The 72089-nt window shown below is 39.9% G+C and overlaps 3 protein-coding genes across 8 annotated transcripts; 1 reads left to right on the plus strand and 2 right to left on the minus strand.

Moving 5' to 3' along the window:
* Positions 1–6736: 6736 nt before the first annotated feature.
* LOC306705595 (hexokinase-2-like) lies at positions 6737–26616 on the minus strand. Of its 2 annotated transcripts, XM_079172387.1 has the most exons (12): positions 26541–26616; positions 26157–26210; positions 24219–24320; positions 16530–16692; positions 16270–16418; positions 15387–15506; positions 15114–15209; positions 13660–13759; positions 11700–11883; positions 11204–11359; positions 10687–10920; positions 6737–10222 (listed from the first exon to the last, which is right to left on the minus strand). In XM_079172387.1, the coding sequence occupies exons 3-12, from the start codon at positions 24318–24320 to the stop codon at positions 10021–10023; spliced, it is 1506 nt and encodes a 501-aa protein (XP_079028513.1). In that variant the 5' UTR covers positions 26157–26210; positions 26541–26616; the 3' UTR covers positions 6737–10020. The 2 variants fall into 2 exon arrangements, with proteins under 2 accessions (XP_079028513.1, XP_079028514.1); XM_079172388.1 differs by lacking the exon at positions 26157–26210 and having other exon boundaries at positions 26541–26593.
* A 1308-nt stretch (positions 26617–27924) lies between these two features.
* Positions 27925–40491, minus strand: uimc1 (ubiquitin interaction motif containing 1). Of its 5 annotated transcripts, XM_079171831.1 has the most exons (24): positions 40459–40491; positions 40100–40190; positions 39499–39560; positions 39240–39370; positions 39044–39119; positions 38783–38901; positions 38478–38649; positions 38158–38324; positions 37264–37989; positions 36910–36964; positions 36698–36798; positions 36415–36527; positions 35660–35840; positions 34935–35039; positions 33641–33696; positions 33244–33431; positions 32866–32936; positions 32478–32598; positions 31983–32297; positions 31750–31831; positions 31549–31654; positions 31397–31445; positions 31021–31054; positions 27925–30783 (listed from the first exon to the last, which is right to left on the minus strand). In XM_079171831.1, exons 4-24 carry the CDS (start codon positions 39348–39350, stop codon positions 30603–30605), a joined length of 3129 nt encoding a protein of 1042 aa, XP_079027957.1. In that variant the 5' UTR covers positions 39351–39370; positions 39499–39560; positions 40100–40190; positions 40459–40491; the 3' UTR covers positions 27925–30602. The 5 variants fall into 5 exon arrangements, with proteins under 5 accessions (XP_079027957.1, XP_079027956.1, XP_079027955.1 ...); XM_079171830.1 differs by lacking the exon at positions 39499–39560 and having other exon boundaries at positions 35660–35807; positions 40459–40489; XM_079171829.1 differs by lacking the exon at positions 39499–39560 and having other exon boundaries at positions 35660–35810; positions 40459–40489.
* Positions 40492–41011: 520 nt separating this feature from the next.
* On the plus strand, positions 41012–47796 carry znf346 (zinc finger protein 346). Its single transcript, XM_079172022.1, has 7 exons — positions 41012–41072; positions 42547–42650; positions 43386–43481; positions 43783–43930; positions 44091–44327; positions 44429–44528; positions 44813–47796. The coding sequence occupies exons 1-7, from the start codon at positions 41015–41017 to the stop codon at positions 44952–44954; spliced, it is 885 nt and encodes a 294-aa protein (XP_079028148.1). The 5' UTR covers positions 41012–41014; the 3' UTR covers positions 44955–47796.
* Positions 47797–72089: the final 24293 nt, after the last annotated feature.

The raw sequence follows: 72089 nt of genomic DNA on the forward strand, positions 1-72089 counted from the left end.
AACCGTTTTCCTGGACAAAGAAGCGGAACGAGTGGAATAAAACGATATAATGTCACTACTAAGCTCTACATACACAATATAAGCCACGAGAGGTAAACTATAGATGTATTCAAGGTCCTAAGAACAGCATGAAGACAGATAAAGTCTCTTCAGATAAGTGGGAACCCCTCCAAGTAAGTAATATTTATGTACTATTATACTTCATATAACATGGGAATTGGAAAATAAAGGATAAGAGACTATTGAGTACGAAAGACAAAGTACTAGCCAAAGAAGAACACTAAACAGGACAAAGAAGAAGAAATTAAGAAAGATAAAATCACCATTGAGACAAAAAAATTGGCCACTAATGTCAGATTAAGGATACAGAATATATTTAAATAATATTAAAGTATTACTTCAAGATGAAGTCAGTCAAAAGAAGTAATCAGCTGGTGGTTATATTCTTGACTAGGCTGATGATACCATTTATGAAATCTCAATTCGACATATTTAAATGTCCTTGTTTTGAATGATCAAGAGACCACAAGACTGAGATAACCAGCAAATATCAATATTTGAGAAGCTGGAAGCAGATCATTTGGGGCATTTTTGCTTAAAAAACGATTGACAAAAATCAATGCAGATGTATTTCCTGTCCATGAACTGATTAATCCACAGTTTGAGATATGAGTTATTATGTGTAGATATACGAGCAGGACAAAACAAGGAGATACACTACAATCAATTCATATTAATCCACAAGTTAGCTCATATTTGACAAGCTGGAACCAGAGAATTTTGGCATTTTGCTTAAAAAAAAAAAAGATGTATTATTGCTGTTAGTCTACGAATCCATGAATTGCTTTGAGCACTAGTGATAGTACTGTTATATATATATATTCATATGTAAACACAGATGTATATATACCCTGTAGATAGAGATATATAAACAGGAAAAACACAAAGTGAGATCAAAGACTAGCTATGAAAGATTAGCTTCGCAGACAGTTTTAGCCCCAGAATGAATATTAAACGTGTATTTAACTTAAATTATAGTGAGACCATATGACAAGTACTACCATCAAGTGAGTATACCGTATCATAAACATACCATTATGTCCTATAGGAGTGTTATATGAATCTTTTTTTGTGTGTGGCCCAGCTGACACAGTGCTCCAGCCTAGTGGTGGAAACGAGGCAGGGCTGAGCAGGCAGGAAAATAAAAAGCCACATAATATAATATAATCTGAGCACTGAGAGGCAGTCCTCTGTCTACAATGTGAACACACACACACACACACACACACACACTCACACAGGAATTTAAGATGGAAACCCTTAATCTGCGCCCTGCACACGTCAGTTCTCGTGATATTTCTGTAATAATGCAGTGAGATATTTTTTTTTTTTTTTAAACAGTTTTCAGTACGGGAAGGAAGAGAAGGAGGGGGGGGGGGGGGGGTGGGGGGGGGGGGGGGGCTATGACGAATATTATTAATAATAAAATGTCTCCTGCTTTAGTAAATAAATAAATAAATAAATGAATAAAATCTCAACACACTACTGACCTTGGGTGTATCCTGTTATTCCAAAAAAAAAAAAAAAAGCTCACAAGTTCACCACAGGAAAAAAAAAAAACTCTCAATACTGCAATAAATTAATATTTTAAAAAAAACAACAGATATTAAAAATATACATAACCACCGCTGGAATATTATAACTATACCCTCCACGCCACACATGAAGGATTCCTGTCAAAATAAAAGACGTTTTTTTATTTCGATTAAAACACCACATTGCTCAAGCTGTGTGTCCTCTGGATGTTTCCTGGTTTTTTTTTTTAGGCAGCACTAATGTTCGCTATTTCAAGTACACAAACTCCTCATTCCCCTCTTCGCTGACACACAATATTAACATTCCTCCTTAAACTGGTGGTAATTACACTGGAGACAAAATGTCGGGAGGGATTTGATAATAATATCAATATGCTTCCTATTATAACCAACATTGCTTGCTGCTGCTCCACCTAGTCCCTGTCGAAAAAAAAAAATGTTCAATCTTTAATATCACACCTCGGGTGTGGAAATTAAATTTTTAGGACTCAAACGTTGAAAAAATGAAAAAATGTCGACGCAGAGCTTAAAAGTTTCCTGATATTTTCACGCATGCAAAACGGCCAGAAAATGAAATGTTATTTCGCTAATGTGCTGTTAGTGTGAGTGGGGGTTGGTAACGTAGAAGCGGAGACTGTCGACACGACACACAAAGAAATTAATCATTAACACGGAGAAAATATCAGAAATATTACACCGGAATTTAACGAGCGAGACTCCGATATAAAAACGAGGCGACCGCTCGGTGTCACACACGGTTGTTTCCCCGTAAAAACAGATATCAAGGGTTCATTTTGCTACATCTGGAGGAAGAAGAGAAAAAAAAAAGTTGCGCCTGGTTGAATAAAGTTGTAATTGCAAGTCAGACCAACTCTCGGTGAGCTGGGGTTTGGTTGATATGGGAAAACAATCAATACGACATGGTCAAACTAAATGAAATAAAACACGATATCGGACATGCATGCACAGCGAGACACGGTTACAATATTCCCCGTGTCGTCAGGCTAAGAAAATCCGCCGGGTGTATGTGAGAAAAATTCGACATTTATTTGTAAATTATATCGGCTTTACCTGTATTGCATTGTGCTCCATTGCAGTCCTGCATTCCCTCTTCTGAGGCCCCTCTCCGGTTACACCGCCGGGACTCGCCGTCACACAAACAAACGCACCAGAAAGAAGAAAAAATAAAAAAAAAAGCCTGTTTTTTTTGTGTTATTTTTTTTTGTGTGTGTGTGGAAATGGGACAGGATCTAGGTGTGGCCAAAGTTTGCCACAGAGTACATTACAACTTAATGTTAAAGTCACAGGGAAACGGCAGTTGAAGCATCTTTAGCAGTGTGACGTATTTCCGCGTGACGCGGCACACGTGGGCGGGGTTTAGATTGAGCGAGAGGGGTTTTAAATCAAATCCGAGAAAGAAAATATCATTCAATTGCGACAAAAGAGACAATCATTTGTCGTGTGGAGTGTATTGTAACCATGGAGAGACATGCAGCTGTTTTCTGAAATAACTTTTATATTTTTATCAACAGCCACGTGACATGAAAATGGTATTCCTCACTGAGATGTAGGCCTATAGTGAAGTACAAAGTGAGATGCATAGAAAACACAAGTAAAGATACAATACAAGTGCCTCAAATCTGTACTAAAGTTTATTATGTTACCTGATAAAATGGGGGGTACACCACTGTTTATTGGCAACATTTCAAATTCATAACTGCTAATTTACAGGTAAAATGAATAACTTTTTGGTATTCACAAAAGAGGTCAAACAACAGAGACTATTCACTTTACAAACATATACAATTTATCCTGAGATAACCAGAAAATATTCACAATTGAGAAGCTGGAACCAGAGTTTTTTCTGTTTTTTTTTAGCTTTAAGAATGACTAATTAATAGTCAAAATCTACCTGATTTATTCTGTCAATCTACTAATCAATTAAATACTTTGAGCTCAAATAAAAGGCAGTTGCCATGTAAAAGAAGCCAGTCACAAAAGGCTTCCTTGTTGCTGAATTCAACCAAAGATTAACCCAAAATGAAACGTTTTCTGATTCATGCTGCAGATTTTAAAATAGATTTTCTCAACAGGCTTATCTTTCCCCTCCGGCTGTTCGCTCCGCCCATGACAGAGTTTTAAGATCACTGATTGGATGTTTCTCGCCAAAATGGATCATGGGAGTTGTAGTTAACTTCTTCCCCTTAATTGCCATGTGCACACATTTCTACTTTTTATCAAAGAACCAGACATGTTCTGACGCAATTGTTAATATTTTTGGACGGACTGGGAGAGTTTACAGTTTGAAGAGCTCCAACTGTGGGTCAGGAAAAATTAATCTGACTTTTACTTCTGAACCGATAATAATTCCTCCAATTTCACAACTCTATTGTAACCTCAAACACAGACACACACACACACACACACACACACACACACACACACACACACACACACACACACACACACACACACACACACACACACACTTACTGATCTATTGCTCTGTTAGACAAGCAGCTAACGATAAAGTGCAATTTTATATATTGGGCAGTGTTATAGGGCCCCAAACAACATGTCATTGGATAGATTTAATACATTTTATATTTGTATTATTATTATCTGAGGCTTGTGCAGCACAGCATGGGTTAAAATACTGTAGAGACAGACGTCAGCCTGTATTAAAGCTGTCAGATTCACATACAGTTATTGTTAAACACTAATGAAACGTGCACAACATATCTCTATACGTGTACGACTGGGATTGAGATTATTATATTCAAATAGTAGAAGTCCCTGTGGGAATATAAAGCTTGAATATTCATTAACATTAATAATCAGACCTATAACAATGAAAACAAATGGCTTAAATGCATTAAAAGATCAGGCTGTAATGTTTGCTATTCACAGTGGTGGGAGAAGTATTTATATCTTTTACTTAAGTAAAAGTACAAATACTCTACCACAAGTAATTCTTATGAGAAATATTGAATCATTTTACCTCTTTGGGCCTCAAACAATTATTCAAATGAAACCATGTGAGACGTTTATGGGGAAGTGTCTCTTTAGTGGAACAACTCAGTCATTGGAAATCATCATAATTATTGCATTAAATAGAAAAAGTATTAATTAAAGTACCTCAAGTACAGTATTTCAGTGAAGTTACTTTCCACCACTGTACATGTAAAAAGCAGTAAATATAGTTTGACATAATCAGGCCTCTCTTAAAGTGAGTTAATGTGAAAATGGAAAATCACATTTCTAATGAACAGCTCATGTTCACAATTCATAGAAAGACAGCCTGGGGTCACAGGCAGAGATAATCAATCACTTTGGGCATTACTCGTCTGGTACGAAGATGAAACTGATTACCACAAAGTCTCAATTTATTTATCTTAACACTAAGTTAAACATGCAACGTACAAATGTAAATATCTAGCAAACAGCTTCGTTGGAAGGCAGCTTTGACGCAGCTAGGCTAGCAGTTCTCCCCTGCTTCTAGTGTTTGTGCTAAGCTAAGCTAACCACATTCTGGACGCAATGATATTGGTCTTCTCTCCAAAGACCCGGTAAGAAAAAAGCAGAGCTATATTATCACATTATGTGAATATTTTGACTGATGCTTTAAAAAGCGCAATATACGGGATTCACAGCATTATAAATACATAAAGCAGCAAACAGCTATTTGCTCCATCCTCCGGTTCCCCCTCAGGTAAACACTGCAAGCATTGTTAGCTTCGAGCTGCAGGCTCAGCTGTGGCCATGTTGAGAGCCATTTAGAGGCAATAGAAATGCTCAGAATCTCGTGTTTGGCACCTTTAATGCATAAGTATTTCAATGTTACAGATCGTGGAGGTGGAGCTCTTTTACATGTTCTGTCTGCACAGCTTTCCTCCCTAAAGTTTGGACACTTGAACTTCTTTTAGGGTTAAAATAACAGGATTCCGCTCCCTACACCACAGGAGGAAAATTATATAAATATAAAAAAATATATATCTATGATCAGTGTACACACACACACACACTGTTAAACCAAGCCTTCATGATGCAAATATTGGACCTGAAGTGAAATGTGAGAGCAGCCTCTTTAGCTGACGTGAAGAACAGCTCGGTCGGCTGATTTCGTAGAGAAACGTGATCACACTCTCAAGACTCATGTAGGCCTATCCTGGTGTGAGCACATCAAAACTGCTGTTGCTGGTTGTCTCCAGCAGGGGGAGGAAGCACGTGTCTGTTTTAAATTCCCCCTTCTCCATGAGGCTGCAGAATGACATTCATGTAGTGGCAGGCCTCACATAAAACGCTCACATCAGCCTTTGTGCTCACGAAAATGAGCTGTAATCATTGCAGTCTCATGCTCACTCTGGTCTGCTTTGTTTTACGGATTCATATTTGTTTATGATTGTGTTTAATCTGAAGGTCAAAATCAACAGAGGCTCCTGGCAAACAAAAAGGAGTGAGCTGTTATTAAAGTAGATGCAGGCTTGTACATTAATGTTTCCCCTCTCACTCTCTATGAAATATGGAGTTAACAAAATGGCACTTTTATAGTTTCAGGTTGATTTTCAGTGGAGGGAGAAGTATTCAGGACATTTACACGAGAAGTAGTATAACATGTAAATACCACAGGATATGGTAAATAGCCTTAACTACTTAAGTACGGTATTTGAGTATATGTGCTTAGTTCTTTTCCATCCCTGCCATTGTAAATACTCAAGTAAAGTAAAAGTACTTAAGTAACTGTATTAATTGCCTTCTATTTTCTGTGTGGAGTTTACTACTTGTGTAAAAAGTATGAATACCACACTTTGAAAATACTCCACAAGACAAAATCCTACATTCAAGTACATATTGTGCAGTAAAATGTGTCTCTGTCAGTGTTTCACAATTATATATGATGTTTCTAGATTCCTATTACTGGTGCAATAATGTGAATGTTGCATTTTCATTTATATACTGTTGGCTAGTTTAATCTACAGCAATGCATCGTAATGTTTGTAATGTCCTGTGAGAACCATGGACGTCTAAAAAGAAAAAGAAACCTGCTTTCAACTTTGTGATGATGCATTTTCCAGCTGATCCAAGATGCTTTTTGAATAGTTTATTTAGCTTAAGAAGTAGAGGATTTCCTCAACACTTAGAACACTTCATCCTCCAGTTTATCACAAACATTCAACATCAACACATCTGGAGGTACGTGGTTTTCACTGGACAGGAAGGTGATGCAAAAGACGATCTGAAAAGTAACTCAAGCTGCAGACAAATGGAGTAAAAAGTACAATATTTACCTCTGACATGTAGTGGAGTAGAAGTAAAAAGTAGCTTACAATGGATAACCGCTAGTGAAGTACATGGAATACACAATTGTATACATGGTACAGTACCTAGTTACTTTCCGCCATTGGAATTATATTTATATATTTTGGTCAAAACACTTGGAGTTGAGAGACACAAACTTTTACACACGGCATTACACGGTTTGCGTGCATTGATAAATACTACGCCACAGCTCTGACCGTAGTGCTGCAGTACTGAGACGAGCAGCTGAGTGACCCTTTGCTTTCATCCCCATATCAGCAGCCGTGTGGCAGGAACAGGCTGCAGCAGCAGCACATCAGGCTGCAGCAACATTTTGTCCTCTGCTTGTCAGCGAGAACTGCAGCAACACAGTTGTGGAGGCTTCACTGCTGATTAAATTAGTTATTCTGAAGGGAAGCATACTGATGACATTTTCCCCAAGAAATGAAATAGCACAGTGAAACACCTTAGATGTTATAAAATGTATAAAATCTGATGAATAATTTTTGTCTTCTTTAGTTTAATATTAGATAAATATTAATGGACTTTCTTCTTGTGCCTTCACAGATTCTACCAGGATTTAAGGATGAAAATGGATTCTAAGCCTATTATTTAATCATGCTCTTGGTATTTAATAATGCAGTTGCTGGTGGGACAGGCCATAACAAAGTTGACTTAGAAATCAGAGGACTGGGAAGTCTTAATGTACTAATTGGACTTCATAATTACATTAATGTCTGGCAGAGTGCAATACATCTTTTTCCACTTAGAAAGTATAATTTTATTAATTTTGCAAAATTTACTGCAATTTGCACACTTTTACTTTCATGTTAGTACTTGTGTTTAACATTTGTTTTTGCGTGGTTTGTTCATGTACTGCTGCTGTGAGACATGCGGATATCCCCCCAGGGATAAAAGTATAAGTAATGAAGTACGTATGTGATTAATGGAGAAAGTAATGAAGTAAGTAAGTAAGTAAATAAGTAATAAAGTAAGTAAAGAACAAATAATAATTCAGTAAGTTTAGTATAGCATATGACATCATTTTTCGACATACTTAATGACTTTTTTATGACTTTTCTGGCCATAAATCCATCTATCCATCCTTCCATCTTGAGAACGTTTTTATGAACATTCATTGAAAACCGACTTTATTAATATTAATCTTAATCATCCTGTGCAAGAACAAACAAATAAAGTAATACCAGCAGTAGAAGTGTTAAAAGGACAGTTCAGTATTTGGCATTTATTATCTGATACTTTGAGAGGTGAGTGTTGAGGACAGAGATCTGTCACCATTTTTAAAAATACTATTGGGATAGTTTGCTGCCACCGCACGATATGCAAGGTAATGTACAGAAAACAACATTTCTGTTTGAGTCCCCTTTTTGAACTTGGATTTGTTGTCTATTACTGCTTATCAGCAATCACCAGACTGAACTTCAATGCTGATGTAAAAGTGCATTCAGCTGCAGTTCTGCTAACAGCCACTGGGAGGCAACTCCCAAAAAAACATTTCTGGCTCAAATCATGTTATTCTCTCAACAAAACCATTATCAGTTATTGTTCTCCACATGAATTCAAACTCTTAACTGCAAATTAAACACAAATGTACTAACAAGATAAAGCATTAAAGTTGCAGAACAGGTTTTAAACAAGGACTCTCAATTGCCTCTCAACGGCTCTCAACATGGCGGCAGCTAGCTCATCAGCTAATTGGTGATAATAACGCTAGCAGTGCAAACTACAGCGAAAGTGATGAGATTTATTGGCTGTAAACAATGACGTGAACACCATTAACTCTCATCACTTTCGCTGTAGTTTGCACTGCTAGCGTTATTATCACCAATTAGCTGATGAGCTAGCTGCCGCCATGTTGAGAGCCGTTGAGAGGCAATTGAAATGCTCCCAATCTCGGATCGTGCACCTTTAAAACCATCCATCAGCATCACTACAGACAAACAAGTCGTAGTGCCATGTTAGAAAAATGTCCCTTTATTTCACCCTTCAATCTAAAATAACAGTGAGATTTTTAGCAGCTTGAGAAAACCTATATATATATACATATACATATATATATATATGTGTGTACATATACTATACATATATACACATCTGTTCAAGACTCTAGTTGAGACAAACTGCAATTAAAGCTGCAGTGTTGCAGCAACACCTGCTGTGAATATAGTTACAAAAATAAGTTGCCCTGTGCATCACTGCAACAGGAAGCTGGACAGAGCTGCAACTTCTTAAAGCAAAAGAAAAATAGGAGCAATGGAAAGTAACAGACTTTAAGTCCACAGCCACCACAAGGCTTGTTTTGTTCACTACAGTGCAGAAAACAAAACCACTGAATGGACGTGACGGCACTAAAAAGCTTTGCATTGTGCCGACAGTAAAAAGCGGTTTCCTCTTCTCTCAAAACACAAGAACATTTCATCGACCGCTGCTCTTATGCAGCAATATGTCCATGCTCCGATTGGCCCGTTTGGAAACCATCTTTCTTTTCTTTCTTTAAAAAAGTGCAAATTCCTCAAAGAGGGCAAACCCAAGAAAAACAATAACACATTTCCACTCACCCTAAAATCTATAATTCTTAGCTTACACACATATTTTCTGTATTTAAAGTCTTCTACCGTCTCTGTCGTCTCAGCCGCTTAAAAAAGTTGAAAGCTAACTGTGAAAAAGAGATTTTCGGTTGTAAGAACCGATATCTGCCTTCTGGAAGTATGCAAAACTGATCTTTTTTATTTTTAGATTAATTGATGTGTTGTTGATGTTGATTATTGTTGATAATTTCCTTTTTCTTTCTCTCTTTGGCTTAAAGGTGCACTGTGGAGTTTTCTAACAAACATGTCGAGAGCATTTCCTTCCTCGTGAAAACATTTGCAATGTATTTCACATCCTGCATCGTTTACATCCAGGTTGACTAGCTGTCTTTGCTGAGCACCATAGCGATAGAAGAGGAGTAGAACATGAACAAAACAGAAAGAAAGTTTGACTCACTGATGTGCAGAAACAAAACTTACTGATGTATAATGTTAACAACTTGGTTTGATGAGATGTGAATACTGGCTTTTAAAATAACAGAAAAAAATAATTGTGCACCATCTGTATCCCTCTCTCTCTATTGGCCTTCCTCCTCCTCCTCCTCTTCGTCGTCGACCTCACCGTCGCTCTCCTCCAACAGGCGGGATTGGAGAGCCAGCCGCTGCGCCACGGCCGTTACCATGGCAGCGCCCTTCCCGCTGCCGTCCTCCGAGACGAGGAAGGTGATGTCACATTCGGGGGCGAGGAGGCGCACCGTCGCCCGGAGCTCCTCGCTGAAACTACGGGAGGGGGGGAGGAGGGGAGGGGAGGAAGGAGGGAGGAGGGAGGAGGGAGAGTGAATGGGAAGACAAGAGACAATATTCAGTGCACAAAAAAAAGATATTTAACAAGTAGAATATATTGGACACTGTCGTGAGAAAGTGTCTTTCGCAGAAATGTTTTGTTAAAATGATGCTGGAGCAAAGGAGTGAATGGGACTTCTAAACAGTGAGATGCTTTGATTTGTGTCATTCTCACAAAGACAGGAAGTGTGTTCACACACACATCAATATTATTTCATAACTCCACAAAACTGATCCTCCTCCTGGTTCATTGGCTTAATGGATGTTTTCCTCTCGTCACCTCAACTCAATGATAGTTTGACTTTTGTGGAAAACCCAAAAAATATTTTTTGTACTTTTACATTTTTCTTGCCAACGTTTCATTTCACGGCGTCTGTATTTTTCCTCATAGTGCTTCTTACTTGGGGTGTTTTCTGTAGACCGTCCCGTCCACCCCTACAGTGGTCTTTAGACGTTCCAGCCGGCGGTTGACCCGGATACGGTTGGCGAGGGTTGCCAGGGCAGCGCCGCACAGACGAGCGGAGCGTGAGGAGATGGTGTCGCAAACCAGACGCACCACGCGGGAGTCGTCCAAATCCCAGTTCAATCCCAACTTGGTCAGAATGTTCTGCGTGTTTTCCAGACCGTCGTCCTGCCTGAACCACAGACACAGACAGGAAGTAAAGACGCACAGATTAGTGTTCAACTTTGCTGTCTGTTGTCGTGTAAAATGTTCTGAAATTGGTGTAAATCTATAATATTCTGTCTGAAACAAAAGCCTGGTTGTTTCTTAAAGTGAGGGAAATAAACCTCACCAAAAGATATGAAACAAGTTTAAAATGACTGAATATCCCATTAAAGAAATAACAGAAGGTTTATGACTCCAGATGACAAAGACAACGTGGATGATTGAATTAAATAGATTTATCGAACACTCACTCCTCAATCTGAGAGATGAACTTTGTCTCAAATGCCTCCGGGGTCAGCAGCGCCTCCGATGTCTGTCCCTTAAACAGCAGCTTGTCCTCCGTCAGCCTCACCAGCAGAAGCCGAACGATTTCTCCCAAATACATGCCGCTGATCATCTTCTCAAAGCTTTACAGGAAACCAGCACAGAAAGAGGCAAACAACGTATCTATTAGTCATCAGAAAATGGGTAGAAAATAAATGATTTCAAATAGCATGCTCTTTTGCGTTTTCTCCCCATTTCTCTCTTGATTAGTTGATTTTGCAGTTCAAAACCCAAAGATTCTCAATTTAGAGAAAAAGCAGTGAATCATCACTCAAGTGAGAAGCTGGAGGCAGACAATTATTTGGCATCTGTTCTTGACGAATAACGGTTGATGTATATTTAAAACTTGTTCTACATTTTCTGTTGTTTGACTAATTCTGTTTCAGGACTGAAAACAGTTTCCCAATGATCCGTCGGACTCACGTGTGGACGCCGGGGTTGATGGACGTCTCGTCCACCACGACGTCAAACTCCGTCTGGATGTCTTTCAGGGTGCCGTCGTCCCCGAAGCCGCCCCACTCTGTGTTGATGCACATCCGGCCGTCCTCGCCCTCCACACGCCTCACGTTCTTCATCTCCTCCATGTAGCACGCGTTGGTTCCCGTACCTAAAGAGGAAGAGAAGCACCGTGGCGGATTTTTCTTTTTCTTTTGGGACCATGGAAAAAAGACACACAGCCGGCATTCATTACAACACAAGTAAGTCTGAGCATCTGGCCACTCCTGAGACTTAAGTAGTTTGAATCGTGGAATAATAACACTGGAATTCTGCAACATGTTAATGATTTGCTTTTGTCTCATTATTTGCTGAATAGATTCAATTAAACAATTTTCCTTATCACAAAAAAAAAGTCATCTGCTGTGTTGACTCATCATCAGCTCCACTTATCCAGTGGAATATCTCAAGATTAAACGTATGGAAGAGGGTTTAGCTGCCCTTTAGGCCCGGGGTGCAACTGGAGAATTAACTATTTATTCAATCAATCTTTATTGTCCCCAAGGAGGCAATTTTTTGTTGTCTTATTATTATTCATTAGAATTCAATTCTTGCATTTTGCAGTATTGTGAGTACGATGATTATTCATTTATGTTATTTAATTCAGGATCTGCCGCAGTGATTTAAGGGAACAGTAAGTGGGATTTAGTGGCTTTGGGTTAGGGTTGTTTTCTATGTTTTCATTAGTGTACAGTCACCTGAAACCAATAACTTTTGTGTTTCTGTCACCTTAGAATGAGCTTTTTAATATCTATAAACAAAAACAAACTAACGTTAGCTCTAGGGAGAGCGTTTTGTATTCAGCTGGATGCAATCTGCAACCTCACCACCAGATGCCACTAAATCCAACACACTGCTCCTTTAAGGGATTTGGAGTTATGGCGGCAGATTGTACATTAACTTATACGTCAAACACACCACAACCAAACCTTCCTGCTTTGTCCGACACACAAACACACACACACACACACACACACACATATATATATATATATATATATATATATATATATAGGGGGTTGGTGTAATCATTTCCCGAGGGAAAACCGCGTGCTTCATATTGCAGCGCACAAACTAATTAGAGCAAAGAAAGGAGCTACAGCACGACCCTCATTATATCTAATAATGCTGTCGAGGAGCCTCTCCTGTTCACCAGGTACAACACATTATGTCTCTGAGGTATAAAATAGTGAGTTCTGTAAGGCTCGGTAACACCTAAGAGGACGCTGAGGGAAGAACATCCTCCTGGGTAATGTGGGTTTCAAACAATACCAGTTACTGCACCACCAGGGCTTCTGGGAAATGGTGTTTTGTAAATATATACTATACACTGAGTGCTTCCTTGTAATGCTACATTATACTTCTACTTCACTTCATTGTACTTTTTTACTCCCCTACATTCATTTGACAACATTAGTTCCTCAGAAAATATGAATACTAAATATAAATCAACTAATAAATCATTATATTAAAATAAGCTCCACCTTTGACATGGAAGTGATGAACACATTAATGCATCAATAATATCCCAGTACAGTAATTTAGTAAAATCAGCAGTACTACAGTGTAGAAATACTCTGTTACAAACACTAGAAAACCAACATTTTAATATACAATTTCAAAATTATATTTATACTTGAAATTATGCATTAACATGTTGGTACTTTTTGGTATTTTGATGCTAATACTGACATATTTATACTTTGGAAAAGTGTTCTAGTGCTGTACTGTAGTGCTTGTATTCATACAATGTAGTATTGCTAATTTTAAAATAAAATGTAAAATAAAAATCCCAGATATTTTCGAGAAATCCAGTGAAACACTATTTTCCTGTCAGGTTCATCCGAGGACATCCTGACATAGTTTACTTATTAAAATAAATGGTTACCTATGATCATGCCGATCTCACAGCTCTGGTCTCTGTAGCCACAGCTCATCATCGTGCCCACTGTGTCGTTCACCATGGCAACTGAGCCTATATCATAGTCCTGCAGAGAGAGAGAGAGAGAGAGAGAGAGAGAGAGAGAGACACACAGACAGAGAGGGAGACAGAGAGACACAGACAGAGAGAGAGACAGAGACAGAGAGAGAGACAGAGAGAGAGACAGACACAGACACAGACAGACAGACAGAGAGACAGAGAGAGAGAGACACAGAGACAGAGAGAGAGAGAGACAGACAGATAAGAGAGACAGACAGGTGTGTATGTGCTTCCTATTTATAATCTGTATTCTAAACAACCTGCCTACACACACACATATTGTGCAAAGAGAAACTGCAGAATGTCACATTGCTTCTAATAAGAGTCTGAGACAACAAACAACATGGAACCAGCTTCATGTACATCCATAAGCATCACGTCAAAAAACATCGGTAGAGATAAAGGACCACATGATGCTACTTCACGGCACTAATTAAAGATTTAGAGGAGCATTCTGGGAAACAAAAGCAGGTTGGGCAGCATAATACCTGCAACATCCTCCAGCTTCTCATTGGTTCAAGTGGATCTGAACACCCAAGACTTTTTTTGTTCTTTGTGTTTTTCGGCTGGATTTAACAAGAACTGCAACTAACCATTATTTTCAGAATCGACTGATTGTTTTCTTGATTAAGCAACAAAGCATTTAGTATTAATTCATGTTTTGTATTGGACTGAAACTAATGATTATTGCCATTATGGATTAATCTGCTGATTCTGCTCATCAACCGATTGATTGTTTGGTTTGTTATTCTATTGTATTGTTGTCTATTATTGATTTCATCTGTTTTATTGTGTTGTTTTGATCTGGCTCTGTGAAGCACTTTGGGCTGCATGATTGTAAAAAAGATGCTTTATGCATAAAGTTGAGTGAAAATAGTGAGAATTGTCATCACAATTACCCAGAGCCCAAAGTGACACCTAATGTCCAAACCTCAACATTACTACTAATACATTACAAATATTAACATCATTAAAAGGAAAAGCAGCAAATATTCACATTTATGAAGCTGCAACCATGAAATGTTTTTGCATGAAAAGATAATTAAATAATAATTTCAGCTACACTTAATAGCTACCTAATTTGTAAAATAACTTAGTTGTAAAAAGTACAATATTTTCCTCTGAAATGTAGTGGAAGTACAGCACTTGAGTACATGTACATGATTAGATTCCACCAACTCCTCCCATCTGAGAAGCTGACGTTTAACTTGACAAATCATGATTCTAGATCATCACAACAATTGCCAATCAACTTTCTGATGAATCGGCGTATCGTCGCAGCTCTCAACATGACATTCCATCATAACGCTTCACATCTTTTTGTAAATATCACCATGCGAGCCTCAGTATTTTAGACTGACCCCTCTCCTGTGAATGGCCTCCTTCAATAACTTCACCACATCTTTGCCCTCCACTCCGGAGCAGTTGAAGCCTTTGGTCCATTGGATCAGGATGCTCTGTGAAGAGAGAACATTTCACATGAAGCACAGATACGTTTCGAAAGATTGAGCTGATCTTCTAAAAACACCTGCAGCACAATGGGCATATACATTTGTATATTCTTAAATCCTGCATTTTTTCTGTGAGGTTTGGTTAAAACGTGTCGTGTGTGTGTGTGTGTGTGTGTGTCTGACCTTGTCGATTTCTTTCTGTATGCAGGGGAAGGAGAAGGTGAAGCCCAGAGGAAGAGTTTGTCCCTTCAGTTCCTGAGAGACGAGGAAGTCATTGAGACAGGCGGCGATGTGGTCGAACAACTGGATAGAAAGGAAGACGGATATTTATCATCTTAATATATACAGTATATACAGATAGTAGGGATGTCCAGTCCTGATCCAAGTCATTCAATATTGTCTGATCCGATACTTATGTTTGCCTAAATGACACAGCTTCTCATTTCACACTCAAGCTACAAGTTATGTATCTTATCCTAGATTCATCCCAAAGAAGATGTTCAGTATATATCAATATACACATATTTCTATTTTATGCAACTTTATACTTCTACTCCGGTACATCTCAGACGTAACTATTGTACTTTTCACTCCACTACGTTTGTCTGACAGAGTTTTAATTAGAAATAGCTGGTTAGAAGCAAAAGTCCTGTATCCAAGATTTACTTAAGTATACAAAAATATCAGCATCAAAATATATTTAAAGTACCCAAAGTAAAAAATACTCAATTATGCAGAACTTGTTGTCTAAACTTAAGTATTTATGCACTGCTGCATAGCTTGTGAAATTACCCCTCAATCAATAATAATTGACTGATCATAATTTATATTATTAATCTGAAGATGTCTCTGAGATGTAGTGTAGTAAAAGTGTTGAGTAGCAGCAAGTAAAGCACGAGTACCTCAAAACTATACTTAAGTACAGTACTTAGTCACATTACATTTTAATATTCTATGTGTGTGTGTGTGTGTGTGTGATGAAAAAAAGCTGCTCTCGTGAATTTATTAGTTTTCATTTTTCTTATCTTAAAATTGTACATGGCTTTTGATGCTGCATCAGACTCGCCTGTTCTCCAGGTCCCAGCATCATTTCTTTGGGGATGGCACAGATCTGACTGTCCATCTTCAGCACTTTCTGCTGCTCCTCCACCACACGGACATGAAGCACCCGGAAGTTTGTTCCACCGAGATCCAGCGCCAGGAAGTCGCCTTTCTCTGCCGCGAGGAAGGACACGCATTGGTTTATCATTACAGTTGAGCGTAAAAATCTGAAATATTAAAAAGGTGTATGACGATAAAGTATACACAGTAATGTTAAAAAGGTACCCGTCCCGTCCGGTGTGGCCCTGACGAAGGTGGGCAGCATCTTGACGGGCGCCTTGTGGTGAGAGTGTTTCCCCAAACCTCGAACCAGATCCTTCCTCAGCCGAGCAGAAACCTCCTGCAGCTTCTCCAGAGACAGGTGGAAACACTCCAGGTACTCCTGCACCTGCAGCGAGAGAGAGAGAGAGAGAGAGAGAGAGAGAGAGAGAGAGAGAGAGAGAGAGAGAGAGAGACGCAAACATGTTGTAAAAAATGCACTTTTCTGACCTAAATGCGTTTGTACAGACTTGATATACATCAGTAACCAGTTCATGTTATAATCCACTTTGATGTGGATCCACCAGATCTGTTTTGGTTGCACGTTAATATATTTAGACTTCATTATGCCAATCAAGAAAAAAAAGTAAAATCTAAATGTTCCAGTTTGGAACAGCCTTATTGTTTTTTTGTAATGTTAAAGTTAGTTTATTTCATTTAGTTGATTTAGTTTTATTATGTTTAATCAGTTCTAATTTTTACAATCAATACTATGCTTTATTTACATAAATATAAATACTACAAAAATATAGTGAAGGCAGAACGCAGTTCACTAGTGTATCCACAAGATGGCAGTGTTTCCTCAAAATCTTCACTTTCAAACCACAGAGCCCACTACTGTAAATGGTATTTAAAATAGATAAAAGAAAGAGTTTCCTCTCCGTTGTTGTTATGCTGCCTTTTGGGTTACTACGCAGCAAAAGCAATTTCAAACACATCTGAGCAATGTCGTCCTACCAGTTATAATGCAGCACACGGTATTTTAGGAATATGTGGGATGTCAAAGTTAATAAGGATGTTCTCTAATAACCAGGAGTCTTAAATGTCACTGAGAGTTTCTAAAGAACAAAGAGAACTCCTGAGCTCAGAGGAGAGGCGGGGTTTGACCCTGCTGCTGTGGATGACATCGTGTTTCATGAATGAACTTCCTCACTATGTCTACAGCGATTGGTTGACAGGTGAAATAAATATACATCAATTATTTAATGTGGATTTAATGAACTGTCAAAACATGCAAACACCAACATATCGGCCTTTCTGTGACGACAGAGAATATCAGCTACAGGTGGGTTTTGTAACTCTCTTTTCAGCCCCGTTTTGTTAGCTTATATTTACATTTTGCCTAATTGGCACCATGAAAAGTATGCCGAAGTAGTAAAAAGATGTTCCTGTTTGCAGAGTACCCATGGACTATCACTGGATTACTTCGATACTGAGAAAAACTTAAAAACATGAAGATTTTCAAGTTCTGAAGCCTCTTTTTTTCTAATTTCTAAGTAGATTTATGGATGTTTATTCTCGATGGACATCAGAGACACTGTTCTCCTCGAGAAGTCACGCTGAATAATGTTTCATGTTTGTGTGTTCAGAGTTATGACATAGAGACCAAGTGCAAACTGTGACTAACGATCACCTCAACCTTTACAGTAAAGCATTCAGTCAAACACCCCTATTGGGTTATTTACCTAATCAATGCATAACCTAGATGTGTTTATTCTAATCACGGTATAAATTACTGGCAGTCTGTGTTCATTTTCGAAGCAGAGAGGATCAGAGAGTTAGATAAAGGAAGAAGATCATCTTGACCTGCGAGAGCGTGTGAGTAACTTCAGAGAGAGTCTCCGTATAATGAGATCCCTGCACCACCGCACGGAAAACAAGCTCGCAAAAGTGATGCGCAGGTTGGGAAGAGTTTCAGTTATATAACGTAGTTTTGTGTATCAGCACCTCCACTTGAGTAAAAGTGTAACGGCACATGTTTTTAATTCATAACCAATCAGGGAACGACAGTGACTTCAGGGTTTTCATTATTGGCCAATCAGGAGGAGCGTTGCATGAAAGTAAAAAAAAAAAAGAGGACGCGAGGAGAAATGCTCTTTGTCTGCATTCAGAATCCACACCCATACATTCTTCAGATCTGCATTATTTGTCTGCAAATCTGATTGATACACATTTTACCTAAGAACTAGAGTGTTGTTCTTCTGTGTCTCAGCGTTCGGTTCCTACGAATCTATTAGTTCTTCTTTCATTAAAGATGAAGAAGAAAACAACAAACCCTCTTCTGACAAATTAGACGACAATAAGAAGCTTTAATCCTGTAATTCAGTTTCAAGTTCAGGTTTTCTGTTGAAGGTGCCGTTTGCTCAATTTATATATATATATATGACCTGAAGTTAAATTACAATTTACTATGTTCAATGGGAATAAAAAGGTAAAAAATGAACAGTAAAAAGACGCGCATGTGTCTCGTGTTTATGCTCCAACATTTCTGTAAATGAAATGCTTCAGAGGCACATTCTGCAGGAAGAGGCCTGGCTGGCACGACATGTTATGATCCTCTGGAGATGCCTGGCAACAATTCACACTTCTCTTCCTGTTTTCCGCTTTGGTTAAAGCTGGAGTAACATTGTGCAGATTTAAGAAGCTGCACTGGGAAGCTGTAACGTACCAAACTGCATCTATAACACATAGTGCTCTGTGGCATACAGATCACACCTACAGAGCACCTTCTTTCACAACTGTTATGTTGCAACCTCCGATTTAGAGACCAAGAACTAGTCCCCACAAGGTTTAGAGATAACATCTTATAGGTTTATGACTTTTTGTTGTTGTTAGGGTCACATTTAGCAGACGTACGGGGGGGGACAAATGGGACATATCACCCAGAAATGATGTGCAGCTTCCTGTTGTGTTTCTACGGACTGCCTTTGCTGCATTGTCTGTATTGGCCCTTCCAACAAAATGAACTTCCTTTTTGAATAATAAAGGCAACCTTCAACTTCAGGACAAGAGCAGCGTCGTTATTTAAAGGAGTTTTGGACAAAAATGCTTCATAGAAACATTTTTGGCCACAGAGAGGGGGATTCTGGGTAAAAACCGCCAGCAGAGGCTTTCAGAAGAACGAACACTTCTGTTCATTTCATTTCTGGGACGTACAAAATGTATTCCAAGAGGTCCTCGATGACTGTAAAAATGCTGTGACCTTTTTTTCAGCCATGTTTAATGTGCTTAGGCACAGCAGAGGTTTGAGCTAAATGCTAACATCAGCATGCTAAGAAACTCACAATGACAACGCTAACATGCTGAGCTGAAGCAGGTAGTTTACCATGTTCACCATCTTAGTTTAGCATGCCAACACTTGCAAGTGAAATTCATGGGAATGTTTTGCAGGTATTTAGTCACAAACCAATCGAACATACTGTAATTTTGACCTGATGATGGCCCTAAAGGAAAAGTCAGAGGATCACCAAAGTTACTGCAATTCTTCCTCTGGGAAGCATGATTGTGTGAGCACATTAAGAATAAGCTTAAACAAATATGCTATATATTTGTAAACACACACTGCTATATATTTGTAAACACTTCTATATCTTTGTAAACACTGCTAGATATTTGAAAACACTTCTATATATTTGAAAACACTTCTATATATTTGTAAACACTGCTAGATATTTGAAACCACTTCTATATATTTGAAAACACTTCTATATATTTGTAAACACTTCTATATATTTGAAAACACTTCTATATATTTGTAAACACTTCTATATATTTGTAAACACTGCTAGATATTTGAAACCACTTCTATATATTTGAAAACACTTCTATATATTTGTAAACACTTCTATATATTTGTAAACACTGCTAGATATTTGAAACCACTTCTATATATTTGAAAACACTTCTATATATTTGTAAACACTTCTATATATTTGTAAACACTGCTAGATATTTGAAAACACGTCTATATATTTGAAAACACTTCTATATATTTGTAAACACTGCTAGATATTTGAAACCACTTCTATATATTTGAAAACACTTCTATATATTTGTAAACACTTCTATATATTTGAAAACACTTCTATATATTTGTAAACACTTCTATATATTTGTAAACACTGCTAGATATTTGAAACCACTTCTATATATTTGAAAACACTTCTATATATTTGTAAACACTTCTATATATTTGTAAACACTGCTAGATATTTGAAACCACTTCTATATATTTGAAAACACGTCTATATATTTGAAAACACTTCTATATATTTGTAAACACTGCTAGATATTTGAAAACACTTCTATATATTCGTAAACACATTTAGTGAAGCTTAAACCATATGCTATGTGCAGTAATCATAATATGTCTTTAAGTGTAAGTCACAGAGTGAGGCTGCAGTGATTCTCACCCACGCAGAGGCCCATCGTTAACTGACCAATAGCAGAAACCAAGTACTCCCGGTCTTGCCACTGCTTGGTACAAAATAACTGTTTCAACAAAGAAAGCAGTTAAATGACCTTGGCCTCAGAACACACTCTCAAACACACACACACACTCATCAGACTCATCGCTGGAGGCATGGATTCCGTGTGCCGGTGAGGACGGACGTCCTGTGCACCAATGAGGCTCTCAGAAAGTTTAAACCAAGAGCCGCCTCCAACAATAGTCAACCAATCACAAAAATGCCCTTAAGGACTATATAGTTTTGAGCCCCCCCCTTGGGGAGCGCCTCTTTCTTTCTGTTACTGATAGTTTGAACTGGGTCCAAGCTCGTATCGATCTGCTGCGTCAGAATACTCCTGTTAAGAATAAACACTTTGTTTGATTTTAAATATTTTGAGTACAGTCTTGTCTGTGTCCTCTTTCACTAACAATTGTCTGTACAAAATTTCATGGTAATCGATCCAACAGTTGGACCAAAATAGTGTACTGACCAACAGGCTCACAAGGCCGTCCATAGGGCCATGCTAGCCGCGTGCTAGCACTGCTAAAAGCAGTCTAGAGTACAGCATGCGGTGCAACACCTCAGTAAACTCAACTGAACTACAGACACAGAATGTAGTTTGTGTTTAAAGCTTTCTTTTCCTGTTGCTGATCACTTCGACATCGTGGTAAAGCCTACTTTGTTTTTCACGTTAGTTTTTATTTTTGTCTTTGTGTCCTCATCAGTTCAAATAAACCAAACCCTCCTTAATCCAATATTTAAACCTCCTGAACCCAGACACACCTGGAGTATAAGCCCTAAAAACTGTGTGGGTGAATTTGTGAAATGTTTCTGGGCAGGATGCGTGTTTGTGTGTTTCTGTAGATCCAGGTTTCAACATGGAGGCTTGGATTGGTTCACCAACCGGACCAGTTTCATCAAAAGCCAATCTGTGGTGTGATGGTCTTTACTGTAAGTGTCTGAAATAGCTCAGACAGGTTACAACAGTCCTGTTGGTCCTGCTATCCACAAGTAAAATCATAGAGGAATAGTAGGTATTAAATGCCTGAAGATAGCCTAGCGTAAACTCTGATAGAATCCAAGACCGGCTCCCACATGGACCCTCTTCAGTCCTGAACCGGGCCTTTTCTAAGGAAAACTGTGAACGCACAGAATAATGTAGTGAGTTAATGAGGTGCTCTTTGGTCTTGGCTTTAACTCTACAGGTAATAATTAAAAGGTACAACAAACATATTAATCCATTCATGACACCTTTGCATCTGCAAAAAAAAAGACACAACTCGCCAAACTCTTTTTATAAAAGATATTTCTCTAACTAGAGCTTCAACACAAACTGTTTTGGAGGAGGGCTTCAGCTGACAGTCTCTTGTTGTCTCATACAGACATCTCACAACTTGAGATTAAAGTCAGGATAGCACATTTTTACAGCTGGTATCATCCAATAAAGTATGAAAATACACATCGGCTTTAATACTTTTAGAAAAATAAATGAATCACGTACTCTCATTTCATTCATAATTTGTGTTACATAGTTATTCACTGTTATCTTTATTTTAGTTTTAAATATCTCGTGTTTGACGTCCTCATTTTTGCATCCATCTTTTTCTGTGTATTTTCACCTAGAGAGAAGCACTTTATATTGCATTTGTTCATATGAAATGTACTTAAAGTTGTATTATTGTTATTACTATAGCTCCGTAGTCTTTGAGTTAAACCTGTTTCCAGCACCATGGGACCAGGATCAGGTGTGTACACCATTCCTCTCTTGGTCTCTTCTTCTTCTTCTCCGTCATGACAGAGACTGTAATTTCTCTGAGGCATGTTTGTTCAGGCCTTGTTTCGCTCTCTCTCTCTCTCTGGAGTCAGAGACTCTTTCTTCACTTTCTTCCCTCACATAGTTATCTCTTCTCTTTCTCTCATGTCTCTGCATGCTGGCTGCTGTTTTTGTCCTGAATGAAGGCGTCACTAACTTCATTCCTTTATCATGACTCTGATGGTTCGGAGTACGTACATACTTTATATTCACCAGCCCGGGATATACGGCACAATCACAATGAACTAGTGGTGAAAGAAGTACCCATATTTTACCACAGTCGTGAAATAATCTGGTACAAGTAAAAGTCTTGGATACAAGTTGTATTGGTGTACAAATGTATTAGCATCAAAATATAGTAATTTACAGAATAATATGTATTATTGTGTTTTAATTACTGATGCATTATTGTGTTTCATTTTAAAATTGCAGCCGGTAAATGTAGGGTAAATATTCTACATAATTCCTACTGAAGGTATCTTATGAACTGAAGGTATGTCTTATTGACATACTAATATCATCATTTATTTGTAAAAAAAAATAAAAAAGTAATTACAGTTCTCGAATAAATGTAGTGAAATAAAAAGTACAATATTTGCCTCTAAATTGTAGTAAAATAGAAGTATAAAGTAGCAGAAAATGGAAATAATCAAGTAAAATACAAGCAAATTCAAATAGTATATTGGTAATGAGTAAATGTACTTCATGGTTGACTGAAAGTAATCAGCAGGGTGCAGCTTTTCTAGAAATAGAGAAGAGTGTTGGGTGTGACTCCATCTGAGGTATTTCAAATGAAACCTGCTGAACTTTATTATAATGAATGTTAATCTTACAATGAATGATCCCGTGACTTATCCTCCTGTATGCATCAGACTAATACACTCTTTGATTTCCTAATCCAAGAATCCTCCCAGCAACAACACTCACTCCCCAAAACAGACAGTTTCTTGCCGCTGTGAGTAACAAGTGTTAAATCACACGAGCAGAAGGTTATGAATGAGGCTAAAATAAAGGTTTTACAAAATCACACTGAAGCAGTCACTTTGACAGACAGTTACCCTTGAGTTATATTTGAGACACTGAAAGTTGTACTCTTTGTTTTCAAAACAATGTCTTCATATGTTGTTGTGTATTAGTACTGAAGTCTGCGTTCTAATTATTATCTTTGTTTGTAACCTCTGGTTAGTGTCTAAATCTAGAAACAGTTCAAAAGTATTACAAAGGTCTACTCATTTGGCAGCGGAATTACCCCCGTCAATGGGATTATATATATACTGTTTAATCTACAGTACAACCTGTACAGCAATTAATCTATAATACACCATATTCTAAACAATTTGAATACACTATTACATGTAAAACCTTGATCTTCAAAGTAACTAGCTGCCAGATAAATGTATTGGAGTAAAAGATACAATATTTGTCTCAGAAGTGGAGTAGAAGTATAAAGTAGCTTAAAATGGAAATACTCATGTAAAGTACAAGTAGCCAACTTTCTCAAGGAGAGTACTTGAGTAAATGTACTTTGTTAGTTTACACCTTTGCCTTTGGAATTTAAAAACTCACATATCATGGGGCTGATTTGCTGACATAAATGACTCCGGCGTCATGTACCTTACTGAGCGTGTCCGGAGGGATGCCGTCCGTGTGCAGAGTCCAGGTGTCTCCGCTCATTTCGGCCGCGCTGCTCTTGCTTCTTTTCGCTGTGCTGCTCATCTGGACAGAAGAGTTTTAAAAAGGTCAAGTTCATCCAAAATACAAAACATACTTTCGACACTAAGAGTCTATGTGAGGCTGTACCATATGAGCTAATTGCTAACGTCAGAACGCTAACTTGCCGTTTCTTATCAGGTATAATGTTAACCATGTTCACCACGTTAGGTTAGCATGTTAACATTTACTTGCTAGCACTAAGCACAAAGTGCATTTGAGGCCGATGGAAATGTCGTAATCTTGGCACATAAAGATTGACCTGATTGACCTGATGCTAGCGCTTGAAAGTGAGAGGATCACTGAAGTGGTCTCGTACGGACTTACCAGCTACACAATTATTTATTTATTTATGCTCAGCTGTTTGTGGACTCACCTTCAACCAATATTGGCATTGAAGCCTGAAGCCAATCAGAATTCTTTAGCTATTCAAGTGTTGAAAACTAGACCAGAACCTGCAGGCCTGGTTCTGTTGTTGGTCATTGTCCTTTACTGAAAAGCAAGTCAACTTTATTTCTATTAGCCTATAGCAGATAGCAATGTTCATCGGATTTACACTTTGGTCCGGACTGATATTGGAGGGATTGCAGTGAAATTTGGTAGAGATATTATCCCCCTCCCCCCTCAGATGATGAATTCACATTTCATCATCAGAGGTTATTATGCCGGTTATTGTCAAGGTGTACGTGTCAGGGTTTAAAACACTGCAAATAAATTCTTACTCTGAAGCAGAATGATACTTTCTAAACATGCAAGTCAATCACCCAGAATCCTTTTCTTCCCCCAAGATCATGTGGCTTTACAGTGTTTAGTCCACAAACAGGAAGGTCAAGTGAAAAACAGAAGTCCTTATTTCACTTCCATCTGTTGTCCATCATGAGACTGGTCCAAACACACTGTGATTTATAAATATAAATACCAAACGAAAGTAAAACTTTAAACATGAATGCATCCAACCCCCCCCCCCCCCAGTGAAACATGAAAAGAGAGCGAGCAGTAACCAGAGAGCATCACCATGTGAGTTTATCTGTTAAAGGAGGCGTCTATCTTGAGAACTGCACTGTCAGAACTGAGAAGAAGTCCCTTAATACTGAGGTCAGGAGTTACACATTGAGAGCCCACCTGATGAGGACAGCTGCCTCCCAGTCATTGGACACATGGAGCTGACCGAACAAACACGGGTTCAGTTGAATTAAGTGGCTGCATTCATGAGTAAAATAAGTAAAATAATAATTCAGTGGACAATGAAGATTAATTTATTTATTCATTCATTTATCTGACGAATCAGAAGAACATTATCTGAAATTGGATAATAAAAAAGAAAATATATTTAAAACCACCAACTGCTCAGCATGCCGATTGGGTCGCCCTTTTCTATTTTGCTGAATTGCATTTGCATATTATGATATCAATATTCTACACCACTTCATTTCAGAGCGACATATTGTACTTTTTACTTCACTATAAGCTGAAGTTACTATAACATATGAAGATGATTGAAGTATTAAATAGTTATAATTAGTCACACCTCAAAAACAAAGGAGCACCTAATTAACACATCAATAATAATTATAATCCAATAATTAAATATATAACATTGACAGGAGCCATTCTGCAATGTTAACACTGTTAGCACTCTGTAATACATTTATGCTTTATTTAAGTAAAGGCTTACGTAAACTTTTATAAGTCCACAAAAAGTTAAAGAGTGCCTTTTTAACGTCATATTACAGGAAACACATGCTGCTGCTGAAGTTTAATTCAACCAATGAGATGATTTCTGTTGATATGATTAAAACTGTACTCATCTGTCACCATTGCTTGAAAACCTGTCACACTCACTTTTCAGTGTATTTGTGGAGGTTGTATTTCGGCCACGCCCCTCAAGAGTCTCACCTGAGCAGGAACAGGACACATGACACGTTCAGCTTCAGCTCACTTCAGCTATACTGTCTTTTATTTTATTTCCCACATCTAACAGACAGTCGGTTGTAACTTCAGCTTTAAAACAACTTGAACTGACGGGATTATCCCACCTACAGGAGCAGCAACAGAAGAGATTCTAAAGATCCACTTTAAGAGGGTTTAAAAGAGCATTCCAGGAGCAGATTAAAGACAACACAACTAGTCACAAACATCCAGGAGGAAATATACAGCTCAAGATGTTAAATCTGGGGTTCAGTGGTCCTTTAAAAAGGAAGCAGGTCTCAAAGTAAAGTAACTCACCTTTACTTTCTGCGCCGTTCAGACTTGCAGGGAGTGAACTTCCTCGATGAATGACAAAAGAGCGTGAGAGCTCCGTTTTGAGTTTACACCCACTTCATCTGCAGCGCTAATGTCGCAACATGAAGAGGCGCGACGACCGATCCTAACAGCTGATTCAGAGGATCAAGCCGGCGCTCACACGTCAGGAAGGAAGACGAAGGAAGCGCTCGTGTCGTTTGCAGCGGCAGGTGTGTCTCTCCGCGCGTAAAGACGCACGAGGAGCGCAGAGTCCTTCTCAGAAATACACCCACTTTAAATTTAGTGTCATTAATGATGCTTTGAAATTTCAATTTAGAGGTGCGAGTTAAAAACTAGAGTACATGGCAGTGGTGAAGTACACATACTGAAGTAATCAAGTATTCATACTTCAACTTCACATTTCAAAAGGAAATATTTTACGTTTGACTCCCACTAGGTTTATTTGAGTTCAGTTATTTTTCAGATTTGAGATAATAAATAAATAATGACGTACTATTATAGATGAAGACTTACCACAAGCTCCATAAAGTCATATACAATGTATAAATGAGCTCCATCTTTACCAGCTGCAACAATAAAGTGATGAACACATTAATAGTCATAATAAGAATAGAAATTCTGAAATGGTTCATTCCGCAACATGTTTTGTACTTTTTGGAACTACATATTATAAACAGTCATTATAAACGTGGTACTAACTAATTAGTTAAGCAGACCAGACCCTTAATGGTCCTGGACATACTGTAGTTGATGTGTCTGATATTTAAGTTCCGTCTGGTGAACACAGTCAACTCCGTGGATTTGAAATCAGTCTGGAACAAACAGGTTGAGGAAGTTTGTCCTGTGCAGGAATTAGAACAATGTCTTATCAGGAATCTTTACTCTAAGAGTTTCTTTCAGAGCAAAATGGAAAAGGGGAAGAAATGGGTTTGTGATCTTATTCATGATCTTATTCTTAACAAAATGATATTACTTGATGGATCAAAGATGGAGTCTTTAAGCCTCAAATCTGAACATAAACCCATCTGCTACAGATGATGATTTTCTAGCTTTCCATTTATTTTTACACTCCATTTAAATTATTCATATAAGTATTATTTATAATCAGTTGTACTTTTCTTTTTACTTGTCTGACAAACAGTTCTTTCTACGTTTCAGGTCTCCAAAGCCTTTTAGTTCAGGTCAAACTTTTTCTTAAAGCTAAGGTTAACCGTTAAGCAGTTGGTGGAGCAAACTCGTCATTAAAAAAATCATTAGTGAATAGTTTAAAATGAGCTCCACCTCAACCAGCTACAGGAAAATCCTGTTCACCCATCATCCATTCATGCATGAGTAACAATAATCTATGATATAATACATGATAGTATAACGGTCACATATACTTTTAATACATTAAGTACATTTTCCTTGTTATACTATACATACTTTTACTGAGGTTACATTTCCAATGCATGTGTGATATTAGTACTTTTACTTGAAGTAAAGGATCTCAATACTGCTGTTATGGCCGCACATTAATGCCCACGGTGTCACATGTTTAACTATCACATACAAGTGGAACCTTTGCGTCCGTGTACTTTTGGTCCTAAAGTGGACACAGTTTTTATTGATAAAACAGCTGTTAATCTTTTATTTGAACTCCACTTCATCGTTATTCCTCCTAAACTTCGACCCAGTTGGTACAACTGAACATTGTGACAGAGTCTTACGCAACACACAGTCTGCATTGCAACAAAGTATCTCAGGAAGTACAAGTGAAATGTAACAACGGCAGCCTGTTGCACACCAAGGATTAGACAAACTGTATCTGTGTGAAATCTGCTCAAGAACAAAATAAGAACACCCACTGAAAACATCATGTAGCATCAGCTGAATGTCTCTCCCTTCAATGAACCAACACGTGTGATCAGTGTGTGACAGTGAGTTTTAGCAAATTCAACTCTAAAGTGCCAATACAATATTCAAGGTTGATACAGTCAAAGACCAAAAAAAAAAAAAAAAAAGGCAAATTTGATCTCCATCAACTCAATATTTCATATGGCCCATGGTGAACTCCTCTGAGCTGAGAGAAGATGATTTAACAGGACAGTGACGACATGTTGAGCTTCTTAAGTGCAAATTTGATCGTCACAGATGGAAATCAAAATCAAAATCGACTCCTAACAAACATGTTTCCGGTTCCTTGCAACTCCCTCAGCGGGCTGTCTCCGATAACGAGGACATTAAGATCACAAGCAGAGTTCTCAGGCTTCAACTGAATTGCACTTCCTTCCACTCGAGTCACAGTGACAACAGGTGATGTGGGATCTGACAGGAAGTGGGTTTATAATCCCATTTTATGGGGTAACAAATGTCAACAGTTAAAAAAAAGAAATATCTGATTTTACATTTGAAGCACTTTGAATGTTTTCTGATACAACTAAGAGATTTGCATTGAACAGACCGATTTAATGTTCTCTCAAAGTAATGCTTGCAGAGCTCTTCAGGCTCTCAATCTTTCCACTGTTTGCGTTTGATCTTAAGTGCTCAACAACCGACTAGAAACTACAACGGACTGACGTAAAGTGGAGACAACATAGTTATTACTAGCTCTAAAAAAATGTTGTTTGTCCGGAAGGTGGTGCCAGAAAAAAGGCCATGTTGTAATCTGAATAAACAATAGTTATCATCTCTACGGTGGCCCTTTTAGGACATTCACACTCATGTGGGCAAACGTGTATTTGTCGCGCCTGAAGGAATCATTTCTGTGAATGGACTTACATCAACCTGTGCAGCTGCATTCATCTCATCCACATAGAGTTCTAACGATGAGTTGACTGATCGATCAGTTGAAAATCAGTTCAATTAATCCGAGATTTTTAAGCCCCCCAAAAAAAGACACTTTCACGGGTTCCAGCTTCTCAAATGTGAGAATGTTCTGCTCTTCTTTGTCATGAATTATTGTTATATTAACATCTTTGGGTTTTGGACTTTTGGTCGTCATTTAGGTCTCTGAAATTAAAACTTTTTCTGACATTTTTAATTTTATGAATCGAGAAGATATTTGCGGATGAATCGATAAAGAAATTAATCACTAGTAAAGCCTCTAAATCCACAATTGTTGCCATTCTTGTCTCCATTCTTCCGGCTCTGGCAGAGGAAGATGACATCAGCCTACACATCTCTGATTGGTTGTTCGTCCACCAATCAATCGGATGTCATTCAGCGGTGCGGTAGAACTCAGCTTGTAACATCTGCATTAGCTAAACATCAGCTTAAATGCTAACTTCAGCACGCAAGAGCTAGCATGTGAACATGTGTACAGTGTGTGTGGGAAATTCACAATGTTGTGTTTGTAAAGCATTTTAACATTAGCATGATGACAATTTAGCACATTTACATGCTAACATTAGAAGGCTTCATGTTAGCATCTACACATGCTAACACTTAAGCAAGTCAGCGTGCCAATATTGGGCGTTTCTATTTATAAACTTAAAGTGTTTGGACCTGCAGTTGGCCTCCAGATGAAACATCAGCGGATCACCAAAGTCAGTAGGATTCCTCTTGTGGAGAACATCAATGTCTTTGCAAAGTTTCATGGCAATCCATCCAATGTGTGTGGAGATATTGGAGAGATAAGTGGAGGAACGACTGATTAGCAGGGCTAGAAACAATAACTTCACTTCTCATATTTCAGGTTTGAAGGCCAGTAAAATGTTGTTAGTATGAATTAGATTTACACTCAGAAGGTGAAGACGACAGAAGTAAACACAAAGGAAATGTTTCAATACACAAAGAGGTAGTCTGAAACACGTCAACATATACAAATGCTAAATTTAGTGGCACACTAAGAGTCTGAATCCGGCTCCTTTGAATTAATTGTGAGATTTTGACCATTCAAGTGTTCGATCTGTAGTCGTTTACCTGCATAAATATGTGACATCAGGAAGGTGTTCGGTTAAAAAACAAGTCTTTTTTTTTTTCATCATGTCACGTCCAACCTGATGGGGTCTTTATTTAAGGCTCTGGTTTCCAGTATTCTCCGTTAGCACCAGGAGGCCGTCCTCATCTTCGTCTCTGACGCAGCGTCTTGGCTCGCTGCTGTGTTTTGAAGTCAATAAGGCAGCCGGTGGCCTCTGAGATGGGAGTGAAGGCTCTGATGGGAGAGTTACTGATCCTGACAGCTGAAACGCTGCCCTCCTCTTCATCATCATCATCGTCATCATCCCGCAGATCAATGACATCTCTAAAAGTGAACAAAGACACAAGAAATCAATGCTCGTTAAAGCAGAAAATATCCTTTAAAACTGGAACTAGACGACTAACTGATTCACACGACACGGTTGAGGATCAGCACAGACATTTCTACCACGTCTGTCCTCACAATGTTCACTCGGACAGACACTGTGAGTTCTGGATCAAAGTGTCCACAAAGAATATTGTAACTCAAATCATAATGTCAGTGTTTCTCAGACGTCTTTACCCCGAGTGGAGTTTGGATCCAGACGGCCCGGCCTCTGTGAACACAGAACAACAAGTCAGTGCAAATGTGAATCAAACGATGAGTTCTATTGCTAATCATTTTGTTTTTGAGGCTGCAGAAACATATATTTATCTGCTCAACATTGTTTCATCTGAATGTTGGGCTTCAGGTGAGTCCAGTTGTTCACACCTGCTTCTTTCTGTTCACACTGTTGGAGGAACCCGAGGAACTGAAGGTCCTTTTTGTTAGCACACACGGTAAATGCTAACAGCTTTCTGCTGTTAGCATTTAGCTCAAAGCTCCACTGTGTCTCAGTACAGCTTCACAGAGCTGCTGGCATCAAGTGTTGTTACATTTAAAAGACTTCTAGACTCACCTGAATCTCTGCTCTCGGTTTGCTCCAGAGCCGACAGCAGATTTCCCTTCTGGAAGGTCAGAAATATATATAAATATAGAAAGAATCCAACCTCATCAACAGAATCTTGTGCACTTCTATCGACGTATGACCGAGTGTGTGACGAGTCTTACCGCTGCAGTCTTTGATGCCTGCCGTAGGATGCAGAGCTCGGTGTGTCGGTTGTAGTCTCTCAGTGGAACAACTTTCTGACAGATGTAACATTTCTCTTGATTCCCGCTGAAAACAAAACTGTATTTAAAATACGAACAGAAAAAAGAACCCGTGTGAAACCGCTGAGCTGTTCCTGTTAACGACAGGTGGTACCTACTTACTTGCCAGTGTTGGAGGGTTCATAAGTCACTTCAGCAGCCGCCTCTGCTCTCCTTGTTCTCTTCCTCCGAGGCTTCATAGACACTATGAAGTGAACAGGAAGGAGTCCTTTTTAAACCAGCAACACAACAACGCTAAACTGTTATGTCCCAACCACTGTGAAAATCTAACGTTGCAGCTTACAGCCGTGAATCTAGAGGCCGAACTGTGTTGAATAAAATAACGTTTCGGTCACCTTGCAAGCAGCCTTTGTCGGGCCTCCTCTCCTCCACGATGGCCACCTCTCCGTCGCAGTACGCAGCGTGCCTCTCGATCTCCGTCACCGGGTAAGAGCCCTGACACATGGGACAGTCCACTTTGGCTTCAGAGTTCTGAGAGAGGGCGGCTGGTTTCAGTTCAGAAGACATGGACCTCTGAAGCCCTCGATCCGTTATCTCCTCCACATCTGGATCCCCCCCGTCCTCCTCTGTCCTCTCCTCTCCAACATGCTGTCCTCCAGCATCGCTGCAGCTCACAGGGATGCTCCCCTTCGTCTTTCTGTCCACTGCGGCTGAAAAACAGTGCATGTTTCAGATTATTCCCCAACAATGATTTCTACAACTTCAGCCACCACACGACCAGGTCGGGGACATTTGCATCAGAATAGACACACAACTACAAATGTGGTTTGCTGTTCTATTTGTTAAGAGTTCAACGTGTCAGATGTCCTTTCCACACAACGTGATCTTACCATCCACCTCCATCTCCTCCTCCTCCTCCTGCAGCTTCTCCCCGGCTGGAGAATCCACTTGGAGAATCATCTCGACCTCCGGCGGCTCCGGACTCTTTTTACCGTCAAACTGAAATCCACGCTGGAGAGAATGTTGTCGACATCAAAGAGGAAGAAGTGATGAAATAGTTGATATTTATGGTAGATTTATGTGATTGTTTTATCTTCTGTTGTACATCTTCTCCCGAAACAATGTGTGATAGCAAAGCCACCTGCCGAGTGTGTTATTAATTATTAATAAACACACTGATACTTAGAACTGAATTTAACATCCTCAGACTTGCATCCACTTGTAGGACAACCTCATTAACGTCATAACCTAGAGAACCGAAGCAGTGTTTAAACTCACCTCTGCTGCTGCGTTGGGCGGCATCATCAGATCTTGCGTCTTGTCGTCATCGTTGTCACTCAGCTGGGTTTCTGTTGAGACGAACCAGAGAGACGCACCAGCTGTTATCAGCTGTTTAGTTTTTAAGGAAAAAAGGCCTATTGTGATTAAATTAAAAAGGTAATCATAGAAGAGGCCGGTTTCCTCGCCAGGTGAGAATTTAAAACAGCCATCATCTGCTGCAAAAAACTCTTTGCTTTCTAATATTTTAAGCTAAACAACCATATTCAGAAAACTCAAGCTGTTGGTGTAGATAAAGATCGTTGAGAAAACACAAAGACATTTCACCACGAGGATAAACTTCCTCCTGCACATGAAGAGAAGATGGAGCTTCAGTACCTGGACAAACCTCACAGTCATCAGTATCCGCCTGTCCTTCTTCTCCCTCCTTCTTCTTCTTCTCTTCTCCTTCTTTGCTCGCTCTTTCCTCCTCTTCATCCTTATTGTGTTCTTCATCCTCCTCTGCCTCAGCAGAAAGTGTATCAGCTGCCTCACACACATTTTTCCTTCTCAGTCTGAGGCCACGCCTGAAAATAAATGAACGATGGTCGTCAGTTCAGACGCCCTCTCTTGTTAGTAGTTCAGTAGTTTTCAATGTATTCTATCTTTCTGGTTTGAGACTGAAGCGCTTCGCTGTCTGACTTTCTGCTTCTTTGATCCTGTGTGACCACGAAGGCTAACAGAACGCTAACAAGACACATTCCCACTGTAGTAGAAGAGCCAGTACGGTTTTTACCTTCGAGGAACAAGCTGCTGAGAGGATTCAGCAGGCGACTCAGGTGAAGGGGATTTCTAGGAAAAACACATGAAGGTTGTTAAACAACTCAGAATGAATTTAACTTGTTGAAACTTCAGACACAACAGCTTTGTTTCATAAATGTTATGCTCATTAGTGTCTTCACATCACAGCAGGGAGGAACAACGTACACTAAGACTAGAACAATAATAATAATAGTGTATAATAATAAGTGTTCATATCAACGTAGCATTTCTCTTCTTATCAGATGTTTGACTTTTTAGCAAACTTGTATTTTTTGGAACCAAAAGTAACACGAGAGGGTGACGCTGAGTACAAACCAACGCTAAATACGGCATTTTTAGGGGACCGAGTGTTACAATTAAATTAATGAAAACAGACTGTGAAAGGGTTAAAGTTGTAAGGCGAAACCAGGACAACTCCCAGACCGGACAACGGCGTGGTAGCGACGTGTCAATCACAAGGTAGCCTCGCCCTAAAGCATACCCTGCTTTATCTGACTCTAAATGGACCAAAACTTACTAAACGAACATCATGCTGTAGTGAAGAAGACTTGAAACTAGAGATTGAGACCATAAACTCATGTTTACAATGTTTACTGAGGTAATAAATTAAGAGAGAGGTAGAGTCATTTTCTCAGTGACTTCTATACAATCTGACTTATTTTTGCAAACGGAGAAGTCTCCTCCTGCTGGTTATTAGAAAGAATGCAAGTTATTAAGCTATTGTTTGTAATGTGTTCTGCCTTCTGCCTACTTCTGCCTATTTGAATACAAATATATTTGTAAAGGTTCTCTTTACATTATTCAGAGCATTAATTAATTACAGTATAGAAATATAATAGAGTAATCTCTACCTGAGCAGATGACTACATTTTTGTCTTTAGCACCTCTAAAACAAACTACCTTACTGTATATAAATATACATATAATATAGTTAAAACTAGCTCAGCCTCCAACTGATTAAACAACCTAATAATGTCCTATAAAATACATCAGTCACAGAGCAAAACAAGGACTTTTTCTCTGATACTTTAAGTACATTTAGCTGATAATACTTCTGTACTTTTACTTTAGTAGGATTTTGAATGAAGGACTTTTTTACTATTAATGGGGCGTTTTCTCACTGCTCTATTGTGAGTAAATGATCTGAATACTTCAGGCCACTACAGGCCTCAGAGGTTCACTCTGGTTCATTAAACTCTGTATATGAACATCATCTCTAGTTAGATATCAGCCTATGAAGTCCATAAAGACACTAGTTATTATGTTACCTCTGGCTCTGGCAGGACGGCCTCCCCCCACTCAGCCTTCCTGAGCAGACACCTCTGAGCCTGCTTCAGACTCTTCTCATACACCTCCATATGACCCAGGATCACCTGACATGAGGGATGAATGGACAGAGAAACAGAAGAGAAAGTGAAGAATTAGATATTATTTTATTTTACAATTTGATTGCATGTTTATGGTTTGTATTATTGAGTTTATAATATGCTTAATAAAATAATTTCTAGACAATCTGCAAAAAGAAAATGTGAATTAACATGTGTTTCCATCTACTGCTGTTATGAGAGTATATATAGTTAAACAGCTGGTGGAGTTTAAATCTCCCGTAGGTGAGATTAAATTATTCCAGAAGAGGAAATAACAAGATGAGGTCATTAAAGAGCTCCGGTCAGAGCTCAAACGATGGAAAACATGATGGACATCTGACGTTTGTGACTGTTTCATGTATGAAGGTTACGTTCTCATCAAAGCACACAGATCTGACGTTTAAGTGAAGATCATTGGAGTTTCAAAGCCAGCAGCGCCATCATGAATGAGACGGAAGGGATTATTTGGAGCCTCGTACCTCTCATATCATCTGGTCAAATACAGGTGACCTCAGTCTGAGGACTTTCATTGACCATCACAGCAGAAATCCTCACACTTGAGAAGATGCGATATGAGGCGATTAGCCAGAAACGTTTATTTATAACAAGATGAAACAAATCTTCACCTGTGTGTATTCGTCCGGATCCACCCCTCGAGGACAGAAGGGAACCCCCCAGTAGTAGTGCACCGTCGGCCCGCCTGCAGGCGCCCCGCTGACCTCTCCCTGACTGCTGATTGGCTGTGGTCCTCGCTCCGCGGTGGAAGGCTGCTGTCTGCTGGTGGAGGTGGAGGTGGAGGTAGAAGGTCTCATTGTGGAAACATACAGAGAGTTACAGCGAGCAAAGAGATGTCCTTCAACTCTTTGATGAGACAAGTATGCAGTCAGTACATTTACCTGTAAGTACTGTACTTAAGTACACATCTGAAACCTGTGCTTTACTGCAGTCTTTTCTTTTCGTGCCACTTTCTACTTCAACTCCACTACATCTCAGAGGGGAAGATAGCATGTTTTACTTTGTGGTTTTTACTCATGTTTTAGTGATCTTAGGAATGACTAATATACTATTCATTTTTTGTCATGATTCCAGCTTCACAAATGTGAACATTTGCTGCTTTTCCTTTTAATAATTGGAACGTATTAGTGATAATGTTGAGTTTGGACTGAAGTCGAAAACAAACATTATTCTGGGTCATTGTGACGGCATTTCTCGCTATTTTTACAAATCAAATTGATATACTTTTACCTAAGTATCATTTTGATTGCAGGACTATAACTACAGCGTATTTATTACAGAGTATTTTTAAGTACTATGATTGACTGTCACGCTGTTTGAGCCGGTTAACGTGACGCAGAGACTCTGATCTCGCGGTGTTCTCTACCTGCAGTTCATCCCCGGAGAAGCTGCCGTCACGTGGTTCAAGGATGCATCCTCACCGTCCGCCCGATGAACAGGTCTCTCCTCTGGGAAGACCGGGCTGGGTGAGCCCACCGGCTGCAACGGATGGGAGGGAGGAACAGTGAAGACAGACAAACGTTATTCCTGATAGAAATCATACTTCTAATGCTGACTGAATTAACTAGACGTGTATCTGATGACACATAACACAAAGTGGATATGTGGGAAAATACTGGAGGTCATCAACAGCGAGGAAGCCTCTGTACCGTGACGTCGTCGTCAGACCAGAGTAGCGTAATATCGCTGGTCAGCTCCTTCTCGACCGAGCAGTCTTTGGATGTTGCATTGGGCTCGTCCTCCACATCATCTAAAAACAGAAAACCACAGGAGACCCACTGACCAACAGGTTCTACTCACACTATTGCTCACATCGTTAGTGAAGATTAAGAAGGACAAGCAGCTTCTGTGTGATGTTTACCCGACGTAGACGACTTATTAAACCCGGCATCTTGATTGTGATCAGTCTTGCTGTCCTAAATTGAAAAAGCAGGAAAAACAGTTAAAAATGAGCAGTAAGTTACAAAAACTGTCTGGATACTATGAGTGAAACTGCATCAGACTGTTTTCTACTGCCATCAGGCTGATATTGAGGTAAAAATACTTTTTATCCTCGCGGTGGTAAAATTCATTACAATATAATAAATATGTTGCAGAACAGCGTTGCTTTAAAAAAATACACTTATTACTCTTAAACAATATCAGACTCAAAGATCCAGTCGTTTCAGACGTTCCCGTCTACCAGAGAAGCACTTTGTTTGACACCTGGACTCACCTGCCTCAGACTCTGAGCCGGAGCCCCGGTGGTGGTTAAATTCCCGTCACTGTCTGAACCCATGAGCTCAGCAGTTGAAGGACTCGCGGCGTGTTTCTGCTCAACCAGTTTAATCTTTCGTAGTCTTCCAATCCTGCTGAACACTGGGCTTGTACATCGTCCTCCGACAGTCTCGGAGAACACAGGACTTCTGCAGGTTGCTGGTTTTTCAGGGGAGGGGAGGTTCTTGGGAAGGCCGGGGCTTTTGGGGAATACTGGACTCTTAGGCTGACCGGACGTGGACTTCACAGAGGAGGTCGAGCTCTCCTGAGAACTGAACATGAACCCTGAGTTACAGACACCGTCTTGAGATTTGCAGGCACTTGGAGACGACTCGTGCAGAGCATTCCTGCCAAATACTGGACTTTTAAAATACTCGGGACTCGGATCCGTCTCTACATCATCTCCATGATCAGCCTCTAAGGAGACAGGACTCTCGCACATAGTCAGGTTGTTGGAGCGTTTGGGGCTTTTGGCAAATGTGGAACTGCTGGCTTGAGCGGGCTGAGACTTTCGAGGCGAGGCCCAACTGTCCTGAGAGTAGCAGAACACGAACCCTGAGGTTCTGCAGGTCTCCAGGAGGTCCTGGCTCAGCCGGGGGACGTGAACCTTGGCTCTGCAGTCAGCGGAGGGGAAGACGGGGGATTTAAGAAGCTGACAGTCGTCGATCTGGGTCGAGTCACAGCTCTGATTTATTGTTGAGAGAAGACAAACACAAACATTATCATTTATTTGGAGTTGTGTTTGTGCTCAGCTGATGATGGTAGTCCAATATTCTCTCTCTTTTAGCTCAAGCAGCATTTTCTAGACTAAATAATTAATTGAATCACACGAATCAAAAGGAAAGACAGAAACCTGCGGTGAGTCCAGAGGCACTGAGAGACCCTCTGAGCTGCAGGGTGAAGCCTGAGAGGAGATCTTCTGAACCTGCGACAAGTCCGGCATCTCCAGCAGAGGACTTCCTTCTTTCCTTTTCCGCTTTTTCAGCCTGTTATTACTTTCATCTCCTGTTCCTTTTGCTCCTGGGAATACAGTACAGCACGTGTTCACACTCATGGGCACTTCAGCAGCAGCTGGTCTGATTTAACGCTAACATTATTCTTTTTGATATATTCTCCCTTTGGTGCAGGAGGATACTAGAAGTTGCAGGCTATGGAACAACAACAGTGACTCACCTGGGTTCAGGCCGGCCTCTGGTGTGCAGACGTCCTCCGCTGCTCCCTGATTGACGGCCGACGCCTTCTTCCCGTTTGCATACAAGAGTTTCCTGTGAGAGAAGATCCCGAGTGAAGCTTCAGCATCGGTGAGCAGCCGCCGACTTTGGGCCGGTTGAGTCTGGTTGAACATCTACGAGACACAAAGTAAACACAGATATTTAGAAACCGGTCTGTCATCTACACTAGAAGTGGTTGTACATTTACTGCAGTATGCAATCGGTTCTGTATCCTCCACAAATGACCGTACAGCTTCAACAACTCACGCTCTCTTGGATGGCTTTCGTCATGGCCTCTTCCTCTTGCTGGACTCTGAGCGCAGTGACGCTGGCTTCCTGTTCGCTCAGACGCAGAGCCATGTCCATCATCTCCTCCTCGGTCATCTCTGAGAACAACAGGGACATGGTTACTACGTCAGAAAGTCAGTGTTATATATATTACAGACATTGGCTTTAAATGTGATGAACACAGTGACTTAGTTAGGGTAGCTTAAGCTTTGGATGGCCAAGTTTTAGACTCTTATGTACCTTTGGATTTGTTTTCTGTCTCTCTTTTCCGTTTTTCTCTCAATGCCGGTGACAGAAGTGTTGATGAGAGCTCGTCCTGGAAGAACAAACAAACTAAGTTGTAGTAGTTTTTTTTACATCTTTTTTTTTAGCCTGTACTTCTGGAGTTAAACATATAAACCTGTATTTATGTAGCTCATCTTAACATTTTCTTTACATTGTCGTCTCCATCGTCGAGAGCTTCGTCCTCCTGCGTGTTTTCGTCAACCTGTTGGCTTCCGGAGGGAACGTCGCTGACATCCTGGAGTAGTTGCTTCCTCAGAGCCATCCTGGTCTGCTCCTGAGAAACTACGACACACAAATAAATAAAGCAGTTACATCTCAAAAACCATATAATCCAGCTCCACTCAAATTCCTGCTGGTTTGTCCTTTCTTGCCAGAATCTAAGGTGAGTGAAGAATTCACATGCAGCTCACCCGTCTACTTTCTGCTGGATTTGTGACGTATCGGCCAATTCATGGCTGTTGTAAACCAGCCTCTTCAGTTTGAAAAAGAAGAAACACAAATCTCTCTTATGAGCCGTTTCAGTTCGTCCACACATGCACAGATTCAACCAGCGTCTTGAACCAACCACTCAGGCCTTCAGTAAAGGTTAAAGTTACTACATTTCAACATGAAACATGAGTGGCAGTTAAGCTATCTGGCCTTAATTAAACTCGCAGTCTGACTAACAGCCCCCCCCCCCCTGTTAGTAAAGTATGCAGTGTTACCTGTATTCATTTTGGGGCCTTATACACATGATGGCGTGTATGAGAGAAATTAAATGAAGACATCATCTGCAGCTCTTTCTAACATTATAACAACATTGTTATTGTTATGTTATCCTCATTGTTATCCACAAGTCCTGCATGAGGTTTTGTAAAAAGCGTGTTGGTTGGTCTACTCATTTGTAGTACTAGTATTACTCCTCTTCCTCCTCCCTCCTCTTCTTCCCCCTCCATGTAAATACACCACGGTTTCAAAATAACCAATAATAACAGCGCACCCTCCTCACGCACTCTCAACAGCAGTTATTACCCGATGATGAAGACTGTCCTCTTCTTCCTCTCATCTGTCCGGCTGGTCGGTGTGACGTGATGGCACGAGCGTTGACCCCAAACTAACTAGCCTGCGTGTTGAAGTTGAAACAAAAGAGCGGAGTAAGAAGCAGAAAATCGTCAGTTAAAGTTAGATTCCATAGCGTGAGAACATCGGTTGACAAGGAAACAAACTGACCATACGAGACCCTAAAAACATCAAATACAATTAATTTTCTCGATGTTGTGTTTAATTTACCGTATAGTTAAAACAAAGTCGCTGTTTATGTGTGTTTTTTTTGTTCCACGGCTACTTAAAATAACGATAAACCAAACAATATTCAGTGTAGAAAGACTCACATCAAGAGTTTTCCTCACTTTCGCGGCGCCATGTTTGTTTGAGTCACGTGACTACTACGTCAGGCGCGACCTTCACGCTGCCTTCAGCCAGAGCCGTATTAAGTCGCGTCAACGGAAATTCAACATGTTCACCATGCATATTTAAATTAATACATGTTATGTTTTTTTTAAGTAGAATTAGCTAATATTTGAGGATTAGTACATTTAAGGAAGGATTGGAGAATTTTACAAGAACAAACTAAGACAAACAGACAGACTGTTGGTGCCTGTTGTCTGCCTGTCACACTTACTAATCCTCAAATATGAGGACATTTTACTTTTAAAAACACAAATTATTTATCTTTGTTTTTACAGATTTCTACTAGTATCTACACGTGTAAATTGCCCACCAAGTACTTCCTGGAACCCTCTGAAGTCTACGCGAATCACGTGACAATAAAGCATGTTGAACTTCCATTGACGTGACTCTCTCTTTTTACGGTTCTGCGTTTACCCGTTTGGCTGCCTGAAAGCGCCGCATGCGCAGTAGGACGCCGCTGGCTTCTGAGTAGAAACTATGGCCGACGCGATGCAGACAGAGGATTTTCCTTATTTACCTTCGGGGGCGGCGGAAGGTATAACCTGTTTCCTCACGCATGTATTAAAATAAGATTGCGTGTCAGTGCATTAAGTCACAGTCGCGGTTAAAATACCAGTGTTGCTGTTAGCTTACCGTGAGCTAACGTTAGCCGTCCCGGCAATGTAGGCTGAGCGGAGCGTGTTTGCTAAGCTAAGCTAACGGTAGCCGTTTCAGCTCCAAGGTCGATTAGAGCATGTCTGCATCCGATTTTGCTTGAGACTGCTCGTGAAGTAATCCCCCTGCACGTGCACCAGCGGAGACTGGAGGAGACATCCTTAAATTTGGGTCATTGACAGACGTTCATTTTTGTTTAGGCCAAACGCGGTTAGCTATAATCCTCAGGTCTTAAAGAATGTCAAGGGAGATGTAAACAGATCTGTCTATGTGGTGAAGACACTGTGTCCATACAGAAGTTTGTCGCGTGTTTATTATTGTTGTATTTCTGACATTAAGCACATTTGATTTATAGAGCGCATTTAAAAAGCAGCTGTTCACCGAAGTGCTTTGCAGAGAAATACAAAATGCAATTTATTTAAGAGATGTGATGGAGAAGTGCGTCACTGATGTACTAGCCTGTGTGATATCTTTTGACCTCTCCCTCTAATGCAGCATGAGCGTTGTACTTAGACTTCTACCTGAACTGCCTACTGTGTTCATATTGATATCTGATTCTTTACATACTGTCCATACTGCTCACGCAGGGTCTTGGCACACATCCCCTTTACTGTTTATTCTATATTTTGTTCTGCAGCTTTTTGCACTCCTGGTTATAGATGCCAAACTGCTTTTCGTTGTCTCGGTACTCTGTGCAAAGACAATATTAAGTTAATCTTACTGACAAACACCCTTTGTCTGAGTGACAAAAAGCCTTAAAGCTTTAACAGATGGATGAAGCCGGTGATGTATTCCACATCTGAAATTAAATAGATCTCATCCAAACCAACTCGGTCAGTAGAAGTAGAAGTCAAGATTTAATACTTGGATTAATCATATCTGTCTAGTATATCGGCTGTTGTTTTTGTCAGGTCTATGCATCAAGGTGAATACTTTGTTTGAGACAGAGCAAAGACTCAAACTCAGCATTAGGTGTTAACTGTCTGTCTCGTGTTTACAGATCTTTGCACAGGCTTTTGCCATTGACTTGCATGTACGGTTAACATGTGCACAAGATGAGCGTCTTACATTTAGGCAATAACTACTACGAGAAAGAAAGCCGTTTAAAAGGGGCTTGTTTATAAAAAGAAAGCCGTTTTTCTTAATACAGAGGCTTTCGATGCCTTTGGAGGTGGACACCACAGAGCTGTCTTGATAAATAAAAAGCATCATGAGCAAAATTGTTGTTTGAACTTTTGCCATAGATGTTTTTTTGTTTTTGTTTTTACATTGTGTGTTATAATTACATTATATCCCAGGAGATGTGACCTGATTTTGAAATCTCCTGTTTCTCTCTCTCTCTCTCTCTCCTGCAGTAAATAAGATGATAAAGGAGCACGGCGACCTGTTTTCTGACTCCCAGTGTAAAGTCTGCAGCGCTGTCCTCATTTCAGAGTCTCAGAAGTTGACTCATTATCAGGTCAGTGAGCCCACAGTCTGCTGCTGCGCTTTCAGGGGACTTTACCTATTTTAAACGGTATAATTATTAGCTGGGAGGTATGACCATCTAATTTATTATTATTAATATAAGAGTACGTCCACATTAATCTGTCCAGGTAGGTAATATTCATGAGACGGGATCAAATCTCTGCTCTGTTCTAAAATATGTAAATGAAAACAACTTAAATCTTGAACTTTACAAATAAGACGTGGAAACTCTTAGTGCGGATAAAAGGTTTAGATGTGATCTGTGTTTTTAAGAAGTATTCAGTTTAAATACGAGGGCTGGGAATCTTTTATTTTTTATGACACCTGTGTTTCAGTGCCGGAACTTAAATTGTGATTTATCTTCTTTTTTTTATGAAATGTTAGCAGCGAAGATCCCATCGAAAGTGAGAAGGATGAAATATATGTTTGTTAACTAATCCATTCATCATCAAGTGGTATTGTTTGGTCTTTTTTTGTCCGAAACCCAAAGATAAACAGAGTAAAGAAAACATTTTCTTGCATTTTTTATTACATTTTTTCCTTTAAAGATGAATCGATTATTGAAATAGTCTGTGATTACTTTGTTTTCTCGAAAAATCGCTGCAGCCCCCAGTTCAAAAGCAACACACCAGTTACCAGACAAATAAACTCTGAATACGTTTAACGCCGTCCTGATGTTTGTTGTCCACTTTGTGATGAAACATTTGTGCTCGTCATGTCTTTTCAGAGCAAGAAACACGCCAACAAAGTGCGCCGATATCTTTCCATCCAGAACGAGAAGGAGCCGGAATCCAAGAAGTTCAAGTCGTCATCGTCCGACAGTGTGAGTGAGAAGAGCTCAGTTCAACAGCTCAAATCCCCCAAAACAACAGTTTGTATTAAATGTACATCACTGTGAAGATAAACAGGTGTAGCCGTTAATTGCATCTCTTAATTGATGACATTTTAAAGCTTCGAAAAAACACCTTTTATCCTCCAGATGAAGCCTTTGTGTGGACCTTTGTTCACACAACAGATGTGCAAACAAATCGTCCTTTTTTCGTCCAGGTGATGCCTCTTGTATCCAGAAAGGATTTATGTTGCTCTGTGTGTGTGTGTGTGTGTGTGCGTGTGTGTGTAAGCAGGACTGTAACAACGGAGATACGGACCGGTCGAAGGTGTGTCATGTGTGTAACATGACCTTCTCCTCTATTGTGATGGCCGAGTCTCACTACCAGGGAAAAGTTCACGCCAAGAACCTGCGACTGAAAACCGTCGGCCCCCAGGCGCCAGGTATGTACGTGCTTTTGTATGATTTTATTCCTAGCCTGTGCCTCTGTTACCTTCCATTTTATTTTCCCCCGATTCTGCGTTTAGTTGTTTATCTGGTTTCCTAAGTATGATTGGCATTGTAACTGTTGCTTACTCTCTTTTTATTGCATCTCCTCTGCAGCAGTAGCCTCCCAAACACCACCGACGGTCCCGCCGAAGAAGAAAGCTGCAGACGACTCGAGCGGCGTGCCGGCGACGGGCGGTGACAGCAACAGCGACCCGGACCGCTTCTGCTCCATCTGCCAGGCCTCCTTCAACAACCCGCTCATGGCCCAGCAGCACTACGTGGGCAAGAAGCACAGGAAACAGATGACCAAGCAGAAACTGATGGAGACGTACGGCCCCTCCACTGCACCAGGTCAGACCACAGACCCGTCTGAGGATAAATCATTCATTAAGTCCTTCTTTTTACTGTGTGCACAAGAAAACACCCCTCTCTCCTTTCTTGTGTGCCTCCAGCTTCCACACTAAAGGGCTACCCGTGCACCGTCTGCAGCATCGAACTGAACTCTGTGGAGCAGTACCAGTCTCATATTAGTGGCGCCAAACATAAGAACCAGTAAGTACACACGTACTGTTATTTTCTCCCTGATGATCACATTTCCTTCAGTACTCCACGTGTACACAGGTATTAGGGTTATATCGCTTCCTGTTGGTTTTTCATGCGCCTAAGAACACTTCAATTGCGCTCTTGCATTTCCATCTGGACAGATGTTTATTTATAATCTGTCTTTCAGCCTGATGTGTCTGATTTCTGTTTTGTTTTGAACAAATCAGTATTGTGGAAAAAAAGAAAAGCGCTCCTCTGACAAAACAATCTTAAAATGTGTCTTTTGATTATAGTGTGAAGAAGTCCGGCCTGAACACTGCAGAGAACCAAGACGCAGCCGAACAGCCGTACGAGGGCGACGTCCAGTACGCTGGCGAAAATAACGAGTACGCTCCAGAGGACACGGAGTACTCGGAGGAGAACCAGTTTACTTGAGGCTGGGCTGGAAGAGACTGCAGAGGATTCAGTCAGGACTTGGAATGACACAAAAACAACCAGCCCCCTTTAACACATTAACCTCCTGCCAGAGTCTCTTCTCAGAGTCACCTGGACCCTGAAATACCCCAACGTGGTATTTTATCATTTTGAGTTCTCAACTGAAACGCTTCAAGTCTTCTCCTCTAAAAAAGGACCCAAACGCACTGAGCTCTTGTGACGTATTGCAGATTTGAAATGTCAACACCACAGAACCAGCAGTATTTTAGGAAATGGTTGCTATTTAGGCAACATTTCTGTACATAACAGATACCCTTTAACAGCTTTATCTTTTAACTTATTGATACATGAATACAAGTTTAACTAGATGATGGCAAATTGGCATTTCATTGTCGCTCTGTTGGAGTGTTTGGGACTGTTGTACAGTGTTAGTGAGTGAAGCTGAGCACACTAACCCAGCAACGTTTTATTTTACTCGGACATCAAGTTACAAATTTAATTTATGTTAGCGACAGCTACGTTTGCCATTTTAACCATTGAAGGTAACACTATTGTTATTGTTAATACTTAATTCTTTTTTTAATAAGAGAACGTCCTCTGGGGAGAAATCCTTTTCTTCCTTTTAGCTCTCTAAGCAGGTGTTACAGCTGCAGAACAAAAACAGCTGGTTCCTCATCTGATGCTCCCAAATCTAAACCAAACGTGTGAGTCGGATGCTTTCAGTGCGTTTGGGCCTCGATGAAACAAGCCTCTGATGTGGATCGGTGAGAGGATGATAGAGACCTGTTAGACTGACTGGAAACCATTCTGTCCATGTCGGTGTACATCAGGGCTGGGTATCATGGGAAGTCTGTCGAATAATGTTGCCGTTACAAGAATTTACCAAAATAAAACGAGCAAAAACGAGCAAAATTCAGATATTTAATATTGAATGTTGTAAGTAAAGAAAACTACAAATCTGATGTCGTATATCAGCAGACTATACTCTGCTACTGACAGAATCAGACCAAGTGTTCAAGTGTGAAACCCAGCCTTAGTGTACATACTAGGTGTCCCGATCCAAACATGGCCCTTGAGTCCATTTAATATTCGGTATCTCCGGTACTTGTATTTACCTAACTGTTGATTAGATAAGTATAATCTGACCTATAAAATACCAGCTGTAGACTTATAAACGTTTCTGTTCACAAGCTATTTGAGCCGAATACTCAAGGTTCTGGTTAGTAGCATCAAAAACTGTTCATAAACTTAAATGATCGATTTTTAATTTGAACGAGAATGTGACTGCTTGAAATGGATGAGATGTGATCAGCTGACTCGTTTAACGAGAAGATGTCTCACTCTGTTGGAGTTCTGAAGAAAGGATCGGGTTGTTATTGGCCATTGTTTAGCCAGTGCCGATCTATTAGAATATAGATAGTTAGGATCAGCTCGGGACATCTGTATTATATACATCAATGAAATAACAGGAGGAGAGTTTAAAGTTTGGAGACAGCAGGGTATTGTAATCGTCGTCGTCCCCCCCCCCCCCCACACACACTAATATCTAACCAATACTAGCATCTACCAGATCAGAGCAAAGCTGCTTCCTGTCTCGAGATCTTCTCCTCACCTCACTATAGTTGGTTTGCATCTCCAGTGAATGTATTTATTGAAACGTCTCCTCTTCCTCTGCTTTCTGCAAGTTTGAGTATTTCTGAACCCGGCGTTGAAGACGATGGCGAAGCGGTGAAATCGAACTTTTGCACGGCCAGACGAGTCACTGCAGCCAGTTTTGATATCGCTGTCCAGACGGATGGAAGGAGAACGTTCTGTCCAGATACTGGACATGGTTTGTAAAAACTGATGATATGAGTTGAATTTTATGAGAACATTGTTTCTTTTATCAATTGTTTTGATATTTCCTTTTTGTTAAATTCAAAGCCAGAATATCTCCAGAACTTTTCCATGGAAATGTTACTTGTTCAGCGTAACTTGTTGAGTACCAGTTTGTGAATTCACTAGATTTCCTTTTAAGTGTTCATTCTGGACAGAGCTGACGTTTCTGTTCAGGTGGCCCCGGATTCTAGATTTGCTTATTCTTGTTTTTACTGTAAACGAACGAACCAATTTGACTAAGATTTATTTAATCGTGCGTTCCTGTGAGACATTTACATATTTTCTGTCGGTTGCATACAGGACTGCTGCTAAAAGGCTTATAGTGATCTCAGAGAGCCTAAATTAGATCCTCTTCTGCTTGTAAACGTACCAGAATCTGTCAACCACAAGCATTTTGTAGAGATTGATGTCATTTTATAAAGTTTCAGGAGTCTGGACAGTGTTGATAACTAAAATAGAGAGATGAAAGGGATTACGATGATTTCTAATGCAGCGGATCTGTAACAGCTGTGAGCTTGAAGTATAAGCTTTTTTTGTACCGTTGAGTTTTGGTTTACTGAAAGATTTTGAAGTACTTTTCTTCTGAGTTCTGGGCTTTGTAAACTCTGGAAGAGACCGATAGATGCTTTCTGAGCTCTGTAATAATTACTGTCAATAGCAGAGATTTTCAACAGTGATGTCAAACTAGAAAGTGATGTCAATATTATGTTTTTTTTAGTCCATTTGTCCTCATACAAGACGATGGGTTGAATATTTCAGTATTGAATGTTCTTCCACCATGTTTTAGTTTTTCAAAGAGGGCTCATACATACTGTATAGTTCATGGTGTATAGAAGACAAATGGCCTTTTTTTTGTTTTCACCCTCAGCCTTTGTGTGTTTGGCGTTTTGTGATTTAAGATTTATTTTCAATATGTTGTGTATAACTGAGGGGGGAAAAAATGCAGCGAAGATGTGCATAAAGTGCAGAAATGTTTTAAGAGAGTTTGTTTGTTTGTTTTCCTTCAACACACACACGGCTCTGCTCTTTTATCAGTCAGTACATCCTCAAGTACTTTCCTCCTCTCCTCTCCTCTTAGTCCAACCAACCTAAAAAGCGAGGGGACGAGGCAAGGAAGACGTCTCGGGACGAGTATACACCAGTGCATCCTCGCTCATCCTCTCTCCTCAAGATGCATTTCATGAATTGTGACATCCTTCCACGTGACTCATTGAGATCGATTTCTGAGTCTCAGGCAGGACGACGGAGGCACAAATGAGAAGAGTGCGTAGTATCTGGTCGACCCTGACTCGCTGCTTCATGAGTGTAAACACGTATTTTATTGTGAAAGGGAAGATGGCATATTGCGAATGTGCAGTACATCGTTTAGTGTACATTTTCCGTGCAAAGGTTAATCATTTCCTGCAACAGAAGCTCAATAGGGCCCAATCAGATGTCTGAGAGGACTACTCTTTATTTCTGAATGGTCTTACATGCTTTTAGGATAAAGAAAGTCCTCTTTTCTAATAGATGTTTTGTATGAAGGGTTTGCTTTGTACAGAACAAAGCGCTGCACGATGGTTCAACACGACTGATATAAAAGGGCAGAAAGAGACAAAGATCCCTCTGAGCAACAGTGGAATAATAGAAGAAATCACCAGTCATTGGTAAAAGAAACTGGAAGCTTAGCATCACAATGTGTGCAGATTTGAATAGGAACAGGTTTTTGTTTCAGTGTCAAGTGCAAAATAATGTCTATAACAAGCTGGAATAAACAGGCAATGTGTTTTAAACTTCTCAATGGATGTTAGTTTAAGGTTAGCACTACTGGAATATCAGCTGAACATACTATGGACAGACAAATCACAGTTTAAACCTCTTCAATATAACCACTGAGTAGACCGAGCACAATGGGCACATTGTGGTTTAACTGATCGAGAGTCACAGACGCTTTCCTGGACTGGAAAACAAATTCAAAATCCAAGTTCCAACAGTATCCTCTTTAGTCATGCAACACCAAGGGTAGAAGTGTCTCGAGATTCTTTGCTCATAAAGACAATATCAAGAAGAAGAAACGGACATATTGACCAACCACAGAGCAAAGTGAGATCACACACTGAAGAGACCGAAAGCTACGCTTGAGCTTCACCACATGGTGGAGCACTTACTCTTTGCTGGTGCTGGAGCAGCTCGTGACAAAAGCTTGTTCAGGGTTCAGACTCAAGTGACATTTTCCTCAAATGACCCGTCAACAGTGAGCTCAGCACGCAGACAAAACAATGTTATATTATTATTGATAACGGTGCTACTAATATCAAACGACATGGGGAGACTGTGACCTCTTCTTCTGATTTTCTGTTGATGCATTGAGATCATTTCTGTTGAGAGCTGGGTCCCATTAAAAGACTGCCTTGTCCCAAGTAAGCAGCCTAGCAGTAGTAGAAGTACTCGGAGTACTATATTTCTGGATCATATATAAGCGTAGCATGTTTATTTATGTAAAAATTAACTAAAAGTCAAATAAATGTAATGCAGTCAAAGTACAAAAGCTAGCATAAAATGGAAATACTCAAGTTGAAGTACATCATAATTGTACTGAAGTACAGTACTTAGTAAATGTTTCTTAGTTACTTTACAACATTGCAGTCTGGTATTACTACTTTCACATAAAGGTGCTTAATACGAGATTGGATCATTTTAATTGACTCTCAACGGTTCTCAACATGGTGAACGCTGAGCCGGCGGTTCACAGCTAACAGTGACAGCTATGGTAAATGTGCTGATAGAGCTGAGATGTGTTCATGTTAGAGTCCACTGCTCACAGCCAGAAGCTGATTGAGGAAAAGAGGGCGTCTAAAGCCTCCGTATGTGGAGGTGGAGACTCAGGAACAAGCACTTCTTTTGAAACACACTGAGGCCTTTTAACAGCGTTTCTCTCCCTGCAGTCGAGAGTTGACAGTGTGCTAATACAAAGATGAATGCTTGTTAAGACACATGCAGACTGTTCTGAACTCAACACGGCGTCGAGTCAGTCGCCGGTAATTTTCCTGGCTGAGGTTTCACTAGCGTTGATCCCCCGAGAGCCTTAAATCTTTCAGATTAACCCCCAGAACTGATGCTTTGGGGTACATTTTCACCCCCGCCCCCATGTGTAATGTATAGAAAGTAATTTGTCAGATATAAAGACGGCTTGTTCCCTCTTTATCTTCATAGTGAAGGTCAATGAGCCCGGTCTGACATAAATATAAGTGTGTATATATATATATATAGTGTTGGGGTTAATTACATTTTCAGATATTAATTTAAAAATGTACTAAATGAAAAATAGAGTTTGCTGCAGAGGTGTAAAAATAAGTAAATAAAAAAAACGTGATGTATAGAATTAATGAAGCTTGTCATTTGTTGTAGTATTTTCTTAACATTGTAAAAAGAAAAAGCTTGGTTGTCAAAAACGATGATGCACGTCGAATTTAAGTGACCAAGCTTGCGTCTTTGACCATGAAGACAAACATGTCTTTGCTTCTGTTTTATTCCTCCTTTGTCACTTTCACTCCTGAACAGAGGGGTTGTCTAATCCGACTCATTAGGACCTGAAAGTCTTGATTTTAGTAGATAGCATATGACTTTCCACCAGGGGATTAATGAGGGAATTATTTTCCTCATCGATCTACACTCAATTCCTGCATGATGATGCCAAAAAATTTGTATTTATTAGAAATAAAGATCATTGACAAATGCATTTAACACAGTAAATGAACACCTTGGCAGCAATTACAGCTTTGAGTCTTTCGTATGACGTGACGAGTTTTGCACATCTGCCTTTGTGTATTTTCTTGTGTCTTTCACTGAGGAGACGGCTGGACACCCTGTGCTATATAGCCCGGGTCGATGGAGAGCTACACTGACGGTTGTCCTTCTGGACGTTTCTCCTCACAGGGCCTCTGGAGCTTAGCCAGAGTGACTCTCAGGTTCTTGGTCACTTCTTTCTCTTCTCCCCAGATTGGGCTCAGTTTGGCTGGGCAGCCAGCTCTAAGGAGAGTCCTGGTTGTTCTATACTTCTTCTACTGAAGAATTCTGGCAGCCACTGTGCTCTTGGGAATCTTCAATGCAACAGATTTTTTTTAAATTATTTTTAGCCTTCTCCAGGTCTGTGCCTCGACACTTCTCCGTCTCTGAGCTCTGCAGGCAGGTTCTCATACCTCATGGCTCAGTTTGGTCTGTGAGACCTTATATGGACGTCCAGTCCAATCAGTTGAATTGACCACAGGTGGACTCCAATCAAGGCGGAGCAACATCTCAAAGATGACCAAGATAAATGGGAAACACCTGAGCGCGTCGTTGCAAAGAGTCTGAATACTTAAAAAAGCTAAGAATAAATGACGTGTGATATTTCAGTTTTATTTATTTTTAATACATTTCTAGAATTAAAAAAAATAGTAGTAGTAGCTTTAATCAACACCAGTGTGAATAAAGTTTAGCAGTGCAGCTGTCTATATGTGTGTATGTATCTGTGTGTCCAGTATTACTGTATACAGTGTTTGGAGCATGCTGGGGGACATCAGGATACTATGTGAGAGCAGCCAGACAAGACAATTAGTCTTGGTCCCCTGCAGGCTGAATGGGCTCCACTGTTATTGTGATTCAATTAAAAGAGATATGTCAGTATCAAAATGCAGTAACTGCATCAGTTTACACTAACGGACCAGCCTGAATAAATTGTTCATTGTCAGTTACATTTGCCTGGAAAAGGGCTGTGGTTGCCAAAGTGTGTTTGTGAGACACTTGAACTGTCATGGATCTCTTGGTTTCTCATTGTCTGTATGCTGATTTGTAATGATATGCATTATGAATGCAGATGTTGTATCCAGGTGTTCTTTTACTGGAAAAGGAAAAGGGACGCGCTGGATCGACAGCTGGTAAAGGCGTCAGTATGCTATAAAAGAAGTGTCGAACTTAACCGTGTCCTGCCTGTAATTGAGATGGCGACCCACAGCGTCACCTACTTGTTGCTTTAATCAGAAACGGTTTCAGCGTTCAGTGGCTACAGTTATAAACATTTACATAAGTGAACAGTGAAGCACAAATTTGAGCTGCTTTATTTGAGTCTTTTCATTTCATGTTACTTTCCACTCCGCAACATTTATCAGACAGATTTAGTTACTTTACAATATTTGTGCAGGTTAACATGTGATTAGCTTCTTATTTGATATAAATGAAACTAGCCAACAGTTTTAACACGTACAACTAAAACCATTTGGTCGATTAATCGATTGACAGAACATTAATATAACTATTTTGATGGTTGAAGGTTGTTTTTTGCAACGTGATCTCACTGAAATACACAAAATGACCACAACCCATAGACTGTAAGTGGACGTAGTCACCATGACGTCACCCATTGGTTTGTGGACTGCCTTTTGAAGCCTTGAGCTCAGCATTTTGGCTGTCGCCATCTTGGTTTTGTGGTAGCAGAAGTGATACGAGAGGTTGGAGCTAAGTACAACCGAATGTTGAATAAGACATTTTTAGGCGACCAAACTGGTACAATTAACTTTCATGAACTGAAAACACACTGTATGTCCCAGACTGAACAACGCTGTGGTCATGACCTGTCAATCACAACGTAGCCCCGCCCTAAAGCATACCTTTATGGTCTATGTGACTCTAAATGGACCATAATTTACTAAATGAACATCATGCTGTATTGAAGAGGACCTGAAACTAGCAATTGAGACCATAAACTCATGTTTACAATGTTTACTGAGGTAATAAATCAAATAAGAGGTAGGGCCACTATCTCATTGACTTCTATACAATCGGGTCGCCCTCTGCTGGTTTAAATTTAATGCACATTCACATTTGCTGCACTTTTCAGATTAGGATTGCCGCCTGCCAAGTCCTCTGAACAGCGTATAACTTTGTGGTCATACATAATGTGTTAAATTATATGCAGCCACCACGGAAACAATTTAACGTTAGGCAACAAAACTAAACCACTTACTTAGATTTTGAAAAAGAATCATGCTTGGGCTTAAAATAAGTATGAACGCTAAGTAAAATACGTAAGCACGTCAGGAATGTAACTTCACAATAATTCAACAAAACGTTGGGAGGCAAACACCGGCCTCCTGGTTGAAAGTCCTATGTTTGTTTCCTAAATCACCAGTTAGAGTCAGCTTCAATAAAAATGTTGTGGCTGCGGGTCACAGGGAGGAAACATGGTACAGTACATGGCTTTTCTTTCCTCTGGTGTCTTGTTCCATTTCCTCGACCATGTAAGTCATATGCTCAAAAGATCTAAAGAAAAATCAACCCCAAGAAGTCGCTGACGGCTTTATGGCGTCTGATCTTCGCCTCTTCTGTCTGCAGGAAAGGGTTCACATCTCAAATCTAAAAGAAAACATCACAGCGTCCGACTGCGCTTTATTTAATCACACCGAACAAAAGGAAAGTTATAAACCTTCAGTGTAACTGAAGATGCTTGAAACAACAGTAGGCTGGAAAATGAAAATGTGAGGCCCCAGAGAGCTGCTCGCTGTGGAGTCGTTTAGGAAAAAGCATTTCTCTTCCAGAGATCGTTTGTTTTAATTATGTTCCCTCATTTACATCAAAAGATCATTAAACTTTCATTTGATCAACCAGTTTTAGTCTTGTTACATCAAACTTTCTACATTTGGATATGATTAGAAAACAGTACATCACCGTATCACGCATGAACATGCACATAATGAAGTGGGGCGTCATGTTGCTTATTTTGCATGTTGAATGCTGAGAAGTGAGGAGGGATGCGTGTAGGTGTCCTGTTGTAATCTGCAGGGTCTTCTATTTTCGGCTGGTTTCAATTTTAAATACTTTGGTGTGATCATTTCTTTGTTTGTTTTGTCGGTAAAAATCGCAGATCTAAGTTGGTTGAATCAACAACAGAAAGAAGGGGGATAAAAACAACACAGCGAACAGAAAGGGAGAGTGTGGTGTCTTCTGTCTGTGACAGCTCTCGGAGAGATCACTCTCTTGAAATGGAGACATCCGGAGGCCCAGGCATCAACCTCCCTCCTCCTCCTCCTCCTCCTCCTCCTCCTCCTCCTCCTCCTCCTCCTCCTCCTCCTCCTCCTCCTCCTCCTCCTTCACCTTCCACTACTCTCACCACTCCTCTCACGGAGGCACAGGTGGCTGAGCTGAACACTGCAAAAAATATCTATACATGCAGTGCATAGAAGGCTCGGCTTCTCACTGGTTTTAACACACGACATCACATCACCCCAATCCTGGCTTCTCATTCATTGGCTCCTTGTTCATTGATTTTAAGATTTTACTGATCACATTTAAAGCACGTATTGGTCTGGCCCCAACATATATAGAAGACCCTTATGAGCCTTAGATCCTCGGGTGGGGCCCTTCTGGCTGTTCCAAAGTCGAGGCTGAAAACTAAAGGTGCTTTTTCCATCAGGGCCCCTCGGCTTTGGAACGACCTGCCTGAGGAGATATGGTGTGCAGAATCAGTAACCTCTTTTAAGTCACTTCTTAAAACGTATTTGTACAGACTGGCTTTTATGTGATGTTGTCGCTTTACTGCTTTATTTTTATTGTTGATTTTACTAAATTATTTTTTCATTATTTTTATCGTATCGGTTGTTTGTTTTTTCGTTTCATCTATTGTACTGTTGTATCCGGATTTACCTCTTTCCTTAGTTGTCGTGCTTTGTTGGGCCTCACTGTTGAGCTTTCTGTTGTTGTTATTATTGCCTTGCTTTTGCTGCTTTGTCTGTCAAAAACTCTGTTTTTAAAGGTTTTTAAGGCGCTTATTGTAGAGAAACGAAACTGCATTGAAGAATGAAAACATAAGATGCAAACAACACGATATAAAAACAGGTACAAGACAAGATACAAGATAAGGTACAAATATCTAGTGCAGTAATAGAAAAATATAAATACAAGTGAGCAATGAACTTTCCACGACCAGTTTACTGTATGTAAGCAGCTGTTTTTACTCTACTGAGACAAGTTAACGCTGCACTGATAAACATGGTTCTAATATGATGTGTGACCTGAAAGGTGTCTCTTGTATTGATAAAACCCACATCAGGGTGATGATTAAAATATTCATTCATTTCTAATGACATTTTCTTAAGTTTGAATCATTTCCTCAGCTACTTCAGCTGACGTTTTTCCTCAGCTAGCTGACTGGACGGAAAAACGGAGAAGTCAAGGACAATTTTGGCACAATGAAAATATAGGTTGGAGGTGAGCAGGAGCGAACAAAAATAGAGCCAGGGTGAGTGTTTTGTTCAAACAAGCGACACTTCACTGAGCCTTTTCGCTGATGCGTGGAACAGATGAGGACATCTTCACTGGGGGAAACTGAAACAATCTGATGTCCAGTTAGGAAGAGTTGTTATACACGACTATCCATCTGACCCGCAGTGTCAGCTCGTTGTGCTAACCTCAACACATGTTGCTAACGGCGTGCGGCTGACGGTTTCTGGGCGGAACTCCCGCTTGTGAACTTTGGTTCCGCAATCTTCATAACGTGTGACCCCTGTACGGTGAAAGTTTGGCACGAATACACAAACCTTTACAGCCCGAGTGCATAAGCAACCATTTGAAAACTCCATATGAGCCTTATAAGGAAATAATATGTCAGTGTTGCGTTTACAGCTTGTTCCCAAATATCTAAAACAAATACTGCTTTAATCAACACAGAAGTCATCTTGATGTCAATGAGCTATTTTGCAATGTTTACAACCACTATGACTCATTGACAAATCTGTGTTTTTCTTTCTTTTTCTTTCTTTTCTAATGCAGTTCTGTTCTATTGTGAGCTTAAGGGCCCGAACACGGCAGAGTGCAGGTCAAGAAACAGCCAATCAAAGCAGGCGGGCAGGTCAGGCTGTCATCAGCTCGTTCCCCCAGCATGCACCAGGCCCATTTCCCATCAGCCATCAGTCAGCAAGCCACTCTGTTACTGACAGGCAGCCAGGTGGGAAACACCAACATCTGCCACCTGTGCTACCTGATGGCTGTAAGTGTGTGTTGTGTGTGTGTGTGTGTGTGTGTGTGTGTGTGTGTGTGTGTGTGTGTGTGTGTGTGTGTGTGTGTGTGTGTGTGTGTGTATATGTGTGTGTGTGTGCAGCTCTGTTTGCTGATAGTTTCATCACTTTATCTCATCAGTCGTGTCTCTAGGTGTGTGTGTGTGTGTTTGTGCTTTTATGATCACAGTGTGGTCTTGATGTTTAAACTGTTATTTGTAAAGATCTAAATAATAATGAGGTAACTGCAGTGATGCTGAGCAAAAATAGCTCCGGGGGTTTTTTCACAACCTGGGTGATTTATTAAGGTGACAGAACAGGAATGTGAGGAATGTCCACCACCGTCCAAAGACGTAGACATCGTCACACTGGGAGAACAAAAAAAGGCAAAAGAATTTTGACATTTCACTCGCTTCGTCACGACCTGGAGAGGACGACCATGGACAGAATGGTCATCATCTTCTATGATAGACTGTTGGTCGGACAAAATGAATCATTTGAACACGCCCTGTTGGGCTTTGAGGAACTGTGATTGATTTTCCCACCATTTTCTATTATTTTGTGGACCAAAGGATAAATTGAGCCAATGAAAATAATCATAAGTCAATAGGTCAAAATAAGCTAACAATAAAATCTTGCTTATACATGAACGCATGAGTAATAATAATGATATCATATATAAAAGTATAACATAATCGTACATATATTGTTCACATACTTTAAGTCCATTTTCCTGATTATACTTCCGTACTTTTACTGACGTTTTCATGCAGGACTTTTACTTGTAATTTCAATATGATTTTTTTTCACAATGTGCTTTTAGCAAAGCTCTTCTTTAAACTTCACAAAAGAAACAGAATGTTAGTTTAGGGTTAGCACTACGGGAATATCAGCTGAACATAGTTTAGACCTCTTCAATCCAACCACTGAGTAAAACAAATTCAAAATTCAAGTCCCAACAGCATTCGTCAGTCATGCAACACTGTGGGAACATCGATTAAATGGACGAAAGAATAATTTAATTATTTTTCTTTTCGGGCCAAAACTATTTAAATAATACATTTGGTGTCTGAATTATACATTTTTTTGTATCTCTGTTAAAATAGTTATTATTGAAAGAACGAATAGAAACAGCAACATAACAGCTTCTGACACATTTTTCAACATCGGTGTATTTATCTGACGAGAAGTTATGTCAGTGTAAGTCTTTTCCCATGAGGCGTTTACATTATTTTGTCCAACCGCTGTACATTCTGTACATTGCTTTGGTAGACATGTCAATAACACAGAGAGAGAGAAAGTGCGTGTCCTCTTTTTCTTTGGGCTTCTCAGCCGTCTGCTGCAGGTGGCCAGGCGGTCGGGTTACAACCCCATGTGAAAGTGTACAAACACACACACACACACACACACACACCACACACACCTCGCCTTCCATGACATCTGAAAATTCCTCTGGATTACTTCTAATTCTAGTGACAGATGGACATGGTGGTATTGGGGGGTATGTGTGTGTGTGTGTGAGAGAGAGCAGCTGGGAGCACGAGGTAAAACCTTTAGCAGACCAACTTACAGACTTCTGGGACAGTCAGACACCTGTTTGAACCCCTTCCTCCTCCTCCTCCTCCTCCTCCCCCCTCTATACTCCCCCGGACACTTGATATGTGGGAGAGGGAGAGAGAGAAAGGGGGACAGGCACAGATAGAGGAAGGGGAGAAAGGGAGAAAACAGCTGGATCAACTGAATGTTTCCGTTTTCTATTTCCTGTCGCAGATTTGTTTCGAGCAGAGACCCAGGAGTCTTAAATGGCCAATCTGTAACACTTTAACACAAATTGTAGATGATTAACTCTGACTGTGCTGTGATTGATGCAGAGAGCTTTTGATTTTCATTTCACAGTCACTAAAAATGGTAGTTTGGTGTGGTTGGCACAACAAAAGAAAAGATTAGAGATGTATTATATCCAGCCTGCACGATGTCATTGAATTCACTTTAAGGGAAAAAGTCTAGAAAATAATGTTATAGTGACATAATACAGTTTATCTAACTGCTGTTGAATATTTCAAAGATTATTAGGCTGAATGATGAGACAACAGCAAACATTTTCACCCAATTATTAACCAACTATAGCTTGGTTAAAACTAACTAACTTTGAAATCACTAAAACATCATCATCTGGACTTTTCTCATTAAATTATTCTTTCATTTTTTTGAGACTGTAAAGGGTTCTGAGTGCTCTCTGCATCTGGTAATGTATAAATATATACAGAGATAAATAAACAAAAGAATAAATAAATGCTGAAATAAATAATTAAATATATAAATATAAATTAGACTGAGATAAGGACCACCTGTCTCGTGAACATACAGACACAGAAATATAAAAATGTATAAATGCAGGTGAACAAAGTTAGAGAAATAACTTTTATTTATTTGTTTATGTCTTGTTAAATTATCAGCGTTTATTTTATTGTTCAGCATTTATTTGTTTCATTGCTCTATTTCTGTATTTACTTCAGCATTTATTTCATATAATTTATTCCTGAATTTAATTATACATTTATTCATTGACACTTTAGTATAAAAAAACAACAACTCAGAGCAGAAAACTGCAGAAATAGAGCTGCGACTATTAGTCAAAACATTATATAATTAAAGAAAAAAGCCCAAATTCTAAGATTCCAGTTTCTCAAACTTGTATATTTTCTGATTTTCTCAATTTTCTGTCATAGACAAGAATGTTTTTGTTTATAACAAAACTAACTTTGTAAAGGTGTCACTTTGGGCTCTGGGTAATTGTGAGGTGTTTTCACATGTTTATCCTCCTCCTGCTGCTTTTACACTAATGCATGAGTAATAATAATATAATGATAGAATATGTAATAGCATAACAGTCACAGCAGACCAATTTATAATTGTAATGCTTTCAGCATTTTAATGCTTATACTTAAACATACTTTCTAAAGTATTTTCACAGTGTGGCATGAGTACTTTTACCGCAGTAAAGGATCTGAATACTTCCTCCGGCGCTGCCTAAATGTGAAACAGTGATGACAACGCTGAGCTTTCGTACAGCCGTCCTGCCTGCAGACTTGCTGTACTGTACTGTTTTCATGATTTATTCAGTGTCAAAATGTTTGCTGGGAAACGGAGGAAGCCGAGGCGGCCTCCTGATCGCACAGAGCCAGAGCCAGAGCCGCAGTCAGACAACAGGTGAGCGGTTACGCTCTCAGGCACGTCTCATTGATATTCTAACCTATTGCACTTTCCCAGGGAGAGGACTCCCCTGTGGAAACACATTACTGCCTCACAGACCCCCCCCCCCCCCCCCCCCCCCCCTCCAGGCTTTGATCCTCTCAATGTGAAGCAGAGCGGCAGTTAATACGGCCAGCGAGGCTCAGAGGAGACAGCAGGAGAGAGGGAGAGTTTATGTGAAAGTGTCTTTGGATGGGTGGAGCGGAGGTGCTGACTTCATCAACATGTGCTTTATTTAAAGGATCAGTTCACCCAAATTACCAAAAAAAACATCAGTACATTTACTACGTGCTGCAGGTACTTTACTTGAGTATTTCCATGTTCACTCAATTATACTTCTGCTCAGATTATTGTAGTATTTACTCCACTATATACTGTATATGCCAGCTGTACTTAGCAGATCCCGAGTCATTCTGCATAGTGAGTACTTTTACTTTTGGAACTTAAAAGCAGCTCGATATTTGTCGAATAACATTGTGACAATGTGTTGTGTGTCCCTGGTGGTGATGAACCTCCAGAGGAACGATCAGCTGAATCTGCAGCTTTATAGCGGGTTTCAGCTCATTGTTTATCTGTCTGGCCCACAAGTTTACATTTGTGGTTCACTCTCACTGCTCTCATAGTGTCGTTTTCTAAAAGAAGGTGTACGAAAATCAGCAGCAAACAGCAGACAGACACAGGGAGAGACTAGCTGGTGAACAAAGTGCAGCATTTAGCAGCTAAAGAGTCAGATATTTCTCTCAGGGGTTGGCGGAGACCAAAAACGGAGCTAAGAGAGAGAGAATATTGGACGGACATTCATCAGGTGGACACAAACAGAAATTAACGATGAATCATCATGTTGCTCTGTCACTGCCGTATGTGAAAATAGGCAACTGTTTGATCACAAGTTCATCATATCAACTTAAAAGGTGTCAGTGTTGTGTTCACAACTTGTTTCTGCTGTGAACAAGTCAACAAGAAATTTTAAGTCATAGACCATGTAGGTAATGTACGTATACAACGTCATTCATTGGTTTATGGACTACGGGGTTTGAAGCCTCAAGTTCACTCCATAGACTGTATATACAAAGGTTTACGTACATTTAGTTGTGAATTTTGTACTTTTGCAAGGACTTGTAATGTACACAGCAAATTCCCCAGTGTCAAATATGCAGTGTCATAGTACATTGACTCTTTCAGAGTTATTACAACAATGGCAAGAGTAATTACTACCAATTTATCGGCCAGTGTTGGTGAAAATAATCAGAGTTAAACTTTTCAGTGTCAAATATACAGTGTCAATGTACATTGACTATTTCAGAGTTATTACAACAACAGCAAGAGTAAATCGCTCCCCAGTGTTGATGTCATTGTTCACTGCTGTAGTGTACTCTGGAAAGAACTCTGAACTCTGGAAAGCTCCTCCCACCTCCTTCTCCTTTCAAACGGATCATGAGCTTCGCCCCGCCATTTTGCACTTCTCGACAGACTGTGGTAAGTTTCTCTAAATCACTTAAGAAACCAAATTTTGGCATTTCAGCAAAAAAGAATAATTAGAATAACTTAATATTGTTGTTCAACATAGACTCCAGTTGTTTTTGTGTCTTGAAATACCGACTAGCAGAGGGCTAACCTGACCGAGTTGAAAGCTAACGTTAGCTCAAATGTGCTCGCACATTAAGTTAGCTAGGCTAACTAGCTAACATCAAACTCCACAATGTGGGCAAGAGAGGTCAATGTGAAGGATTGACAGTGTTGTATTGTTTTCAATGTCCATAGCTGACGGTAAATAGCAAATACTGCGTGTGTGGGGAGTTGTGATATTATCCGTGACAAACCTTCCCTTTGAGTGCATGGGCACTCCTACAAGGATTCACTTTAAAGCCAATTAGATTAAATTAATAGTTTATTTTCTGTCTATTGCTGTCTAATTACATTCAGTCGTTTTTAATGTGTTTGACAAAAGCTAGTTAGTGTTAAATTTAACTTCAGTGTTGTCTCAGAATGAATTGTGATGTGGGTTATAATGCCATTTCACTTTTTCTGTTTTTACAGATGCCATGTGATTAAAACAAAAATCATCGTTTCACAGTTGGAAAAATCTGCGTTGGCCAAGAAACCTGGTGGAGACTATTGTCAAGGAACACAACCGGACAAAAGGTGACTGAAACTCTGAGGTAATTTAGATGTCTCTTCTTCATGCACATCTGTTCTTCTACGCTTGTGGGAAAAATATATATATATTTATTTTAGGGCTGTACTCAACTCAGAACTTTGTCTGTCAAATTGGATTTGGCTGTTCAATACGAAGAATTGTTTGTTTGTACAATTTTTGCCTGCAAGACTTGTGTCATTTGTATTTTCCGAAGGATGATTTGTCTGCATTTACTGTGGTTAAAATAGTTATTGTTATTCAACTTATAGACATCTTTATATCATCTGCCAAGATACCAATAGATTCCAACCAAGACCTTTACAATAGAGCCATGAGGGCTGTCACTTTAAAATATTGTATCTGTAACTATATGTTTTAATACCAAATTTGAGTGCAGTTAGATTTACACACTGTTTTTCACACCATGAGCAGAGAAATTGAAATAAAAGGTAGAAATCTGTGAATCTCTCCTTTAAAAATGTAATTCGAACACCTGCTGGTAGATTGCAGATGATAGCGAAGTTTGTTCTATAGGGTGAAAATGGCTTGAATTGTTCTGTGTATATCCTCTAAATGCACTGTAAACACACATATTTCAGTGTTTACAGACATTGTTAAGATTGTACTATTCTAAATATACCGTGTCTTTTAAGAACAATGTTTTTTTTCCATCTTTGAAACTGAAAGTGAGGTTTAATTAATTGTTGCACAATGTAGCACAAATGGGAGTTACACTTGCATCTCTAAACTGTTAATGAAAAATTGTATGCAAACTAAATGTTTTTATTTTTAATAAATTGTTATTAAGATATGATATAATGGTGTTTGTTGTTTTTTCTCCTGCAAACATTTTTTGTTTTATTGTTTGAAGTGTTAGCTGGACATGGTCAAGTAGAAAATGTAAAACTTAAAAGTGTTCTGTTGAAGAGTTAAAACAGAGTAAATTGAAAATAAGGTGTTGGGTAAGAATTACACTAAGGGAGTAAATACAAGAGGAAATGTTTTTTAACACTGGCAGGAGTCAGTTCAAAATCAACACTGTATTTGGAGTAATTTCTTAATCAACACTTAGTGTCAAGTAGGTTTAACACTCATGAAGAGTAACTTATTTAGAGTTAATTTTGATTAACACTCAAAAAGACCTAGTGTCAAATTGCAATAACACTAAGAGTGTTATTTACATCATAGTGTCAAATTTGAGTAACACTTCTCAGTGTAGTGTAGTGTAAAATATTAACTCTAACCAGTGTTAAATTGACTCTAAAAATGTAACACTATGTCCAGTGTTACTTTAACACTCTGTAGATAGGGACCATATGTTCACTGAATCAGTGTTAAAATTTACTCTTTAAGTGTTGCATTGACACTGTCGATTTTACTGTGTAGTACTTTTAAATTGTGATACTGCTACATCTACTGTACTGCTCCTCTCATGTATGCCAGTTTGCAGGGTTGAAAGTTAATTAGTCAGCTGCAGCACATTTAACACCATAAAAACTAACTTTTTGATGCCGGCCTTTCTTCAATACACTGGAAACAAAACACTACACATTGCTTGCAAGTCTCTTTCAAACTGTCAAAACCTTGGAGAACAAAAAAACAAAACACACAATAAATACATTTATTATGAAATGTACGTTTCAGCCGTTGCTCAAGCTGCAGTATAAATTGACAGCTTTTTTTCCCTCCAGACAATTAGCCTGGAGTGAAAGTGAAAACGATGGAGATGGAGGGAGGTTTCCAGACTCATACAGCACAATGACTTCCTTTCAGGAGGCTGCAGGTTGACGCTCCGTCTGAATCCAACAGTTCTGTTTTTGGCTGACCTCTATGTGTTTAAGGAGCCACGGGTCAGTGCCCCACTTCCCCCACCACACACACACACACACACACCTCTCGCAGGATGACGGTCTGCGGATGTCCGCTCGCTGTGGAGGGCATCTCTTCCACACCTGTGGGGGGTGGAGGGTACCAAGATGCAGGATTACACAGTTTAATGAATGCCTTGAGAAAACACAAGCAAAACCTGCACCTTTATTATTTAGGATAAAGAAAAGTCAGCTTTAAAAAAAAATATAACTGTTTTACCTGGCGACAGTCAGTTTCAATGTGCTTGTTTGGGGGCCCCCTGGTGGTCTCTAGCAGCCACACATAGCCCTCTTCCACTGCAACTGTAACTTGGGGCTTCTCGTTAGCTGAACTTTGAAGAAGCTTGTGGGGTTTTGGTACACATTTATCCTCGTGTTTTCATTGTATCTTACAAAGCAGAACGTTTCCGTTTCAGGCCATTATAAAGGTAAGCAGACACGGGACAGATAGAAGATAGAAGATAGAAGAATATTGAATAAGAAGTGTTGCTGATATTGTGAAAATGAGTTGCAAGTTCATTCGCTGGAAAATCCAGGAATTAGAAAAGGGGGTGCCTTTATCTTCTATGACAGATATTGAACATCTTGTTTAATTATCTTGTGTTTAGCCTTGAAAATCAAGTCTCTGTGAATGTAGCAAACAAAGAAGGTTTCACGTCCTGCGTCTTTATCTCAGTTTTTCAGGAAGAATGAAATTCTTCTAAGATAATGATGGTTTGTGTTGTTGGTACTGCTTTTGTGAAAGTATTCGATTAGAGAGAGATTTAAGATTGTCTCCACCTCTTCCTCAGAGTCACACTCATGAGGATCTTTTGTGTTTCAAATCAGGAGCGACAAAAGAGCATGTTCGGCTTCAGAGCCTTGCTCGGGGGAGTTTTAACAATGAAGGGATCTTTTTGCCTTTGGTGCTGATAATCGTCGACTTCTCTCGTTTCCCTTCGGCACAAAAACCTCCTCTGTCTGCCTCCTTTACTCTCCGAGGGAGAGTTTTCCCCTTCCTGGGGCGAGATTGAGATTTATGCTTTCCTTTCAACTTCACCAGCATTGATGGTCAGCTGTCCTTGAGGTTCCTTTGATATGATCCGAGTAATGTGAAAAGAAAAGTGTAGTTCTCAAGGATCCTCTTGTTCTTAGTGATCTGAAATCATAGCCTGCCAGGTTGCACTGTAGCTTTGTTTCTCAAAATGTGGGGGAAAGATTTCACACATCTTGTTTAACAAAATATCTCTATTCCTACGAAGACCAGTGTAAAAGCAATACATTTCAAACAGTTTGGGAGCCACTCAGCTTCCCTGAAGCCTGCCGATAAGAGGCTTATGTGCCCCTGCAAAGAGGAGGAGGAAGTAAAGGATGATGGGAGGAAGGGAGGGCAGGAAGGATGAGGAAATCCCTGATGCTCTACTCCTCAGGAGATCACAGGACTCAGAGTGGGTTTACAGGAAATCAAAGGTGGGTGCAACGGTGAGTTTTTGTATTATATGTCACAGTTTAATGAATAATGTATATAGAGCAGCACTTTAATAGGTGTAACAGACATTCAGAAAAATGCACACAAACTCCACTCACTGAGAAATAAAGTATATTCATCAGCCACGCGAGCAGCTCCATGTCGGCCGGTTCACAACTTTGGACTAAAATACCTCCACTACTTTTGGATGGATTGCCATGATATTTAGTTCACACATTCATGGTGCACAGAGGATGAATCCTATACTGACTTTTTCTCTAGCGCAACCAGGAGTTTGATATTTATGGTTTTCAGTGAAATGTCTCAACAACTATTGGATGGATTGTCATGAAATTTGATACAGATTCATGTTCCCCTGAGGATAAATTGTAATGACTTTGGTGATCCTCTGACTTTTCTTCTAGCGCCATCATCACGTCAACATTTTAATGTGCCGACTACTTTGGTTTAGGACCAAATTCCTGCAAAACTATTGACATACCCGTCAGCCTCCGCTGTACTTTGAGTTGTGTGCTATTTATGTTAGCATGCTAACACTCTTAGAGAACATTCACACCGAGATCAGTAGCTACAGGTGTGGCCACTTACAAAAACGTGCTTTGCGCAAAACAGCTGCTTTACTATTAGCCTATTATTTATTTCAGGAAGCTACATATACAGGAAAATAAACATTCATGCAGAAAAAAAAGTGTCACCAAAAAGGAGGACATTTTAGAGCTCCCCCTAATATCTGTAGCTCTCTGTGGAGCTCATGTCCCTTTCAGTGGAGCCGAACTCCACGTAAACCCTTGAGCGAACCTTTATGCCCTCTTTGCCCCACTCCTTCAAAACCTAGGGGACAAACAGACGAACAGAAAGCCGGCGACAGACAGTCAGACAGAGGGTTGAGATGTCAGACGGAAAGCTGCACAGGCCAGCCGACAGTGAGGCGGTCAGACGGTCAGACGGTCAGACGGTTGCGACGGCAGACAGGCTGGCGGTGGGCGTCTCTCCGCTAACGAGGCCTGACAGCTTCCATGCAGGCTCATGCGACAGTGAAAGGGAGGATCGGGTCAGTGTTTGATGTCGGGGTGGCGCTCGCGTTTGAAGGCACCGCTCATTTTGTCTCTGTTTGCTTTTTTAAGCCGTGTTGTGTCCTACAGGCCGAGCTGCCCGGCAGGCGGACCCTGCCAGTAACTCACAATGACAGCCAAAAACAAACCACCTGATATCTGCCCACCGACTGATACGAACACCACTTGTCTGGATTGTGAGATTACCCAACATGCTCTTTTTTTTCGGGTACATACAAGACTTTCATTCTTTATTGTGCAGCCGGAAGGGTCTGACTTTTTTTTTTTTTTTGTGGTGTAAGCCAGGAAATCCTGGATTGGCGTGCCGGCTTGGACGCCATGTCCATTGTCTGGCCGCTCGCTCACTGCTCCCATTGATGCTCTTCATCCAGCTGTAAAATCTGGTGTGGTGCTGAAATGTGTGTGTGTGTGTGTGTGTGTGTGTGTGTGTTTGTGTGGGTGTGTGCGGGTGGAGGTGGATTCAGTACACTCTGAAAACAAGATGTCAAGAGTGGAGGGAAAGTGAAGCAGCGTTGGCATTGGAGGGATAAAAAAAACCTGCCGTGTTTGCTTCCTGTGTCCTTCCTTTGCACTGTATCCTCCCCCCCCGCTCTCCCTCACTCTCTCCCCCACTCGGCAGGCCAGAGCTGTAGCTTTTCATTGTGTATTCCCACTCTTCCACTGCTGACGTTCTAGGGGGGCAGATTAGCATAAAAGCCTCCGCAGGAACGCTGTCAGCATTAAAACACACTTCCTCTGGAAGTGGTTTTCTGCATAATCTGTTCCTCCCACCACCAACACCACCACCACCAACACCAGTGTAGAAAACAATAACACCACTCCCTCTCCAGCCCTCTCTGTACGTCCCAACATCTGGTTCTTGATTGGGCATTTCCAACTTATCACTAAAGACTCAACATACGCACATCTTAACTACAGCATTTTTACAGCCGACTACCTGGTCGGATAATGAGGATCATTCGGGTTTACTGTCCGTTATGAAACCGTTGTATTCACCAAAGTAGCCGTTAAGATCTGGGAACAACAAGCCAGAGAGGCCAGATGATCAGACAAGTTGTAAAGAAGCCAGCAGTTTATTCCGATTTTTTAAAACCACTTTATTTGCAGGTCTGTAGAGTCTAGACCTTTTTAGCATGGTAGCAGTTGGTCCAAAGCAATAGTTCATCATAACATTTCTTTTGGTTTTTACTGACTTTCTTGCTCCACAGGAGATGAATCGTCAAAATTTGGATTGCTACACGCAGGTTTTAACACCCAAAACTTCAGTATTCCTCTAGAACAAACAACAGAATCCCTGCCATCTTTACTGTACTTTGAGATTATGCTAGCATGGCATGCTAACGTAAGAACTCTTAGCTAAAATACTATGTCACCATACACAGAGGAGGCATGTAACTGTTAACATGTCGAAAAACGACATAATAAATACCAGCAGGGGCATTTCTAGGATTCAAAGAAAGGGGGGGGCTTAGCCCCAAGGGGAGAGGCATGTTTGCGCAACTTTTTTTTGGGGCCCATTTGGGGCCACGGATGTCCATTGTTTCAGACAGTTCATAGATTCGTTCAATTAGAAAGAGTGTGATTTTACTCTGTAGTTTTGCTTGCATTCAGCATATGATAACACAAGAGGCAGAATTTCAGGGTCATAGTGAAATTTGACAACACAAATATGAACTTTTCTCAAATAAAGAGAGAGAAATAATTTTCCTGCTTGTAAAGGAAAGACGGATGAACTAGCTTTCATATCTGCGTCACTCCCAAATCCTAATTCTTAAAGGGACCGCACACAATGGATGGAGAATGGACCTGACAGTGTCAACTTTTGAGTTGTTTACTTGTTTTATTATGAGCAGAAGGGAATAAGATTTTGATCAACATTTACATCTATTTTGTTGTCCGTGTAGTTTTTACATACCAGTGATATTTTATGCTCATTTGGACACTATCACTGAGATAAAGATGAACTAGTTCAGTGTCAAATATACCATTCAATGGAAAAAAAACCCAAAACATTTCAAGTACATCTTAATTATCGAATGAAAAATATGATGGGCTGAAATGGAAGGCACCCAATGCATTCACTATAATCAAGTCAAACTAGGATTGCAATGTACAGAGAAAAACACTATAGTACTAGATGTCTATAGTTATTTCTTGTATATAGAATTCGCTCGTTCACACTCTTGCTCAATGGAGACAGTTTCTAACAAAATAGCTAGCTAGCTAGCTAGCATAGTGTTAACATAGCCCACTACAATATTCCCTTTCATTTGCCTCAAGTAAACCTAAATGTAAGCAGGTATTTTTGCACTCTTCCCACTTTGTATTGCAACTGCTGCACAGCAATTGTCCTCAGGATGAATAAAGTTTGATCTTATCTTATTTTACTTATTTTATAGATCCATTTAATTCATCATTGGAAGGTTTCCATGTAGCTTTACAAACAATTTGCTCAACAACAGCCTGCTTGGTTTGTGTTTTCCGCCATTGAAACACTGAATGAGGCCACTTCTGTAACATTAACAGACCACAGCCCTAACAATGGTGCAACAGCAGAGGAAAGGAATGCTTCTTCTTCTGTTTTTTTTTGTCTTAGTTTGCGCGCCCACCAAGCTCGAAGACCCCTAACCACATTTAAACAGCAAAACACCAGAAAATGAAGCCAACAAAAACACGGAAAGTAAGCACATCCTTTGTTCCAGGATATTTCAGCTCTGCCACATTCCACCACGAAACCCATCCGGAGGATAATGAGGCCGACTCTTCCGATACAAAAAAAATAAAAAAAACTTGACTTGTTTTCCTTGCAGAGTCATCCATATTCTCACGTTCCCACATCCGGATCAGGAAGCAGCTCTGAGCACAAGGAACAGGTGGATCCACAGCACAGTCAGCTGGAGGCTGTGATACAGTCTGAATGCATGGGAATAGAGAAGAGTAGAGCAGTCTACTGTACTCTATTTTACTCTGGTCTTCTCATCTCTACTTTGTTTTACTGTTCTTTTTACTTCTACATTTTAGAAGCCGATATTGCACATTCTACTGCACTACATTTATCTGACAGATTTAGTTACTTTGTAGATTCACGTTATTAAAACAAAATACAAAACAACTAATACATTGTGATGTCATTTTATGGATTAAATGACTGATCAGTATATAAAGTAATTAGAATGAGGTCCACCTTGACAAGCTGCAAACTTAAGGGGATGGGCACATGATAATTATTATTCTGCAATGCGACATTCTGCATCTACTTACTTGTTCTGCATTGCTCTGCTACTTTTACTTAAGTAAAAGATCCGAGTACTTCTTCCACCGTTGCCTTCTCTATTGAACTCTACTCTGCTTCCCTCTTCTTTACTTTTCTCACTGAGCTCTCGCTCTCCTCTGTTCTGTTGTATTGGAAAATAACAATAAATAAATATTTCTGATAGGCTTATTTTTACTTGAAAAACTTAATTTACTTAATTTGCATTTTCTCTACTACCCACCTATATCAGAGTAGAGTAGTAGCGTAGGGCTTAGTAGAGTAGACTAGAGGTGAATAAAAGTGAGTAAAGCCAAGCAGACCAGTAAAGTAGCTTATAAATTAATTTAGTGGCAGAGAAGACTTTTATAGTAGAATAGAGCAGTGTATAAGAAAACATTAGAGCAGAGAGTTCAGCTGTGAGGTATATAGTAGAATAGAACACAGTAGGAGGTGCACTGCACAGACCCATAGGCCCACAATAATAAATACACATGTACACTACATACACACACACACTCACACACACACACTCTTGGTGCACAGACAGCGCAGCGTGCCAGGACTTGAGAGGAACCAGATTGCATATTTTGGATTTCAGATCAGGTTTCAGCCTCTCGGCCTGCAGCACCGGATAGATTTGATTACGGCAAAAACCACAGGCCAAATCTAATTAGCACATTATTCACAGCAGGATGTCAGCCTTGTGTTTGAGCGTGAGCCACAACGTCTATACTGGTTTCATGGTCATCAGGAAGAAGTTGACATGCCTCTGAGTGTTTGTAAGGCCGGGAAAGAAATGAGGTGAAAGTATAGGATATACTGAGAAAACCACAGGATTCAAGATGTGAAACCATTAAACTACCGGTCCAAAGTTATGAATCAGCTTTTATTTTGATGTTTTTCTTCTTGCCTTCAATAATAACTTTTTTAACAGAGATAAAATAAATGGTATAATTCTCCAAATGGCTGGGGTGGATGTTGTCTTTTAGTATCCTTTGGGCTCTGCACAGGCACCTCACCTCACTGATAATTGTGTCGTATTGCTGACCATATCCTCTACACAGGCTCTACTTTAAAGGGAATATTTGCTGATTTTCAACCTTTTCTCTGTCCATTGAGTTAAGAATATAGTGTGAAAATCACCTGTGGTTGTTGCATGTGTTTTTGAGAAGTTATTCCTGGCTCTGGTGGTATAGCTGGTGGTAAGAACAACAAGCTGCTATTTCACTTCAAATTTCTCTGGGTAGCCAGTGAGTGGCTCTAGATGCCGTTCGAAAATGAAACTTCCTTGTTCTATTTGCTTGTATTGAAAACCAGTTACTTTTCCAAGAGCGACCCCAAATTTGATGCTTAAGGCAATGTTAGCTGTACTTGGTTGGCCCCGTTTCGTGACCAACATGCATATATTGTCATATATTGTCCTTTGTTTGGTTGCTAAGGTCGTCATTTCGGTGTTTGTCGTACATTATTGAGTGTTGACAATGGAACTGCCCATTGTTCTGAAAGAAGAATACCCACTCTGTGTGCAACAAACAGAAACACATCTTTTTATAATGCAGAGCAATGGTGATATTTTTCATGACGTCAGTTGGAACAAAGGATTTCATTGGTCAAACATATTAGCGCAGGTCGATGTGCAAGCATTCGTTACATCCCACAAAATCTGTGCTTGGTGGGAAACAGCTTTAACTCTTTTAGTACACAGTTGCAAAGAGAGAGGAAGTTTCTATCTCAGACTTTTGTGCCTACAGACTGAGAGTCCCTGAATGGGGCTTAGACTTAACTCACTGGGCACAGTGGTGTGGCTTTGCTGCTTGACTTGGTTATATCCTGACTGAAAGGCCAGTAGGAAAGGAAAGGTTACATCACAGAAGTGAAACATTATGAGGATCTGTGAGGGATTTTGCTTTGTTCATTGTTCACTTAGAGCCCCGTGGCTCGACTTAACTGCTTGAGTTGAACTTTGTCGCTGAGCTTCTGGTCACTTCCTACCTGTGATGCCTCGACCACCCAGACATCAGATCTGTTGTGTTGTGTCATTTCTGCTCCAACCAGGCATCAAAACTCAAAGGTTTTTGCGCAAGTGATAAAGTTAATGTTAACGTTCCTTTGAGCATTCCTGGCTATTTACATGACAAACAGTGAGACCAACAAGTCCTCATTCCTTAACAACAAAGTTTAGTTAAATTTCGCTTCAAAAAACGACGGGGTTAAGAGAAAGCAGCGCTGACAATTTGTTGAAAAAAGTTCAATGTAACGTCTGCCTTTGCTACTAAGAGAGGACACCGACTATCCACACAACTGCAAGAGGCCGCTTGTCATGTAACCATACAAAAGACAATCTCAGTGGGCAGCTCTGGGTGTAAATCTGTCAAATTGAGTCTCTTTAATAACTAAAGAGGAACAAAAATCTGTTGTTTTTTATGAGAAAGAGTGACTGAAGTAACAGGTCTTACTTTTAGAGTATAAGTTAAAATGAAGAAATTAAATCAACCCACTAGTTAGAGTGTGTAGGATGTCTCAATTACAAGAGTATTAAATTAGCACCAGCTCAGAGGTCAAACCCCTTCGGCTATCCATTTAAGTCCTTTTTTCTAAATGAACATGAATTCAACAAACTTTTCCAGATGCAGGCACGAGTAAATCTTTTTGGGCAGACTTTAGCTTGTGAATACAAGTGAGTTATGTCTAAGATAAGACTTAAAGGTCAAGGTTTAGCTCTGACTGACGGGCAGTGGTCATCATATTTAAAAGTAAAACTGGAGAACATTATAATCCACAATGAGTACTGTTACTTTAAGTACTTTAAATACTGTTAAATTTAGCTGACTTTTACTTCAGCAAGGTTTTGAATGCCGGACTTGTACTCGAGGCCGTAGTATTTACCTACACTATTGCACCAGAGCAAATAGACAAAATGAAGGCCTGATTTCTTGAAGCCAGTTCACTTCCGAAACAAGACTCAGGTAAATAAACACATGCGACACATGAATCAAATCTCAAAGAATATAGGTTGTTCGAGTTTGTATTATTTACAACCCTAGCAGTTGTACATAATACAGACATGCAGACAATACAGACATGCAGTCTGTATGTACACTTTCCACACTGGTTTTGTATGTCAGAAGACTCAGCTCACGCCCTCAACTGCACAAACCTGCAGCTGATTGCTCATTTCGACTTGATGTATGACACCTGTTC

This window comes from Pholis gunnellus (genome assembly GCF_910591455.1).
Source record: "Pholis gunnellus genome assembly, chromosome: 13".
NCBI classification, from domain to species: Eukaryota; Metazoa; Chordata; class Actinopteri; order Perciformes; family Pholidae; genus Pholis; species Pholis gunnellus.

Excerpts from the sequence above, each read along its gene's own strand:
- LOC306705595 (XM_079172387.1), bottom strand. The coding sequence starts at position 24,320 with ATGAGCAGCACAGCGAAAAGAAGCAAGAGCAGCGCGGCCGAAATGAGC. Across the intron at positions 15,507-16,269 it reads TGCTGGGACCTGGAGAACAG|TTGTTCGACCACATCGCCGC; the intron begins GCGAGTCTGATG and ends CTTTCTATCCAG. Across the intron at positions 11,884-13,659 it reads TGAGATCGGCATGATCATAG|GTACGGGAACCAACGCGTGC; the intron begins GTAACCATTTAT and ends CTTCCTCTTTAG.
- uimc1 (XM_079171827.1), bottom strand. The coding sequence starts at position 40,133 with ATGAGAGGAAGAAGAGGACAGTCTTCATCATCGG. Across the intron at positions 38,902-39,043 it reads GACAGAAAACAAATCCAAAG|AGATGACCGAGGAGGAGATG; the intron begins GTACATAAGAGT and ends TGTTGTTCTCAG. Across the intron at positions 30,784-31,020 it reads GGATCCAAACTCCACTCGGG|AGATGTCATTGATCTGCGGG; the intron begins GTAAAGACGTCT and ends GTTCACTTTTAG.
- znf346 (XM_079172022.1), top strand. The coding sequence starts at position 41,015 with ATGGCCGACGCGATGCAGACAGAGGATTTTCCTTATTTACCTTCGGGG. Across the intron at positions 43,482-43,782 it reads AGTCGTCATCGTCCGACAGT|GACTGTAACAACGGAGATAC; the intron begins GTGAGTGAGAAG and ends GTGTGTAAGCAG. Across the intron at positions 44,529-44,812 it reads GGCGCCAAACATAAGAACCA|TGTGAAGAAGTCCGGCCTGA; the intron begins GTAAGTACACAC and ends TTTTGATTATAG.